The sequence below is a fragment of the Pituophis catenifer genome, unplaced genomic scaffold (assembly GCF_029215685.1).
Source record: "Pituophis catenifer annectens isolate HBS135680 unplaced genomic scaffold, rPitCat1.0.hap2 SCAF_6, whole genome shotgun sequence".
In the NCBI taxonomy this organism is placed as follows: domain Eukaryota; kingdom Metazoa; phylum Chordata; class Lepidosauria; order Squamata; family Colubridae; genus Pituophis; species Pituophis catenifer.
In genome coordinates this window covers 58,061,510-58,133,598 of record NW_027256886.1, presented here as the reverse complement: position 1 = coordinate 58,133,598, position 72,089 = coordinate 58,061,510, and positions in this window count along the sequence as shown.

Genomic DNA, 72,089 nt, shown 5'->3' with positions numbered 1-72,089 from the left:
ACACTCAAGAGAGGTAACAGAGCAAGATGAGAAAAGAGGATGATTTTTGTACCAAAATAGCAGTCAAAGTGATGAATGGCAGTATAGAGGCAAAAAAATACAAATTCTGACTGACAGTAGGCAAGTAGATAAATATAGAAAAGAATAGATTGTATATTAGTTGATAAATACAATAAACAGTATTCCTTGTCAAAATTTAATATCTGGCTCCCCTTACCATTTGTAGGACAGGCATTCTCCCAAAATCAAATAACAAGAAGTTCTGGAAATGGAACATTTGATGATTGGAGTGTCTTATAAGCACTGTTGTTCCTCCTGTCTATCTCTTGGGATTGCTTAACAATCTACTAGAAGAGCACGTAGCCGCCTCTTGGAATAAAATATAATGATACCAAATTCAATAACTAATCATTTGAAGTCTTTTTGGAATATCCAAAATATTTGTCTGAATTTAACACTTAAAAATAGAGCTGATCATGCCAGGAGTCAGGGCCGGATTTTCCTATAGGCTAACTAGGCTTCAGCCTAGGGCCTCAAGATCAAGAGGGGCCTACATTCAAATTGTTAGCAAAATTAAAATTACACTTTCACTATAGGTGAAAGGGCCTCATAAGTGGAATAGCCTAGGGCCTCTTTTCATCTAAATCCGGCCCTGCCAGGAGTTCAATCTAAAAAGGAACACAACTGCCCAAGAAAACAAGTCTCTTTCTCTGTAATTTGACCACAGCATTTCTACAATATACCGTATAAGCTACCATGCATGAATTGTAAAAACCCAAATACCATAAGATGGTAGCAAAGAGTTTTGTGACTTAAGGTCTCTTTTATTACTGCTGTCTAGTGATTGTTTCTAATTCTGTAACTCTGGCTATAGCTCGGAGAGATCATAGATGGCTATTGCTGTTTCTTAATATATTTTGTCTGTTTTCTTACTTTTGTAATATGTCAACTGCCTTGAGACTTTCCATTAATAAGGAATCAAACATGCTCAGAGAATAAAGAAAGAAGAATGTAATTCATAACATCAATTCAGAGATGGGGGAGGTAACAGATTTTAGCTTTCATGAATCAGCGAATATTTTAAAGGAATTTACTTTACTTACTATACTGCATGATTTGTTATCACCTCAAGTCTGCAAATCTTTCTCATTTCCTTTCTAGTGTTTATTTTGCTTTATTGTACATGGTGAATGTCTTTGTGTTTTAGCATCTGTTTAATCGTTCAACTTTTTTGTACTTTTTTTATGGATTATGTTTTCTATGCAGAGTGTGATTTTAGAAAATATATTGTATGTTAGTTATGCACCTTATATTTTTCTGAAGATGTTGTCCTCGATAGAAATAAAAATGAATTTCCGTAATTGCATCCACTTTTGTTGCCTATTATTATTCACCCGGACTCATTCCTTGCCCATTGACAGCACAATTTTCGTAGTAACCTATGTTCACATAATGCAAAACAAATAAATGTCCTAATACTAGTCATTCAAGACAGCGACAATGAACAAAGCTTCTGGGATCAAAACAGAGCAATAATCCCCTAAATTATGCAGTACTCAGAGCAAAGCATTGCATACCCAACAATGAAATGTTGCCAAGAATTTTTAATAATTTCACTTTAGTTTGAAGGCCAATGCAGGAACTATAAGAACGCTACTTAGAAAGAGAACAATTCAGATAGAAGCCTCTAGAAGCCTCGCTTAAATAGGACAGGAACTTTCTCCTAACTTAGTCATTGCCTGCTTTCCTGTGATTAGAGCTGTCTTTCAGTGCTCCAGTACTTGGGATATTTCTCCAAACTCTCTGTGACTCCTGGGTTCTTCTTGCAGGGGATTGTTTGATGGAACGGGGGGGGGGGTCCATCCTGAGCCTGTTAATTAGCTTCTAGAGCTGCTAGTCAGATTGGAAACAGGCAGGGAAGGGTCACTCGTGCTAAGGGGTGGATTGGAGATTTGTCTTTATTGAAACAAGACATGACATAAATATTGTCTTAGGATCATAAAACTATTTTTCCAATTCATTTTAAAGAAGAATGATGGAGAAAAAAATCTTTGGTATGTCACAGCCTAAAAATCTGAAGCAGAAGTGAACGATGATCTCATTTAAATCTAAATGGTTGGATGAGTCTCCAGCTCTATCGAAATCCCACTGTATGATGCATGTTGAACTTTGTAAAATATTCATATACAATGAGGAGCATGAAGCTGTTTGCATGTACTGCCAAAATGCCAGATTTCCTGAAAAAGTGTGGGAGGGTGTATGAAAGCTGAATTTCTTAAAGCACTTTTGTTGAATTGGCCTCATAAAGGCAGCGTACAAAGACTTAGAAACAAACATTGTTCTTTGTAAGGATTGCTTCGCAGGCTGCTTGAAAGTCCAGCTGGAAAGGAGAAAAAGCTGGAGAGGAGAGAAAGCAAATTAATCTTGGATGCAAGCATTCATCCCAGAAGAAATCAAGGTTTTTATTGACTGCGCATTGTTGGCTATTAAAATGAATAGTGTGAATGAATGAACACATGTGCACATACCAGAAAGCTGGAGAAGTAAGAATTAATCCTTTTCAGTTTTTCAAAATTATCAGCAGCATCCTACAAAATGATATCATGGATGAAATAGTATTGGCAGTGTTTTATACTTAGTTGTTGATTAAAGTACAGACATATCGGTCAACAAATGCTTCATTTTCCAATTTAAATTTAGACCCATATATTTTACAGATTATAAGGCATCTTTCGGTGAGCCACTACAGTTGTAAAACTGTGATAATATTGCAGTGTTCTCTGTAATTAAAGATTTTTTTAAAAAAAACCCTGACATAATGAAAGTAAAAAATTTCCCATCATTATCAAACAGAACGATTTCTTTTTTTAAAACTACAAAATTCAGCAAGTGTTTTTAAATCAATTGATATAATTATTTTCGGTGTTCTGTAAGTAAAAAATCCAAACTGAATTGGTCTCAAGTTACATGAACTTGGTGATATCCACAAACTGGAATGAACAGTTTTAGTATGTAGGAAAATTAATGGATATCGAAAGAACTTTCCTAGCACCCAGTGCAGAGTGTAACTTCAGGTGATTAAGCACTCTAAAAAAAAATTGTGGAATTGTTTATGACTACATTACAGGTAGTCCTCGACTTACAACCATTCATTTAGTGACTGTTCGAAGTTACAATGGCACTGAAAAAAATGATTTATGCCATTTTTCACACTTATGATTGTTGCAGCATCCCCATGGTCATGTGATCAAAATTCAGATACTTGGCTCTAGTTCATATTTATGACAGTTACAATGTCCTGGGGTCACGTGATCACCTTTTGTGACCTTCCCATCAGCAAAGTAAATGGGGAAGCCAGATTCACTTAAAACAGTGTTAGTAACTTAACAACTGCAGAGATTCACTTAACAGCGGTGGCAAGAAAGGTCGTAAAATGGGGCAAAACTCACTTAAAAACTGTCTCACTTAGCAACGGAAATTTTGGGCTCAGTTTAGTCGTAAGTCGAAGATTACCTGTATTTAACCATGCAATGTACATTAAAAGTTTCATGTTAGAGAGGATTAATAGATCTAGCTAAAGTTTATTCTTTGTGAACAAATGCCAAAGATTACAGAGAAAAACAATAATATATCCTTTTTCTTTGCCATCTCTGATTCAGGTCTACAAAATACCCTGTATAACAGACTAGCAGACTTCAGCATATTCAGTGTAATTTATTGTAGCTTCATGTCAGTGGTGAAATCCTCCGCCGGTCGCCACCGGTTCGCTGCCCGCGCATGCGTGATGTGCACAAGATGCACGCTGTGCGCGCATGCACAGTCTGCACTGGACGCACGTTGCGTGCGCATGCACTTCCGACACCAAATGCGCGCTTTTGGATTTCCTGCTTTTTTAAAAAACTTTTTAAAGCATTTTTAACTACCGGTTCTCTGGAACTGGTAGGTTTTTTTTTTTGTTTTTTTTGTTTTTTTTAAATTTGATTTATATGCCGCCCTTCTCCGGAGACTCAGGGCGGCTTACAATGCTTTAAGCAATAGCCTTCATTCTTTTGTATATTTTATACAAAGTCAGCTTATTGCCCCCACAAACTGGGTCCTCATTTCACCTACCTTAGAAAGGATGGAAGGCTGAGTCAACCTTGAGCCTTGGAGAGATTCGAACCAGCAGAAATTGCAGGCAGCTGTGTTAATAACAGGGTGCACTAAACCCTTGTACTATCAAGGCTCTTAAAATGTAGTTAAAAATGCTTTTAAAAGTAAAAAAAAAAGTTCCAACAATCAGCTGAATGATGCGTGATCATCAGAACTTTTTTTTTTACTACCGGTTTGGGCGAACCAGCCCAAACCAGTAGCATTTCACCCCTGCTTCATGTGCATTTATTAACACGTAGCAAATATATTTTTATGCAAAGTAAGGCAAGTGTTTAAAAAGTCTGCATATTCTTTTCATTATATACACTTGGGTGTACTTACCTCATGGAGCATACACTTGAACTCCGTATCAAAAAAAAGTCACCAAAGGAAACGTGTTACACAGACAGGCTACTGCAAATTAGAAAGAGTATTGAGCAAGAGCCTTATTTGGATTCATGTAGAAAATATGGTATACAAATATTTTGAATTCTAAAATATGTTACCTTCAAATACCATTTTTCATGACATTTTGCCTACTTCCCATTTCCAGCATTTTCTCTTCATTCTGCTGGGTTTCTTTTGATGTGCCTAGATTCTGCACTTCACTGAAAACTTAATAAGATGAATTTTTGGGCTAATAATATCTGTTCATCCCGTTTTGCCTGTTACTGATAAACCCCAACAGCCGATATGACTCAATTTTTGGAAAAAAAATGTAATTGTTCTGACTTTCAGAACTCATCCACACATGATACAACTAGCTTTTGATAATTCATGCCTTCCTTTACTTGCCCAGGCCACGGTATAAACACCCCCTTTAATCACTTTTTCCTATATTCCCTTTGTCTCATCCCTAAATTATAACTGAAGGCTTAAGCTGTCCTTAGCTGTTCTAGTTTTAAAGTAATGTTTTTCCTCTTCTCCCCCAAACTACTTTTTGCCATGATATGTCAGCTTGGCTGTCTCAGGAATTCTGGGAGTTGAAGTCCACAGGTTGTAAAAGGGCCACATTTGCCCACTCCTGGCTTAGAAGGTTGTACAAAGCAAGCCAATAACTAACAATAGTCCTTCAAGGTTTGGGGCAGAAATGATTTTAGCCATTCTTGAAAGTGCTAGAGCAGGGGTGTCAAACTCACATTTGCACGGCGGTGTAACATGACGTATCACGACTTTCCGTCCTTCGCTAAACAGGGCATGGGCGTGGCCAGCTCATGAAGCATCTGGCCCGCAGGCCGTGAGTTTGACAGCCCTGTGCTAGAGAATATACCTATGACCCTGTGTGTTTTAGGCATATGAGTTTCCCGTGGATTGCAACCCTTTCCACATCCATGCTGTATAGCATTCTTGGTAAGGAATTCTAGCTTGTATTCTTCTCTGTGAGCTTTCTATAGGCTGCTCAGTTATGATCTCACTTTGTAGAGCACCACAGAAATGATCCTTGCATAGATGGTTACAATACATACAAAATAGGCTTTAAATCCAGGAAGCAAATAAATCTTTAGGACGAAACTCAGATTGGTTCTGTCTTAATTCCCTGGGCCACAGGGTGCGGGAGGGAATGGGGGGAAATGAAATCATCCCTTCAAGATTCTGTCACTACGCTATATCATTAAATATAAATGGTTCCATTCCAAGTTGTGGAGTTGGTTTCCTGATCTGGCCTATTTTGAAGGGCTAGACATTCTCTGTGTCTCTCAACAGACACCTGGTCTGTTAAGTTATTAAATTTCTTATTCTCCTCCCATTTCACCCATGAATTCTTATCTGCCTTCTTTTATTCTCTTAGTTCTGGTTGGTTTTTTTTTGCATTTTTCTTCTCTATATTTTGTTAGCCTCCTTGGGCACGTTAATATACACAGGAAACAAAGAAACAAAATGAATCTGTTGAAATTGTGCCCAAGAGCAACAAAAACAGAAAGTGCTATCTTAGAAGTACATTTTGCAGAGATGAACCAGGCCTGAAGGGGTGGGGGGATCCAGAAGAATCATCTCAAGCTTTTTTAAAAAATAAAAAATGAAGCAAAGCTCAATATTTGTGAAAATATGATACCTTTTTTAGGACACAGGCTGGACCTGTAATTTGCAATCACATCTTCTGCTAATGAATAGAGAGAGGCTAGGCATCTCATCAGTGAAACAACTTCTTTGTGCAGTACTTTGTGCAAATATTTGGATTACTAAAGTGAATTTATGAAGCAATTACTTTTAATGCTGTAAGAGGAAATTAAGTACTCATTGATTCTTGATTTATAATCCGGAGCTAAGAGATCATGAAAAAACAAATATAACTTAATTAAATGTTCTTTGACTTAGCTACTATTGCAGCCTTCACTCATAAAGTAAGTAAAACAACTCATTCTTGGAACATAAATGTATATTGGTTCTTCTAGTTCAAAAGGCAAATAATTTACTGGCTAAATATACTCACTAAAGTTAACCCAACTGAAAGATTTTATTCCCTTCCTAGTGGCCTCTGGCACTTAAAAGAAAAATGAGTGATATAATTTTAAGGAATTTGCAATACAGAGAATGACAGGAGCACTTGCTCTATGAAAGAATGAAAACAAAGAGTATTTCCTTTTTGTTTTTCCTTTGAGAGCCAAAAAGAAATCTGAAGTAGAATATAGTGTGAAAATAATGAACTTTAGAATTGTATTCATTGCCTACGCATTTGTGATTATTCATTCTTGACACAGAACCCATTAACCTGAGAAAATTTAATTGAATCCTATAGTAACATTGCTATTTTTCCACCTTGAAGAGTAAATAAATTGAAAAGGAAAAAACAACAACAGTGCTGCTTCTAAAAGCTAACATTTCAACTGATGTATTTGGCCAATTAAATAGTCAGTGTGACTCCCTCTTTGTATTCCTGAAATAAGAGTGGTAGAAACAAAGAATTGATGAACAAAATATTACTGGCTGAATCAGAGAGGTAAAATCCATTGTAAAGTGAAGTTTTAATAAGGTACACCATTTGTAGGCAATACTCAGTCAATCTTACATTAACCTTTGAGTCAATAATTGCATTTTATTTCTGCATGAATAAAGAGCTGCATGCAGAACGGTTTTGAACTCACTTGAACTTGGTGAGTTATCAGAGTTTCCCTTAGAGACAAGGGGTTTGAAGGGTTTGGTTCTCCACAATGATAGCAATAATGTTATAAATCTCAACATTATCTATTAGGCAATTTATGAAAGCACTGATGGAGGTTAAGAGAATGAGCCTTGAATTGTGAAAGTATATTTCTTTACTAAACTGTTGGAAAGAGAATTCAATCTCGCTCTGTAGTATATTTGTCACTAGCTGTATTTCAGCTTCTCTACCCTTTAATTGAGTTGCCTTTCTAGATTCATTATGAAAATATTAACTCTTGCTGGGATCTTGATAGAAGCTAGTCTGGGAGGTCTTCTACCTAGCTACATTAAATTAATATCCTCTGCTCCTTGAGCTACCAGAAAAGCCTGTTAGCCTAAGTTGTACTGTCCCTCTTCTGCCACAGAAAAGGTGACAGTGTCCTTACCTATTTATTTGTGCCAAGTTAGAGAAAGGAATGATGCCTTTTTTGCCTAGCTTCATTTCCCCTTCGACCAAGCATCACCTGTTGGGAACAAAAGCCACCATCAATCATTCTCCTTAATCGACTGTAGCATAGAATAAAGGTTTAGTTTCTTGTCAAGTTGTCTGACAAGATGGCAGCTACTGAGGGGAGGTATGGGATGAAGTGTGAGAGAGTTTTCCTGATGCTCTTTACAGAGATATGCCCAGGCCTTCTTTCACCAGCCAGGCTACTGTATTTCTGAATACATATCGTTATTTTGAAAGAAGATGGGTAGGTGGGAGAGGGTAGGTTTACAGAACAAAGCAAAAGGGAAGTGTTATTGCTTCATGCATTTCTCTTCCTCTATTGGTATTGCAGGGGAATGATAGTTTTGGTGATAAGTGATCAGGATATCCAGTTCTGACCTTGTGGACAGCAGCACCCAAGAAGAGGCAGAAATGGCTGTGACAAACATGGACACTAGAGAGTGGAATCCCACAATTGAGATTTCACTGTGGATAAAAACAGCCACTATCATATTGCCCCCACAGCCAGAAAGGAATGAGCAAAATGACATCACCAATGTGGACATAAATTATTGTGCTGCATTGTACAAGCAGCCGCAGAAATTGCAGCTGCATGAAAGTAGTCAGGGGAGCATTGCCCAGTCAGGGTGAGAGTTGCAATCCTTTTGCATAAATTGTCAAAGACAGTAAAAACAATAAAAGCCATAAAATACAGCCACGCAAACCCCCTTGTCAACAGAATCAGCAGAAGCCTGTAATGTAACCAGAATTGTATTTGCACAAAATTAGAAAATTGAAGAAATTCCTAAAGATGAAAAGGTGATTAAGAAAATATTAGATTGTGCAGAAATTAGTAGATTAACATTAGCAATCAAAGGAAAGAAAGAATCTGATTATTATAATATATGGCGGTTATTTTATCATTGGTTAGAAAATGAATATGGATAAAAAGTATAAAATTAAATAATTTAGGAAGAGAAATGTTATATTAGGAGAAATGTTAAGTTGTAATGTCAAAATAAGAATAGATGTATATAAAGAATTCGATGGTAAGGTATAACTATTATGACACAAAAAAAATCTACTCAGATGACATACTGATTAATGAATGATGAAATTTTTGTTTTAAAGGGAAAGAAATAAAAAACTTACAAAAAAAACAACAGACATTTTGGGATCCATTGTGGTCGTAAATCGAGGACTACCTATATTAGATGGGAAATTATGATGCAACTTTAAAGAGAGAGGGTAAAATATAAATGAATATATAACTGCTGTCAAAAAGATTGGAAATCACTTTTTATAATCTTTTCTCTTTTTTTTCTTTTTCTTTCTTTCTTTCTTTTCTGTTCCTGTTTTCTTTCTTATTCAATATTTTCTTTGGGTTTTTTCCTCTATTATTCACATTGTTTTTATCTTGCTAAAATTTTCTTCAATGAAATTATACTAAAAAAGGAAAGTACTAGGCAGGCATTACAGGAGCACATCTCCAATGTATCACCAGACCAAACCAAAATGGAGTCTGAGGGTGTTTCTCAGCAATCAGAAGATAGGGACTTGTGCTCCAACCCTGCCTGCAATGGTTAATGAAGCACATAGCAAAAAATTGTGTCAGCAGAAGCAAGAGTATGTGATTTGACAAAGTGTATTATTTATTAAGATGGAAGGAAATTTATGCTCCTGATGTCAAAGAGTAGATTTGAGATATGTGTTCTTTATTAAATAATATAATATAATGTCTATATCTTGTAAAAATGAGAAGACAGAGCAATAGATTTTTCCTTTATCTTGATGTAGTAATAATCTGCCTACATGAATGTATCCTTTAAAAGAGATCTTAAAGAAGAAATAAAATATTTATTAAAAGAGAGAAATATATGGAAACATTTTAAATGTGCAAATTCTGGTAGAAAAGTGGTGGGCAGTATGAGGCCTGTTTTGAGGAATAAATGTTTGTTGAAAAAAATTAGCTTGATATGTTAACGTACTCGCCTGCGTATACGTAAATGAGACTTGAATATGTCATAACAAATAATATGTCATACAGAAATAATAAAAGTAAATTGAACACTGAGGTTGGAGTATTTAAGAAGTCTGAGTGGAAGAACAAGAGAAAAGATACAGAATAAATGGAAGCTAAATAAATGTGGTTAGAATGCTATGGTGAAAGATCAGTATTAAAAAGTCTGTAAAAGTTTATTTATAACCAGAGACAAAAAAAAGTCAGTGAAATTTTACAGTAATTAAAGAGAAGAACCAACAATAACGATAATAATCTAAGCAGATGCGTTTGGTGCAGAGCAAAAAAAACCCTCTGTAATACAGTTATGTCAAACTCAGCAGAGAGCAGGAATATTGCGAAGGGTTTTAATTGGTGGAAGCAAAAACCCTGGACTTAGCTGGTAGTAGGACAAATTCACCAGTCTCTAATGTCTTTATCTATCACTAACTTTTTGCAACTTTTTAAAATGCTTCAGTGCCTTAATCTTGAGGCATATGATTTGCCATTGCTGATTGTTATAAGTAGGAAAGCTTACTAATTGATTCCATTAATTTGAGATTGTACCTTGCTGTCTCAGCACACACATTGTGGATTGTGGTAAGAAATATTATCATATCTGCAGTATTTGTAGTTACAACTGAGTTCAGGACATCAAATTGCACCAGTGTGAATGCCCTTCTATGTGGGTTATTAGGGATACCAATAAAATATTTAAGTATGAGAAAAGGAGCACCCACAAGCAAGTGATAACAAGATCCGAACTTTTTATCTTTTTTCCTAGTAATTTTATTAAAAATTACAATAACAAAGGTAAAAACTAAAACAAGCTAAAAATAAGTGTGGAAAAGAAAAATATTAAGAAAATTAAAGAGAAAGAAAAAATAAGAATACACTAAAGAAAAAGAAAATATATAAATGATTTTAGTAACTTATCACCTTCTCTTTAAAACATAATAAATGTTCTTGTCATATCCCATCTCTTATCTAAACAAATCCTTATAGCCTCGTTGTTTCAGTCCTTATCAACAAAAGTCCATTAAGGGGTGCCAAAGATAACAACATATTTATTTTAACTTCGATCAAATAAACCAGTTTTATATTCCTTTTACTTTTAACAATCTTGATTTTAGTTCATTCAAATAACATCCTAAAATGGTTTTTTTGTCTTTTCCCATAAAATTCTTCAAAGCTTTAATAAGCTTCATTTGTAAATCCAATATAGGAAAATTACCCAAGTCACTCTCTTGGCTTTTTATTTGTATATCATTTAATTATTAAGATATAAGTTGTTTGTTTTGTGTGTTCTGTGTAGCATCATTTTCCATAGTATTATTGTAGTCTGACATTTTTAAATCCAATTTCTGATCAGTGTCAATCTTGTCAGCTAAAATGTGTTCCTGTTTCATAATATCTTTAAAACATAGTCTATCCATAGAGGCATTCTTAATTTTTTTAAAAAAGTATCTTTCAATATATCCAATGTTGAAATATTTTCCTTCACTTCGTATTAGTAAATCAATGTAAAGTATTCTTCTTGAACTATAATCTTTAATTCCTTTTGGTTCCCTCTAGTGTTCAAAGGACAAAGCCATATACTATCATATTTTTTAAGAAAATTCAAAACAAAAGCATTTTCCCATAGGAAGGATTCTTACAATTCCAAAATTTTATTTCAAGTCTATTTGTAACTTTCCAAAATTAAAGTTCTAATCACTCTTTTGCTGTTTATTCCAAATTTAAAAAAAAATTAAACTTAAAAACTTGTATTTAAAACTTATTTCACTAAAGTTACCCAGCATTGTAAAATTTGTTGATCCAAAGAGTGTAATAGCTGAAAAGCAGTTAACAAGCAATTTCTGAAAGCAATTAGGAAAGATTGTATATGAACGGAGAGACTTTTAGAAGGCGCCAACCATAGCTATTCTCTAGTCTCCAGTGCTTTAAATCTGTGATTTAGAGACCATTGTCTTGTAGTCTTTTCAAGAGGATCAACTATATGGAGTACTTGTGGGCAATCCAAATTCCTCTCCTTGTCCTGAATGGAATTACTCTGGCTCTACATTTTGTTACCCTTGTCTAAAAGCTAAACAATGCCGACTGGTGGCCCCCAGGGGGAGAGCCTTCTCTGTGGGGGCACCTACTATCTGGAACGAGCTCCCCCCAGAGATACGGACGATCCCGGATCTGCGCACCTTCCGCCGCACTTTAAAGACCTTACTATTTCACCAGGCCGGCCTGGCCTAATTTTCCCCCTCTTTTATCTTTTAGTATTTTATACATTCAATTTTAAATTGGTTTTAAAAGTTTGGGGTTTTAAATTTGTCGGGGCCAAAATTATTTAATTTGATTTTATTCTACTTTTAAATTTTGTATATATGTGTTTTATTGTTTGGCTGTGCACCGCCCTGAGTCCTTCGGGAGTAGGGCGGTATAGAAATCAAATAAAATAAAATAAAATAAAGGCAGAACCGATTTCAGTTCATCATTTCTTCCCTGGAAGTCTAACTTTTTATCTATCTTTTTGAACATCAACATCCAAGACTTTTCACTTACCTCTGTGAAACTTTATCTGGGCTAATAATGTATATAGCTGGGGGTAAAAGCCCACAATAAGACAAATCCAAATCTATTTGATTTTCTAGGGGGGACTACTTATGCAACAATTTAAGCTAAACCAACAACTCACCCCATGATAGGTTTTGTTTTTTGGCCAGCATTTAAGTCAACAAGGTCTACAAGAGAAATGTAGCTAAGTTCCGATTGAGAGATAAATTCAAGATTAATCAAGGGACATGGAGAATGGCCTTCATAAAATTGGACAGAATTGTTTCTAGGGTAGAAATGTTCATGTACGAACAAAATACAAGCTACAAAGCAGCAGACCTAAGACATTTGCATTGAACAATTGATTGCTGCAGGCACATAGTTATTACCTTTGTGGCTTGCAAATTTGAAAATCTTGTTAGAGGCTTTTTGTGATCTTGACAAGAGCTCACTTATTGGTGACTCCAGGAGGTAGATGGTTGAAAATGAATACCTAATATTATAGTCCTTGACTTGCTCAATGGGTTTATCCTTGATTTGCTAATTATAGGTAAGCGTAAAACATTTTAGTGAAGACTGCAAACTTTGTTTTAGCATAATTAATTTTTAAATCTTCTCTAGAACAGAAGGACGCTATTGCTTGAAAGCGTATGTGAAAGTATGGATAGAATGGTGTCATTATCTGCCTAAATTAAAATAAAAATGGGCCAATAGGTAAAAACTAGAGAATGAAGGTGTGGCAGAAAAAGAAAATGATGTCCTGAATATAAAAATTGAAAAGTATGAGAGTCAGAGTCTTTCAGTTTATGATACATCTGCTTTTTTTTGTTTCTTCCTCTCTCTCCTCAGGAGAGATTTCTATTCCTTTTTTAAATCAGCAGCTGTGGAGGCAGAAACTGCCTTAGTCCTCACTGACACACAATATTTGGCAAACCAAGGTTCAGAGTCTCCATTATAGTTCGGCTGAACAGGGGTAGAACTGGACTTTAAAATTGCCTGTGCAGGGCTAATAATTTCTTGGGAGTTATTTAGACTCAAATGCAACATAAATATATGGTGGGAGAATGAATGGGTTGAGAGAACATTGGATCTAATGGAATTAAAAATATGTTCATTAAGAAAAAGGGGAAAAGCTCAAATACACAGCATTATGATCAACTATGTAGACACGATGAAAGCAAGGATAGTTTTCAGGAATTGAAAAGAATGGAGAGATATACTGGGTGATCTTGGTAGAACTAAATTTAATTTTATTTCCTTTATTTTTCCTAAGTCATGCCTTTTATTTCTTTAGTTATTTTGGCTTATTATTTCTTACTCTCTTTCAGAAGCACTTTCATAATGTTGTTTACCAAGGAAGATGATAGCATGGAGGACAAAACATCCCTGTTGCCGAGTTTTCCACTTTTCCAAGTTTTCTTCCTCATTGGAGAGGTGAAAAACCTATAAAGAAGGGACTGACGATTGGTCAGTCAGCAGTGTGTTCCACAAGGTGACTATTCCAACTTGAGTTAAGCAAAGAAAACTGGTCGCTGGGGAGTTCCCTTAGGTCAAAGGAGTGTCAAACTGGTGGCAGGCCAGATTCATCACACGCAGGCCACACCCACCCCAGCACCACAAAAGGGGGAAACATCACGTGACGCAACATGATGTGGCAAGTTTGACACCTGTGCCTTAGGAGAAATAGAAATGGCAATTGAGGCACAGAGCTCTGCGGCCAGACAAGAAGGAGTGATCCTGCATCAGGCTAGTTGCTTCACACAGTTTGCTAGCTTCCCTTGGCACTTCTCCATGCAAATAAGAATACAGATAGTCCTCAACTTACGACCACAATTGAGTCCAGAACTGTGGCTGTAAATCATACTAGTCATTAAGCGGCATGATTTGTGCCTGATTTATGATTTTTTGCAACAGTCGTTAAATGAACAAAGCAGTCGTAAAATGAATGCCTCAGTTGTCAAGCAAAGTCTGCAGTCCTTAAGTGAATTTATTATCTATAATGGCTGTTTTTTTACCAGAAACAAGAAATAAACACTGGCTTTCTGCAGAAAACATTGTAAATTTTGGTACCATGACTGCAGAATGCTGCAATTGTAAATGTGGGCTTGGTTGCCATTCGCTCAAAATGCAATCCCATGACCGGGGGGCATCCATCAGACTTTGAATCTGGGCTGTAAGGAGTCCTGGGGAGGTCCATCATAATTCTGAACAGTTGGGACAGTATAGTTCAGGAGTGATGTCAGAAACAACAGTTCCATCAGAAAGAGATCCTAACCCAAGTGAAAAGGAATAATCAAGATTTATTTTAAAGGGATCGCTATTAAATAAACATTACAGAAACTTTTGACTATCAAGTTTATTTATTGCTAAAGGCATGAAAAGCCACATTAGTATGTTGAATTATATGAGTTCACTGCTGTTAGCTGACAGCATGTCAAATTATTTGCAAATATTTTCTGGAACAGTAACCTTGAAGGGTTCCAGCACTATTCAATGTAACCTTATCACAAGACACAAACAAGGTCTCAGTATAATGCATGTTTAAGACCAAATGATCCCTGATCTTTAACCTCCCCCGCCCCACCCCCTGCCAAAAAAGAAATGAAATCCTCCCTTGTTATTGTTGTTGTGAAATAGTCCTGGAAAATAATGTGTGAATGATGTTTAACTGAGAGACTGTGCTCTGGGCAGGCATTTGTGAGTAGATTAGTCACATTTAAGTGGGTTTATCTCCTCCAGCCTGCAGTACCAAGCTTCTGCAAAAATTATGTAATCATTTTAACAAAGTGTTCTGTAATTGACATGAAAAAGGCAAAATAAAATAAAAATGAATTTCTCCAAGGAGTTTATCCATTTTAACTAGAGTCCATAAAAGAAAAATGAGCAGGAAGGGAGGAAATACACATACAAAATCTTCAAGGAAATCACCATCTTTGTATGCTTTATGCTATTTGAAAGATCCCTTATGTGGAACGTTTTCTCAATTTAAGATTTGTTGAAGGATGATTTCCAACTTTTAACAGCCTGCTATAAGTTATCTGCAAAATATTCTGCTCACTGCCATATGAAACGGGATGCAATGACTTTTTTTGTCGATGTTATGTGAACAAAGTTCAAGATGTGATTCTTTTTTCCTTTTCTTCAAGTTGTGGCTTTCCCCCATTTTAGTCCATATTGATGCAAGATTTTGTTTCTGAGGTTAGAGGGAGGAGGGGGAGCTGAGAACAAAATATGTCACTTTGGCAATGACAATTCATTTCCAACTTCCGTCCTGCATTCCGACCTCAGCAAATTACAGCCATAATTGTTTCCATTCTGCTTGTTATGGGATTCAAAAAAAGAGAAGAAGGAAGGCAGATATTTGTAAAAAAAAAAGTTCCTTCCTGATAGATTATAACTCCCTATGATGGTCTACAGTCAAAAAATCTCCCTACTATTCAACATGAGGATACATACTGAAGCATGTTAGATTCCCAAATTGCATGAGCTAGCAGTAATACCCCCTCCCCACCCCACACAAAAACCCTAGTAGGTATTTCCCCTAGGAGGGAGACATAAAACATAAGATTCAGTTGCTATTCCAGATGGCTTTGCAATAATAATGGGGAGAAGGGGAAGTAGTATTTCACCCTTAACTTGAGGCAACAGCCCACTTGGATCATTCTAACCTATCCTATTACAAATTTCTCTGCCACATACTTAGCAGAAGGTAGCTTGGTGTTTTGGTATAAAGACAGGAGTCTTGCCCAGATCCTAAGGTTATGTATCAGAAAAACTTTGTGGAGGAAGGGGGCTGCCTGCTTTTGGAAGGGAAAGGCCTGATCTCTGTTATAGAATGTGTGTTTTGCATGCAAGCATTGGAAGGCAAGCAACAATAATTTGGAGATCAACACACACATTCGTAGACATATATACACGTCAGTATTAATACACGTGAAGGCTTTCTTTCCTTTAGCAATCAGAAAGTGAGAAATGAAACTGAAAGGTGTTGAAGGGGAAAAGAGTAGTAAATGAAACCTGTCTTTTGAAAAGAAGTTCTTCCTGCCAAAGTCTTTTTTTTTTAAAGTTTAAACTAACCATTCAAGAGCTTCTGAAGAACCTATTTCGCTGGGTTTAAGATTTTCCTCCTAATTCTTTCAAAGGCTGACAAGTAAAAAAAAGAAAGAGAATAATCCCAGCAGGCATATTTTCTAAATGGGCATGTTTGTTGGTAGCAAAATCTCATTAAATGGTACTCCAAGTCGCCTAAGCAAAAGTTCCTAGGGTGGTTGCTGAATGAAAGTGCTAAAACTACATCCTTGGTTCCAGCACAAGATGGTCTATCTGCTTTCAACCATATTGTAGTTTGCCATGGCAATGGCATCTGAACACCCAATGGTTCTGTAGACAGGGAATGCCTGTTTCAAGGTAGTTACTCTCTTGGAAACTGACAAAGCATGAAAAAGAAGCTTGTTGGAAGCAAATAGACAATTCCAGCTGATGTGATGCTAATTCTAGTCCAGTGATGGCTAATCTTTTTGCCATTTCGTGCCAAAAGTGGGAGGAGCACGGTGGGGTCACACACACACGTGCCCACATCCATAATTCTATGTGGTCCCCCCCGTGCTCCCCCCACTTTTGCCACGTGATGGCCTGGTGGGCCCGATAGGCCTGTTTTTCACTCTCCCCAGGCTCCAGAGCCTTTCTAGGAGCTGGGGAGGATGAAAACAGCCTTCCCCACCCCCCCGAGGCCCTCTGGAGGCCAGAAACAGTGTGTTTCCTGGCCCAAAAATCAGCTGGCCCGCACACACATGCGTGCTGGAGCTGAGCTCATGTGCCTACCGATATGGCTCCACGTACCACCTGTGGCACCCGTGCCATAGGTTCGCCATCATGGTTCTAGTCAATTTCTGATCAAATGGACTCTTGTTTGATTTAATTGGCTATTGTACATGTCGGATGAATTACAAGGAAAGAAAGACAGGATATAAGATCCATGCCCAAACAAATCAGTCTCAGGAACATTTTATACTGGAATCTGTTGGGAAACAGAAATACTGGGGGTGTGGAAAATCCAGCAAATACCTTTCCCCTGGCTACAGTTTGGTTCCTTTTCAATAGACCCCAATTAGGCCACATTTGCTTCACTGTGTCTAAAGCAGAGGTGGACAACTATGCTTCTTTATGACCCATGGAGTTCAATTCCCAGAATTCCTGACTCATGCTGGCTCAGGAATTCTGGGAGTTGAATTCCATAGGTCTTAAAGGGGCCATAGCTGCCCACCTGTGGTCTAAAGGCAGGACTAGTCCTTGTGGTTAAAGGTGTTTCCATGGTTTGATTCTAATCCAAATCTGAAAAGCTATATTTTGAACTATTAATATTTCCTTTTTCTTTTTCAAAATTAGTCCTTTGTTACAGAAATCTAATCTTTCTAGTAATCTAATTAGATTATTAGAATTTCAACAACTTGGGTCAAGAAATACTTTATATTATTTCCAACCTTGTCATTTCGATTTTGATCTTTTAATTGGGTATGGTTTTAAACTTTTGTGGTTACTTCCAGTTATTTAATTATAACGAACTTTAACAGATATATGCAATTATTATTAGATGCTAGATAGAACTGAACTCTGCAGCAGCCTTTCACCAGCTTAATTAAGATATTCTCAGTTTGATGTTAATCCTTCATTTACTAGTATGTTGCTATATCAGGCATTCAAAAATATTAGAATATTGTTAATCTGCCATTGGAATTTTTTTTATTCTCCTTCTCCATTTTGGACATTATGTAGTGTTAGATACCATATATACCTTATCTCTAGCTTTACGTATTAGATATTTCACTGTTTTTTTTTTTTCATTTAAAAATGTGAAGAGCTCAATACTGTAGAGAGAGAAAATGAATTTCATGAAATGGAAGCATTTGTGACTACATTTGTAGCATCATAAAATTAAAGTTTGGTGTAAAAGACAAGGAGATCTATTGGAGCTATTTTTGCCAGGCAATAGGCACTACAGCAGTGAAACATATTTAATGACAGCACAAAATGACTTGAATATATAGATAACCTTGACAAACAAGTGTGAAACAGTAGGAGAGCCATAAAAATGTTCACTTTTTATGTCTGCCATTCTGTCTTTTAGATACTATTGCATATGCTATCAATTACACGATATTTTTGGGATTGATGCCAACTGGTTTATAGAGTTTTGCAACTCCATTCCATTGCTAATGGAATCATAGATGCAGTTCTTCTTACCGGGGAATTCATATGTAGCCTTAGTTTGCCTAGCTATGACTGGAAATGGGACAATCTGGCTTATTATATTAATTGATAATTGATCCACTAACCCTTTTTATGCAAAACAAAAAGTAGCATGACTATTCGAACACATTTTCCTTCCTTGTGGACTGCATGCAAGGATTTTATTTCTTTTGGAAATTACGGCATGTTTACTGCTTTCTCAGATATTTGTGCATATTTCCCCTCTCTGTGTTTGCTTTTTCTATTTATTTGGGAGACCTCAAACCAGTTTATTCCTTTAAAAGCTGCATTGATACAGTTTTAGACATTTAGAAAAAAAGCAAGTCTATTATGATATCCTTGATGAGATTATTCTGTATGTTACATACATAAAAGTATGAGTAGAACTATAGGACACTCTTATAAGTGTGTTGGCTTAAAATTACTGGGCTATCCATATGACATATTATGAAATGCAGATGTTCCAGATGTCAGCCAGCACACACTGCCCCCAGGAAAGTACAAAAGTTCCATATATGTAAACAACAATAGCAAAATTAAAAAGAGGGACTCATGGCTAAGAGAAAACACCATTGCTATTTAAGTTTGTAAAAACTCTGTGTATTGATGTCCCAAAGCTGCTTTTTCAAGAGACAACTGGACTTTTTAGGGTTTTTTTGAAGATGTTTCGCTTCTCATCCAAGAAGCTTCTTCAGCTCTGACTGGAATGGATGGTGGGGAATGGAAGGATTTATACTCCTTGCAGACAGCTGGTCATTTGCATTCTTTTAGCAAATCATTAAGGCCATCTGAAGGTTTATCTGTATCCTCAGGGTCACCTGAGTGATGCAAATCGGTGTGGAGCCTTCTTGGAACTGTTGAAAGGACAGCGTTGTAGACTGGAGATAGATGATGTTGTATCCCTCCCCCTCTGTTAAAAGAGGGCTGTTCAGTTTTGACATAGATGGCCTCTTTGACACCTCTTTCAAACCAGCAATCCTCTCTATCCAAAATGTGGGCTTTGCTGTCTTCAAAACAGTGGCCTTTGTCTTTTAAATGCAGATGGACTGCTGAATCTAGTTCTGATGTGTTTGTTCTCCTATCTTGTGCCATGTGTTTATGAAGAGGTTGTTTTGTTTCCCAATTACAGATCTGCACATGGTTCCCTGCATTGTACCACATATACCACGTTGCTTTGTGTCTGGATGTTTTATCCTTTATCCTATGTATTGATCTCTACTAAAAGGCTGTGAAGGACCACAAAATGAGAATCAGCTTATGATATGTAGTTCACTTTGCTTAGCTTCTATCTAGAAAACTGATTATGTAATGGAGGTTTTGTGAAATTATGGCTGAAAGTTTGTATCACAAGTTGTTAGGGAATAATCTTGAGCTAAGATCAGTAATTTAAAAAAAAATCACTGTTTTAATGCCCAGCTTGATTAATTTGTAGAGGGTTGCAGAGGAATAAATAAAATAGAAATAATGAAGACTGGCACAAGAAGCATGGACACCACCCAACTTCTTAATCAGAGAGCAATTTCATGTATCCCAAAGTCATTTCTTTGTACCACATTTCTTAAAGAATCCAGTACGACTTATATATTATTTTTTTCAGTTGGGAACAACAGGAAGAAATTCTCTCTCTTCCTTCTTTTCCTTCTCAGGTGCACTCACTGGGGATCATTCTTTTAAATTTCTTATTTACTCACACGACACAGCATGTAACTGATACTGTTAGCTTCATCTTTGTTTAATTGGCACCATTTTGAGTTGACACAGCAACAAAAATGGATTTCTCACTGTATGTCTATGTAGCTAATGCTGGTCTGATCTTTTACATTCAAACACTAGGGTACCCCAGAAAGTTGGAGGAATGCTGAGGATAGTATTCAATTAAAGTTGTATGTTTTTCACAGATATTTTGGTTACAGTTTTGTTTTCTTTAAATTCCACTCTATTGTAATTGGGTCTGCTGTGTTGAGTGCTTATTTCTACTGCTCACAGAACAGCCTGTTCCACCTTTTAACTTGCTAGCATACTTTGCAAACAAAGGAAATTTAGGCTGCAAATCAAAATTAAATTTATTTAGATGCCATTGACAAGGCGTTTTTGTTTTTATTTTCTATTGTTGCTCAGAATTTTTTAAAATCGCTGGTCACCAAGTGTATTTCAGAAGTCTTCTGGATTACAGTACACACATTTCTGACATGAATGGTAGGTTTTTAAAAAATATATCATCATGATTACATTTGCTCAATAAGTTTTTTAAAAAACACCTCAAAATCCAAAATAAGCAAGCTGACTAATTTTATGGCTGCTAATTGCATTCATTGCTATGCAAGCTTGGATAATGATAAGGGTAATCAAATCTCATGCTTCAGGGTATATGCTCATCACCTGTGCATTTCAGAAAGGCTCTCTTCCCCCCCCTCCCCCTTACATACAGAAGGAAGTAATTAACTAGATATAAAGCAAATGGTGGGTTCCATTTTTAGTTTGTCTCTATTTATTGTCTGTAATGTCATCTCCTTAAGCAGGAGTCTGGAAAGAAGGATAATGGATTCCACTGAACAATATGGATTTTCCTTGATTCTTCTGGAGAACACTATGTGTGGTAGCATAAGTTTAAATCAGAACACATAATGTATTTTAGAAAAGACCATAGACCAGCATTTCCAACCTAGTCAATATCTGGAGGCAGCAAGCTGGAAAGTCTACTGCTTCTTTTTTAACTGTCTGTAGACTCCATTTTTACTTTTTTGTGTGGCTGTTGAAAAAATTGGATCGCCAACATGATCGCCAAGGTCCGATGACAGATATGGCACAAAAGAAGAAGAAGAAGACTCCATTTATGACTAAATGTACTCCGATGACAGAGTACATTGGAGTACATTAGCCATGTTTTCAAGCCATGCGCATGTGTGGAAGCTGCACGTGCGAGCAAAGCGCATGCACAGAAGGCCGTGTGCATGCGTGGAAAGCCGTGTGCATGCGCGCACTCACATTTTCAGTGCTGGGCAAACCGGTAGGTAAATTATGTCAGTACCACCCCTGCCTATAAGACAGCAGGGTTATGTATGGGAGGTCCTTGGTGCTCTATGAGTTTGCTTGTTTTCTTTCATTACCCAAACTAGGTAACATCATCAGTGCTAGTCTGTTTACATATGTCTAGAAAACAGTTAGAGTTACATATGTCTAGAAAACAATTAGGATATGCCTTAGTCCTCCCACAGATTAGATGATTCCTGCTTGCTGGACCTTTTTCAGGGCTTCACATAAGCCTGATGAAAGTTGGCACTGCTTTAAGATCCATTTTAATGAGTGGATTTCTTAAAGCAGCAATAACTTTATCTCAGGTGTCTTGAACTGTACAACATATTTGGAATTGTTGAATAACAGAAAAAATGCTATGCTCATGTGTGATCTGAAGCTTGCTTTCTGATTTTTTTTTTTCTTTTTGGAGTGTACATAGCCTCATAAAATGCTGCCACCATAGGGCAATAAAATCTGTAATGTGCAAATGCTAAGGAAGAGGAATTACAATTATATGCAAACCGGGTTCTAAAATAGAATGAGTGATATAACTATTAAATTTATGGTCTTGGACCAAAGCAGTGTAACTTTGTCCTATAATACAATATAGTAATATTTTCAGCAATAGAATAATAAAAGCAGTAAAATAAGCAACAATGACAAATACTAAAAACATAGTTAAATATAATTGAATGTGAAAACCCAGTACAAAGAAAAAGAGTAACGCTGTTTAATAGTATTAAATAAAGCGCTTGGAAAAAGGGAGAATTCTTTTTGACACTGAAGGATATCAATCTTAGTTGTATCTGACAACTTCAATCTGAATGAGTTATAAAGATTTCTCAATAATTATGTAGTGTTTCCCCTTGGATATCACCATGGGTGTTTCTTCCTAATCACACATTTTATTTATTATTGGGTTTATTTGGAACATCTCATGCTGATACAATCCAAGAACAAAGTAGAAGCATTTGCATAGCAACATTGTGTGTGATACGCATTGGTCTATTTGCCACAGAAGCTACTTTGACCTTGCTGGATCTAATCAGTTAATCCAGTATGACCTGATCACCACTTTCAGGAGCGAGGCACCACCCATCAACCTGCATCTTAGTTGGTTTGCTATCAGTGGTAAGTTTTTCAAAATGAGTTCAGCAACGGTAGAATCCGAACTTATAAAGACGTGTTTTTCAATAGAATAGAATAGAATAGAATAGAATAGAATAGAATAGAATAGAATAGAATAGAATAGAAGTAGCAGTAACAGTAGCAATAGCAGTAGCAGTAGCACTAGCACTTAGACTTATATACCGTTTTACAGTGCTTTACAGCCCTCTCTAAGCAGTTTGCCGAGTTAGTATATCACCCCAACAACTGCCAAATTGCAGGCAGCCGGCAGGCAGCAAAAGTAGCCTGCAGTACTGCACTCTAACCACTGTGCCACTTCAGCTCATTAGAATAGAATAGAATAGAATAGAATAGAATAGAATAGAATAGAGTAGAGTAGAGTAGAGTAGAGTAGAGTAGAGTAGAGTAGAGTAGAGTAGAGTAGAGTAGAGTAGAACACAACACAACGCAACACAACACAATAACATTTTTAAAAGTGCCTTGTCCCTCCCCACTCAGTCAGAAATTCATATTTCAGGAATCATAAATCTGCCCTTGAAACATTCAGAAGGACCATTCAAAACGAAATGGGACAAAAAAAGGTGCATTAAAATTTGTGCATGCATGAGGTGCATGCAGGTATAGGAGGGCCATGGGAGTGAAGACAAGGAAAGCCATGCTGATTTCAAATAATTTTAAAAGATGTTTTAAACATGTTTATGTTTATGTCTACAGTATGTTATATGCTTTTTATGATGGATATGATACTGGTGTCATTATTATATAAAACAATAATAATTAAGCACGGTAGAAATTCTGTGATTCAGAATTCTTATGAAAAAGATTCCCCTATTTTTAATTGCTAAAAAAAGATTTCTATGTTATTCAAATAAAATGTCTCTCCAATCAATACGCTATCAACTCTACTGGACTGTAACTGAGATAGGTGGGGCGGGAATTATATTTCTATCACCTATTATTTAAAAAGTAGAAGTTAAAGTCTTCATAGAGGAGTGCTATAGCATCTCCAAGTTATAGATAGAAATCCAGCAAAAAACTGTATATAAATAAGTTAAGTCTAAGGGTTCTGCTTTTAATAGATGTGTTGAAAGTAGTGTTTGAGCCACTCTGAGAGAAATTACATTTGAACGTCTTGGATACTGCCAAAGCATACATGGTCCCGCATAGTAATGCATCTGATTACTCTGTAAGCAACGTGGTAACCTCTAGATATTTTTGAGTTTGCCCCTCTTTTGGAATCCAAATGTAAAGAGAACATTGGATTATGTCCTTCGGCCTGTAACTGGTAGCAGTGATTGTATTAACAGGACAGATGTTATTATGATGGTATTGCTTGTGTGAACATGTTTAATATTGCTTCCCAATTACATATGTATTGACTCCCAGGGGCTTATTTCCTCAGGTAAATGACTCATGTTAGCATATGTTTGAGAGATCAAGGCTATCATCCTTCATGCTTTGTGTTATAGAAAACACCTGACAATATTGATCAAACAAAAGCTCTACAGTATCCACATAGGCAATATAATTCCAGAGTTGGTGTATGAAACATTTCCCTTGTCTCTGTAGCAATTATTAATGAATGGAATAAAGCTGCAGGTGAGCACAAAGGGCTGCTGTTCTTTTCTGGTTTTCTTGCAATATCAGCAGTCCAGATTGTATACTAACACCATGTATCATACCTGGAAACACACCAGTTGTTGATAGATAGGTATTTGTGAAAGCTATATTTAAAAATGAAAAGCCAGCTATCTCTGATGGGGTTTACCTGGGAATATTAAATACAGTATTCTTCTTCGTGAGATGAAATCAGGGGCTTATTGGGGATTGGATAATTTGAAAAGTTAAGAATCGTACTTAGTGCTTTTGTGAAGAGGCTATGCTCCATGCCTGTAATGTGATGCACAATATGCAATTTATTTTTATGTTGTTATGTTATGTTTATGTCCCAAATTAAATTAGTTAAAAATCCATATAGAGTTTTATAATCAGGCAATTTATTGAATGTTTGGTTATAAGACACCTGTGTATTATAGCAATCATAATAGCAATAGTACTTAGACTTATATACCACTTCCCAGTGTTTTACTAAACTCTCTGAGGTTTACAAATGTCAGCATATTGCTCCCCACAATCTGAGTCCTCATTTTACCGACCTTGGAAGAATGGAATTCTGAGTCAACCTTGAGCCGGTCAGGATCAAACTGCTGGCAGTCGGCAGAATTAGAATTAGCCTACAAAAATACTGCATTCTAACCACTGCACCACCGTGTCTCCTTTGTGGCACAGTGGTTAGAATGCAGTATTGCAGGCTAACTCTCATTTATCTCTCATTTAAATATCAATTATCATTTGGGGCTGATGTTTTCTAGAAGAACCAGAAAGATTTTTCTTTCTTTCTTCTTCCTTTCCCTAAAAACTACTTCTACCAGCAGCTAGCTCATCTGGATGTTTTGTGAAAGCTTGAAAGAATACAGTAGGCAATATATTTTACCTATCTTCCTTGGTTTTGACTGTCTTCTTTTCATGACTCAGTTGTGAGCATTTACAAAAATGCACACTTCAAAAAATCATCATATTCAACATGCTTAAACAAAGTCATTAAAACACCAATCTTCTATATTTGTACAAGTTGTGAACCTTGGCTAGTTTTAACCATTGTTGATTTTATTGTGGCTTTGGGTGTTCTAGAAATATAGCCCATTTGGTTACTTTATGTTGTGCATACCTAGAAAAAGGTTAATTCAGTAACCAAGATAAGTATGTTAGCTGTTGCTTGATATATCTCGTCATCTCGCGCCTGGACTACTGCAATGCTCTCTACATGGGGCTCCCCTTGAGGAGCACCCGGAGGCTCCAACTGGTCCAGAATGCGGCTGCGCGGGTAATCACGGGAGCCGCCTGGCGCTCCCACATAACACCGCTCCTGCGTGAGCTGCACTGGCTCCCAGTGGTCTTCCAGGTGCGCTTCAAGGTGTTGGTTACCATCTTTAAAGCGCTCCATGGCGAAGATAACCTAGTTATCTTCGAGACCGCCTGCTGCTACCGATGACCTCCCACCAACCTGTGCGCTCCCATAGAGAGGGCCTCCTCAGGGTGCCATCAGCCAACAATGTAGGCTGGTGACCCCCAGGGGGAGGGCCTTCTCTGTGGGGGCACCTACCCTCTGGAATCAGCTGCCCCCAGAGATAAGGAGAATCCAAGACCTCGGTGCCTTCCGCCGTGCCCTTAAAACTTTCTTTTTTCAGCAAGCCGGGCTGGTTTAATATATTTTTTAAATATTTTTAATTGGTTTGTTATTTTAAATTGGGGCCAAATTAATATATATCTTTTTAATTGTTTTTAATGTTTGTATTGTATGTTTTTATCTGGCTGTACACCGGCCTGAGTCCCTCAGGAGAAGGTGCGGTATATAAATTCGAAATAAAATAAAAATAAAATAAAAAATAAATATATACTTAAAAGAAATGGTGAAAACTTGGCCAGTGAAAGTATATGGAACCCTGCTATTTCTCTTTTCCCCAAGGCATCCGTTTATGCATTAGACACTTTGAAGGAAATAAAAACAGTGGGCATTTTTGAATGGAGAAGCTACAAACCCAGGAAGAATTCAGCCACAGTTGTGGAAAACTGCATTTCCTCAAGGACAATCTGTTGGGGATTGCATGGCACGTGAGTATGAAACTAGAAATAAATAGGGATACAGTCAAATATGTTTTTCTCCCTCTCTCCCCATTTGATACTTCTCTTTTACTTTTTTTTCCCTTTATAATATCCTTCCCTACTGTCTTCTATAATTTCTTGCTTTAGGCTTGCAAATTTTTCATCCCAGCATCAAGCATCTACTCCACTGTTTTTATGATTCAGTTACCACCTACCCTGATGCTGTTTCTCCTTTGTCAAAAAGTCTTACCTGCTTTTCTGTATAACATACAGTTATGCCCTAAACTGTATTTATTGCAAACGTCTTTACCTACTGGTTAATTTTCATTAATTGATGCTGGACCATAAATTTCTAATTGTTCCATTTTCCTAAGTTTGAACTGTTTACGCATCATTTTCAGTAGATTTTCTATCTTGTTTTCCACCTCCATTTTAAATTTTCCCAAAGCAGGAAACAAAGATTTTTGCTCCTTTTACCTGCTTTAACTACAGCAAACCAAAGAGGGAGGAAGGAATTGTCAGAAGAAGGCTATGATCATATGCCATGCAAACATCACTGTAACACCAAATTTGCATTTTCTCTTTCAAGAAAGGCTAGAAGTACTTCTCTGTCTTTAAAAAACATCACTAGGAGATAATTTTCTCTTCTCTTGCTTGTCCATGCCCTACCATTTGTATTAAATACTGTTTTTACAATACAACTGTAGCTACACATGTCAGGCCCAGAGAGGGCTTAGGTAAAGCGTAGAAGAACTGTGCAAATAATTCAGATTTGTTTTTCTGGTGAGCCAAATGATTACTCAACTCTCTTCCAATAATCAACAAAGATTCTTCTTTCATACCATATTTATTCACCTAAAAGCAAACCTGTTATATGTGCAAGGGTGTGGGTGTCACATTGACAAATAGACATACCATTATTATTCAGAAATAAATACAAGAATTATATATCCACATATGCTAGATATTTTAATACCACATTTATTCAAGACTGGATCTTAATTTAAGCTGAACTCTCCATCCCAAAAGCCATAAAATTTCGTCACTTCTCAGCAATTTAAATGAGGCTTCCAAATAAATATAATATATTTTATTATTTTTGTATTTACTTATTTATTTATTTATTTGTCAAACAAAAATTACAAATTGGATTGGACAAAATGAAAAAAATGTGATAGGGTTTATAGGCACCTTAGTGCACTTACGCACAACCCCTTAGGAAGCTCTTAAATATGGGATGAAGGTTCTAAACATTCCCTATCCTTAAAAGGTGTAGAAAGTTAGTACCCACCCTTCTCCTAATATTCTAGGGAATATTAAAAAGGCAAAATATTATACCTCCCTGGATGAGAAAAGACAATACATGCTCTTGGGAAGCAGCTCCCATCTTTGATAATAGTCCCAGACAGACTGGGCCACTCTATCTACAAGACAAGAGGTTGGGCCAGCTTATGTACAACACAAAAGACCTTCACTCTCAGAACATAATAGGATTAGCCCTCTACCCATTTCACCACATAACACGTGAGAAGATTACATCACCCAGCAAGATTCAGCCAAGCCTGGGACTCAAGACAACCTACAAAGTTATCCATGCATGGCTCCATGGGAGTCTGACAAACAATCAGAATACATTTCTTACACAGGAACAGGAAACTCCAAAGCAGGGCCCAATAGAGGGTATTTCTCTCTCCCTCCCTCCCTCCCTCCCTCTCTCTCTCTCTCTCTCTCTCTCTCTCTCTCTCTCTCATGTGCTCTTTTTGCCCATGACCTCAGACCATGTGGTCCTGTCCACCATTAAACCATCTTTCCAAATAGCCTCCATGTTTACAGTGTCTTTCTCCCCACTCGGAACTGAACCCAGATGTACATTTCTTCCAACAAAGGTTAAATCATGGCAACTGGACCAAAGTTTACTAAAACAGAGACATTTCATTACTCATCCAAGTAACTTCTTCAGTCAAAATGAAAATTTTTGGTAGGTAGAGAGTCAGAGAGTTGTTAGAAAGAACCAACTCTTGCCACAAGGACTGCAGGAGTTTTCTCAACCACTAATGGCAACATAATTAAGTGCTAATGAGTGACTCACAGCATTTTCTAGAATCAAGCAATCATTCTTATGCCAAGTAAATACTAATGAAAACAAGGTTTTTGTAAATATCCAATACAACATAGCATAGCTGTTAACTCTTATCAAGTTGGAGCCTAAAGTAATTTTCTGCAATCATGTGTCTTCAAGATGTTTGAAATAATATCTATGCTAAATTTATATTTTTGGATTATTTTTTTCTTGAACAAATGAAAAGGAGAGTTACAAATGGCAGATAAGATATATTCTATGCTAGAGTAGTTACATAATATAATCAACACAGACACATTTCAGTTTGACAGAGAACTAAGTCTGAAAAATCTGTAACTGCAGGACAATCCTCCATGACTACAAAAGGTATCTGCTATAAGGTATAGTAATTTTTGAATGGCATATTTTTAAAATATGTGTTTTACCCTGAAAAAAAGAGGTTCTGCAGTTAGATAGAGGATTCACAACTACTGGGGTCCTGAGGAATACATAAGAAACTATTTGATATACAGGACAGACATTTAATAGATTAATTGGGAAATTAAAACATTGTTGGAAAACTGTAAGAAATCAGCATTTCTTACAGGTTGGAGAAAATCTCAGAATACTGTTGAAAACTCTCAGAATACTGTTGAAGGATTATGTCTGAACAGTTCACATTGTTTTGAGCTTGCTAAATCATTCATCTTGGAAGAAAGGAAGGAGAATTGTGATATATTTTGAAATGAGAAAGACAGTGTCCTCCAGGGATTTCAGAACTGGAATTTGAACTGGAAAGAGCCAAATTCAGCCCCTCCCTTGATCTTGGGCCAATCAGCCTAATCTATCAGATTATTGAGAAGATGGTGATAAAATGAGTTTTTTACATTAGTTTGAGCTCTGTGGGAAAGGTGGAATATCAACGTAATAAATAAAATTTAATAAAACAAGTTAGGGCTTTTCAAAGCATGGTGTAATCTTCAAAAGATTGGTTGGATAATATAAGTTATTAGATTTTTCCTTGATTTGTTAAATATACACTATTATATGTGACCAGGGGATAAATAGACACATGCAATTATCATGATCAAACCTGATATCGTGTTCACCTGTCACTGTACAATGTTGCCGCAATTATACCTCAGCAGAACCTTGGAGAAATATTGGCCTTATTCCTCAAGCATCATACTGTTTTTTGCATATATTTGAATAAGCACTGCAAAACATCTGTTACAATCATGTTGCATAAATGAAGGCTGTGCAGTGGTTTGGATTCAAAGACAAAATGGTGCTTCGGAGATTACAGCCTGCAACCAATTAAACCAAATATGTCCTTTTCTGGAATTGCACAGCAGCTTCCATGGGCAGTTGCACAATCCTGCATAAAGTCACAACTGCTTTAAGAAGTTTCAGACAGATGTGAGAAGTTCCCCCTTACATGCTATAGAATCATCCTATAATGTCCATCCTTGCCCCATTCTTTTGGCCTTCTTTGATGCGCTCTAGAGGCCCAGTATATCAATTCCTTCGACAAGATAATATCTGATTTAAAGGGTATAGTTCACAAAACTTTATGCCTTGGTAAATGTGCTTGCCATTAAGGTGCCACAGTTATTTTTGTTGTTTTCCCATAAACTAATGATGTTTGTGGGCATCCAGGGAGCAATACAAGCGAGAAGATGAAACAGCAGCAACAATACTTAAAATGTTAGTCTTGGAATTGTCCTTTTTTTGTCCAGAAGGATTAAAAAGATGGCAAATTTTGCATTCAGATAGCCAGTGCCATCTGTAACCTCTGGTAGTCACCTAGAATCTGGTATTTAACAAAGGCAGAGAAATGTGTAGAATTAAGAAAAAGACTCTGCTGTAAAAATGTTATTTTTTTTCAGTTTGCTAAGAGTCAATAAAATGTAGAATATCTTTACTGAAGTTGGTATATGATCATATTTTTCTTTTCTTTTTTTTTAAACAGTGATTGTTTGTATTATATCAGGATTTTGTATAGCTAATCATTGTGGGAATATAGTTGGGCAGCCACACCTATGCTGAAAAAAAAAATCTGGACTATCACTAGATAACTTGGGGGGGGGGGAAATACAGAGGACAAACTCTTTAGTCCCATATAACATTGTGATCTACTGACGACCAGAAAGTTTTCAGAGACATTATCAGATAACATGTTCCATGATATGCTGCAAATGATCATACCATCCATGATGAATGATGAAGTCACAAATATTATGCTGTTTATGCTGGAATAGTGCAGTGGTTGCTTCTGCTGGGGTGAAGCCTGAATATATTGGCTAGAATGATGGAGCTAATATCCCTTTGTCAAACTTCTAGATACCTTCAGTTCTGTTTTCTTACTTACTTTTGAATAAATCCTCCCTGTCTCCCAAATCTGAGATCAGAAATACTGAGCCACATGAGAGGGAAATCTCTTCAGTCATCCAGGTCATAGTTGTCCCAAAGGTGCTTTTTTCAAGAGGCAACTGGACCAGTGGTGGGTTCCTCCCGGTTTGGCCCGGTTCCGCCGAGCCGGTAGCGGTGACGATATGATGTCACCGAACCGGTTCTGTCCCCCAGCCCCCCACGTTATTCTTACCTTTTATTTGGCCCCACCCCCAATTTATTGCTGCCTTCTGAGTCCCAGCTGATCGGCTAGAAGGAAAAAAACTGTTTAAACTCTTGCCGCGGACTTCAAGGGCCGCCCTGCAGCTGATCAGTGTTAAAAGGCAATGTGGTGGTAGACCGGTGCCTCCCAAAACAAATGCGTAGACCAGTACAGCTCTGCAAACAGTTAAAAGCCTGGTAGACCAGTACCTCTGCTAAATCCCAAAGAATTGTCACATGACCATCAAGCCACGCCCACAAAATAAGCCACACCCACAGAACCAGTAGTAAAAAAATTTAGAACCCACCCCTGAACTGGACTTTCTGTCCAGTTTCTGTCAAGAAAGTCCAGTTGCCTTTTGAAAAAAACATCTTTGGGACATGAGAGGGGAATTTCCTGGGGATTGTCCCAGGGCTGATGGTATGGTAGGAACTTAATCTGGGTTCCTTTCACATTGCTTCCTTCTAAGATAATGTTGTCGAGACTCGGAGGCAACATTATGTAGCAGCTCTACATGATTGTAACATGAGGTATTCCCTGGTGTCCTAGACAGGGAAGTTTTTAAGAGAAAGCTGCAAAAGGGAAGTAATAGATCCTCACCTATACATAGCTATTATTTATTGAAACTTGCTGTGGTTGGGAAACAAATGTTGCTTTTCGTACAAAATATCCTCACAAAGCAGCATCTGTACCAGAGATGTCCGGATTTAAACATTTCTTTCTCTGTATACCTGAGGATGTTTAGATTGCTCTGCACATGCAGGAGAATCTTACAAATCATCAGGTAGACTGAAACAACAAAAGATTCTGGGGCACCTTAAAGATGGTGAAATGGAATATAGCTTTAAGCTTTATAATATGTAAGATTCAATCTGAATTTTGAAAAGGCAGCAGAGACACACACTTATTTTCTTCACACTATGCAGATAAACATGCTTTGACAGACAATTCAGCACTTCAAGCAATATATTTCATATATTAGACCTGAATTGCTACACCTGAATCCAGGGATGCAAGTTGCCCACCATTTGGTTTCAGAAGTACTATGACACAGTCTTCAACCTGTTTATGATCAAGTCTAAGAAGCGGGTCACAAGCTCTTGTCGTGTGTGTGTATTTTTTGTTTCTAGTTTATTACTGAAATTAGTCTGTTCTTCTGATACCAGGTTAATGAAAAGCTGTTTGAAAGGATCCTTAACCAGAGAAACTCAATTTTTTTTCACATGGTATTCAGCACTTTATAAAGATAAACCTCATATGGTAAAACATTATTTATTTTGTAGAGTTCCTTCCTCACAAAGATCCACTTCTATTCTCAAATCCCAAATTTAAACTGATTCTGAAGGATATATCTAGAATATAAATTAAGGCAAACTTGATATACTGTACTGTTAACTAATTCATCCTTTAGAACCAAGTATGAGACATATATAAGTTATCAAATAAAGGGGAAAATGCATTTCTTCCTTTCATAAACTAACATTGTTACTGTGGTCCCTTACTGCACTGCCAATCTACACAAAATGCCCTGACAGAAAAATTGTCATGAAAGTTAAACTAGACACGTCCAATTTTGTTACAGGATAATCTGTGCTAAAACATGTGCCAGTTTGAGTAACCTTCTCAGGCTTGTACTTTTGTTTTCTATTAAATGTCAGTTCTGATAGACTAGCTTGCTTATTGGAAAGGGCAGGTTTTTACTTCAATAAAAACAAACCTTGTTAAAAAGACAGGCAGTCCCTCAGTAATAAAACAAAAACAAAAAAATAAACCCTTTACAATACATGAAATATTCACTCTTAATTGGCACGAGCACACTGTAAAGTTTTATTGGTGGTGTAAAGGCTAACCAGAGATTATTTGTTTTCAGAGGATTGTCAAGGTTATGAAACATTTTCAAGTACTAGAACATGCATAAATTAAGCCTGCTTTCTGCGATAAGATAATATCCTCATGGTGTTGGATTAAATATACAGAAGCCTTTGGGACAGACATACAGTATCTATATCTATATCTATCTACAAATTTTCACAATATTGTCTATGTATTAAAGGCCCGAGTCTCATCTGATATAAATTTGCTTAGTCTCCCTTGACAGTCTTGTAATTGTGTTAATTTACAACTTTTCAAAATGTGTCTTTGCAAGCCCACACTTGCTGAACAGAGTACATTATCTTCAGAAGCTAAAACACAAGGAATAGGAATCAATAATTTCTGGCAAATGTATGTTATTCCTTAGAATTTGCATTTGGCTCAAGGAATAATCAAATGATAACTATTTTGGTTTTCTCTGATGTAGATTTTAAAGATAGCATTTAAAATAATATTATTGCAATATGTATTATTTATGAAGTATCTAAAATGCTAAGTGCTGTAAAATGAATGAATCAAAACTGCTCTGAGAAAAATACAAGATCATGTTCCTCTTCAGTTTTATTGGAAACATGAAAAATTCAGCATCAAGAATAGCTACATTTTGTAGTTGGGGGCCACATTTAAGAAGACAGCAAGTGAACACGAGGACTACACTGAGTAAGGCAGTGTTTTTCTTGAGAATAAGAATGTCAAGGTTCACTGGAATATTGCACTTCTGTTTTCCGTTTACTGCTGAAATTTTTGTATAATGGCTTCTGTAAAAAAAACCCAAAATGCATGGGGCTTGCAGTAATGCAAGAAAGAGCATGCTAATTCCTTTAAATTACTGTCATTGTCCTATACCTTCACAAATTAGCCAGAGACTACGTAGGTGCTACAAGAAGCCATGGGACATTTCTGCACAAATGTATGTACGAGGACCTTACTTATGCAGATAAGGCCTGAGATACTTCAAAAAACTCTATTCTCTTGAAAGACCTTGAATAACTTGAATAAAAAAACCCTTTCGGAGGGGTGTTGTTTTCTTAGCTCCCCTGACAATGATTTGACTCTTGTCCCAATTGTTGCTAAAACCTATTCTCAAAGCAAAAGGTGTTGCTGAACAGTGAAACTTAGATTCATTTTCAATCCCATCCAAAACTTTTTTTTTTTGAGGCATTCAGTGCTAGCTACTGTGTCTGATTTGGATATGAAGCAATTAAAACTTCTGGAAAATAAGAGTTTCCAGAAATAGAGGAGAATCTTTTCTTTATACCATTACCCTGAATATCTGGAGTAAATCAATAGTAATGCAAGAAAGGTAATGAAGTTACAGATAATCTTCAATTTACATTCATATCTTCAATGACCATTCAAAGTTCAGAGGGCCCTGAACGAATAGTGGTTACGACTGGTTATCAGAGTTCTGGCCATCTCAGCTCCTCTGCAGTCACATGATCACAATCTGGATGCTTAACAACCCGTTCACATTTATAAATAATTACTAAGAGCCCTGTGATAACATAATAGCCATTTGCAACCTTCCATGCCAGCTTCCCTAGAAAGTCAAAGAGGAACCTTTGACCTACATAACGCCTCTTGCGTACTCCTGCACATCTTTCTTAACCGTCCCTGAACTAGGGAGCACCTTTTGCACCTTCCTTGCACTCAGCTCTTGCTCACTCTCCCCTCTCCGCCTCTCTCACACACACCTTCACCCACCCTCTCCCTGGCTCCCTCACCCAGCCACTTATCTGCTTGTTGGTCTGGGACTTGTAGCTTCCTGCAGGCTTCCCCACTGACTTTGATTGTGAGAAGCCAGCAGAAAATCAACTCACCTAATATCTGTGAGATTCCATTCACATGGCAACCGGGACTGCAGTTATTGTGCTTTACTACCACACTGCTTAGCAATGGAAATTCCAGTCCATATTCCCATTGCAAGTTCTTCTCTGTAAGCATCCCTATTCTTTTCACATGTAGTTTACCATTTTCAAAAAGGCTGGATTGTAGGAAAATGTAGAGAAAATAGACTGTTAGTGCCAAAATTCACAATTTGCAGAGAAAAACTACCTTTTCAGTGTAATCAGAGGCTGAGATGAAAGGTGTAGCTACTTTGAGATCCAAGAATTTTCTATAACTTAACCACTTAAGGGTTCAAGAATAAAGTAATACATTTGTGTTATTGCTCCTGATCTCCAAATCATATAACCTTAGCAAAAAAATTGTTTCCTTGGCTAGTGTTCTGTCTGAAACTGATGCTTGATCTTCAACTTCACAAACCCACAGGTCACTTGCTGCAGGTGTGACATAAAAAGTAGAAGTGAATGAAGGGAGAACAAAAGATAAATATGGGCAGTACAACTAAGATGGGAATGTACTGTGTCTAATTCTAGGCACCTCATTTTTAGAAAGATTTAGAGAAACTGGAACAGATGCTGAGAACAGCTATAAGGATGATCAGAGAATTGGGTATGTTCAATTCTGAGAAGTGAAAACTGATGACATGTTATTTTAGCATTTAACTACCTAATAGGCATTGCGCAGAAAATTAATACCTGTTTTCTAATACACTTGGCTTATCAACTAGAAAGCAGACAGCCCAGGTTCAAGACCCAAGCGTCGCATAATGCAGTGAGTTCCCATCCTCGCTCTAGCTCCTGCCAATCTAGAAGTACAAAAGCACAGAAATCTGGGTAGATGAATAGGTACCACTTCAGTGGGAAGGTAACAGTGGTCTGTGACATCATGCTGGGCTCATGAAATGTCTTTGGACAGCGCTGGCTCAACAGCCCTTGAAACAGAAATGAGCACTGGCCTCTATAGTCGGCAACAGCTAGCCGAGTGAAATCCACAGGGAGGGTGGGAGGGAGAAAAGAAAAACTTCCATAAAACAAAGCATAGGAAAAGGTTCAGATTAACATCAAAACAAATGTTAGATAAATGAGTATCTAAAAGCAGGTAAAAAATAATGAGGAAACAGTACATAAAAGAATGCCCAGTTTAGAGTGTCCATTTATTTTCTTAGCTAGATATTAACTGATTGATAAAAATGAAGCAAAATTTAAATGTCAAACAGCATGAAAAAAAAATAGAACAATCAGTGATATTCAAACCTTCAGATAAATTTTAAAAAGAAGAAATAATAATATGAACTTCATGGAGCAACTTGGAAGAATAGTGATCACACATATTTATTATAGTTCACACTGTATGAGATATAAAGCAATTTGTAGTCTAGATAGAATACATATCTGTTCAGTATAATACTCTGATTACAGTAAACTAAATTGTCTTTATTTTAAAATCGGGGGGGGGGGGAGGAACCAGACTGGCAGACATTTTGGTCTTATATGATCCATGTGTTTGAGATTATACAAATGCTGGCAAAGTTGTTAGAGCATTGTGAGTGTCTGTGTGTGAGAAAAAGGGAGAATCCTGGGTCATGCAGGTAACACAAATTATCACTGTCTTTATCTTCATACTCTTTGGAGCCTTATCTATATAATTCAACTTCTGCCATTGTGAGGGCTAAAAAGCAAGGATATTTGAAGACAATAATGCTGGGTGAAAATTACCAAGAAATAGAACTTGTTAGAATAGTCAGGGATAATGGTTTGATAAGAAAATGCTATATTTTTGACTCTCTGACACAATGATCTAGCTTCCTCATTACATCATTATCTACCTGTCATGTTTCAAAAATGCTCCAGCACATAGAGGATGTAGAAGTAGATTAAAAATACATTGTAATTCTCATCTTTCACTTTCCTCTTTCTGAAGTTTTGAAAAATAATTATGGTCCATCATCAGAAGTACCTATTTATAGGTACTTATTTATTACAGATGCCAAATTTGAAACATCCAAATACACATCATTATTTTGATCGGACAATCTTCTTCCATCAACCCTTCTACAGCATCAAAGATGTGATTACTCTCTGTGATAATGCATCCTTTGTTGAAAGTGAGTGGTCTTATTGCTCATAAGTTGGTGACAATTCCCTCTTTAAAGCTGCCTGTTTAGATTACTGAAAAGTGAACTATTTTGTTTCTTTTTGTGTAGCCTTGATAGCTATTTTACTTTTCTTATGTTTCCATCCCTTATCACATAAGGGTTCATTTTTTATTTTATTTATTTATTTATTTATTTATTTATTTATTTATTTATTTATTTATTTATTTATTTATTTATTTATTTATCATATTTGTATACCGCCCTACTCCCGGAGGACTCAGGGTGGTGAACAGCCAAGATAAAAATACAAAGAACATACAAAAGTTAAAAACTATTAAAAATAGATTAAATAATTTGGGCTCAAAAAACAAATTTAAGACATCCAATTTATCTAAAAACATTTAAAACCCAATTTAAAAGGGAGAGTTAGGCCAGACCAGCCTGTTGGAAGAAAAACGTTTTTAGGGCTCAGCGGAAGATGCGTAAATCTTGGATCCTCCGTATCTCCGGGGGGAGCTCGTTCCAGATGGCAGGTGCCCCCACAGAGAAGGCTCTCCCCTGGGGGCCGCCAGTCGACATTGTTTGGCCGACGGCACCCTGAGGAGCCCCTCTCTATGGGAGCGAACTGGTCGGTGAGAGGCTACTAGTGGCAGAAGGCGGTCTCGTAAGTACCCTGGTCCTGAGCCATGGAGCGCTCTAAAGGTGGTAACCAAAACCTTGAAGCGCACTCGGAAGACCACTGGGAGCCAGTGCAGCTCGCGCAGGAGGTGGGTCACATGGGAGCGCCACGTCGCTCCCGTCACCACCCGCGCGGCCGCATTCTGGACCAGTTGGAGCCTCCGGGTGCTCCTCAAGGGGAGCCCCATGTAGAGAGCATTGCAATAGTCCAGGCGTGAAGTGACAAGGGCGTGAGTGACCGTGCGTAAGGAGTCCCGATCCAGAAAGGGACGCAACTGGTGAATCAGGCGAACCTGATAAAAAGTCCTCCTGGCCACGGCTGCCATATGCTCTTCTAAAGACAGCCGTGAATCCAGGAGGATGCCCAAGTTGCAGACCCCATCTGTGGGGGCCAACAACTCACCCCCAATAGTCAGAGATGGCGCCAACTGACTATATCGGGACGACGGAAACCACAGCCACTCGGTCTTGGATGGGTTGAGCCTGAGTCTGTTCCTCCCCATCCAGATCCATACGGCCTCCAGGCACCGGGACATCACCTCGAGGGCATCATTGGGGTGGTCTGGGGTGGAGATGTACAGCTGGGTGTCATCAGCGTACTGATGGTACTTCACCCCAAAACCATGGATGATCTCACCCAGCGGCTTCACATAAATGTTGAACAGAAGGGGCGAGAGGACCGATCCTTGCGGCACCCCACATACAAGGGGCCTTGGGGTCGACCTCTGCCCCCCTGTCAACACAGACTGCGACCGGTCGGAGAGAAAGGAGGAGAACTACTGTAAAACAGTGCCCCCCACCCCCAACCCTTCCAACCGGTGCAGCATGATACCATGATCGATGGTATCAAAAGCCGCTGAGAGGTCTAATAGGACCAGGACAGAGGAGCAACCCCTGTCCCGAGCCCTCCAGAGATCATCAACCAATGCGACCAATGCCGTCTCCGTGCTGTACCCAGGCCTGAAGCCCGATTGGAACAGATCTAGATAAGTCGATTCATCCAGGTACTGAGGCAGCTGTCATGCAACCACACTCTCAACAACCTTCGCAACAAAGCGAAGGTTGGAGACAGGACGATAATTTGCTAACACAGCCAGATCCAGGGAGGGCTTCTTGAGGAGGGGCCTCACCACCGCTTCTTTCAGGGCAGCGGGAAAGACACCCTCACTCAAAGAAGCATTTATAATCCCCTGGAGCCAGCCTCGTGTAACCTCCCGGGAGGCCAGCACCAGCCAGGAGGGACATGGGTCCAATAAACATGTGGCCGCACTCAGTCTGCTCAGTATCCTGTTCACGCTTTCGGGAGTCACAGGATCAAACTCTTCCCATATAATATTCTCAGGACCTGCTCCTGTCATCTCCCCTGGATCTACCCAGTCAGAGTCCAGCTGTTCCCGAATCTGAGCGATTTTGTCATACAGATATTGTACAAAATCCTCAGCTCTACCCTCCAAGGGGTCCTCCCGTGCCCCCTGGTGGAGCAGAGAGCGGGTCACCCTAAACAGGGCAGCTGGGCGATTATCTGATGATGCAATGAGAGCAGAAAAGTAGTTACTCTTCTCTACTCTTATCGCCACTAGGTAATTCTTAATATGAGATCTTACCAGTGTCCGGTCGGATTCAGAACGACTAGCCCTCCAACTGCTCTCTAGGTGTCTTTTCCGGCACTTCATCTCCCTCAGCTCCTCAGTATACCAAGGAGCCAGGTGAGACTGGCGCCGGGTCAGAGGCCGCAAAAGCACAACTCGGTCCAAAGCCCCAGCAGCCGCCCTATCCCAGGCGGCTACTAAGTCCTCAGCTGAGTCGTGTGCCAAAACCTCAGGAAATGGCCCAAGCTCCATCTGGAACCTATCAGGATCCATCAGGCGCCTGGGGCAGAACCACCTGGTCGGTTCCGCCTCCCTGCAGCGGGGTGTGGCGGTTCGAAGGTCCAGGCGACCTTCAAATCTTTTAAAAATCATTTTAATTAACATACTTAATTTGGAACCTGGCATTTGTCTGTATGCTGTCAAAGATCTTTGCTCTACATACTAGACCACACTAATATGTAAAATTGGATCAATGGCAGATTCAGAGATATAATAGGTATGGCATGGATACAACTTGACTTCCTGGCAGCTGCACATCTTCATGTGTGTTATTTACATGTGCTTTGAAATAGATATCCATCATGTTTCTTCCCCCACTGATACAGCAGTTCTGCTATAAGAACATAGATGCCATTTTAATATTGCCAGTGAATACTCTTTCAGCTGCAAATAGTTTAAGTGAAATTGTAAGCTGAGCTCATTATGTATTTATTAATCATACTCATTTCCAAATCTTCCTCATTCTTTTTTTTTTCATTTAGACTGCAAAAGAAATGCAATAGAAAATAGATGTTAGAAAACTGAGAGAAAGAGGGAGAAGGGTGCACAGAGGAAAAGAAAGAAAAAAGCTTATTTCAGTGTAATAGAATACAAAAAAGTGAATTACAGCCTCAAGCTTTTGCTTTACATTTCACATCATTTCAAACCATTTTTATAATGACAAAATCATTCTAATCAACAAAATCTAAAATCAAAGTTTCATTTTTTTTCAGTTTCGAGCGAAAAGCCCAGAAATAGTTTCCTAATAGAAACAAAACTAGATAAATTCTTCTCTTCAATTAAAACAGCCACTTTTGCTTTCTCCTCCAACTCCATCACCTTTACCATCCATTCTTCTGTAGTGAGAAATAGTGGGAATTAGTGTGTCTTTCCATCATATAGCATTCTTGTCAATGTCAGTCTATACAGTAATAAAGTTCCAAATTTTATTTTATGCTCTTTGTCCATCAAACCTAAAAGAAAAACTTCTGGTTTCCATTTTATATTTATTTTAAGAATCTTCTGAAATTAAGATAAAAATTTGGCCCCAATATTTCTTTGCTTTATCACAGAGATGCTAAAGTGTACCCTTTTTGCAGTTGCTTTTCCAACATACATTTGAGACTTCTTTATACGGGAGCCTCTTTTTCTCTTCTTCTTTTATAAGAAGATGTATATCTATAATTCAAGTTAAATTTCAGTCCAGTAATCCATATAGTTTCCCAATTATCAATCATTATATTATTATTATAACCAAAATTCTTTGGCCTTTGGATCATACAATAATTATCATATTAATTTTGCAAATTTAATTTCAACAACAATTTATAAATCTTAGCAGTAACATGTTAGTCATTAGCACACAATTCAATTTCAAATTCACTTTTTGTATAGTCAAAATCATGACTTTTCTTATCTAAGTTAAAGTTTTTTTTAAATTGTAGATATATCAACCAATGACAGCTTCCAGCTCCAATTCTTCTTTAAACTTCAAATTAGATTCACTTTGAGTAAAACATAATACCTCACCAAACATTTACCATATTAGTCTTGCTATTATTGCTTTTCTAAAATAAAAAAAACAACAACTTCTGGATATGATCATAAAAAAGGAGAAAATCTTGTTTTCTATTTAGTCTAAACTCTTGAGATGGCACACCCAACAAAATAATTATTAAAATATGCATTCATGTTAGCTTGCCATCCAACTCTCAATTCACCGCCTTCCACAAACCATCTTCATTCTGATCTGATTGCTCAAATATCTGCCTTTGTTAACTATAAATATCTCCTACAAGCAGTCACATTCGTTATCTGGATAATTAGTAACATTATCTAAGGAATTGGTACTCCTGGTGAATAATTTTCGGTATAGTAAAAATACATATTTAGTCACTTGAAGCTATCAGCACATTCAAGGTAAATAATAATTGACGTTCCTTGTTTTTTAAAAAAATATGACTGGCATTATTTGTTAAATGTGACTAGCTGAAAAGGAAAGCCTTCCTGTGCAATCCAATCCTTTTATTTTCTCTGCCCATAAAAATCAAGACACAATTCTTTACTTTTACCACCATCACCTGTTGTCATAGAAACTATTGGAACACATAACTACTGCAAATGACTGCAACTTCATTGAATGGACAGGGATGGAGATGGGTCCTGAAGGGAACACTTTAGTTTAAACAGGTGTGTTGATAATAATAGGGCTGATAAGAGGAATAATTCAAAACCACCCCAGTGTAGCATGAACAGCATCCATTATTATGCTAACAATATACTAAAAGGCTATTTACTGGACCTTTTGTTTATTTCATGGCATTGTTTTCCACAAGATATGCAAATGTATCTGAAAACAAGGAGCTTGTTGTCATAGTGTGAATGAAATACCCTACTCAAATTCTGTACTAATTTGACTAGGATCCCTAGGAAAAGAATGGGAAAATGTTCTGTGTTTACCATCCCTTACAAAAATTAAGAGTACCACGTGCATATAGTCCTAATATGTCTCTCAAAAGCTTTCATCGTCCAGGGAGTATATTTGTAAAGTTATGTCATAGCATCTAGAAAAATCAACTGCATTCTTTCAGCTTTATCTACAGCACTGTGCTGTTCTTCAGAATGAGAAGGTCACTTACAAAACAAGGTATTATTTTTGTTCTTCACTCAAGCTGTAAAATGCCAGAAGAGCTTTGATTTGAAACTTGGAGAAAACAGTTACTCTTGCATCCTCTCTGTGGAATGCAGAAGCCTAAAACAGGTCCTTGGGATGTGTAAATGTCACTGAAATTCCGTTTTGAGAGAAACCATTGACACTCAAGTGACAGCAAGTAGCATTTTGCTTCTGGTTCAGTACAAATTACAGACAACTTGACATTTGGGACCTCAGAATACAAAAGCAGATGGAAACCCTACATGATCAACTGGCTTTTTCATATTTACAAAACCAGTTTTGATTTAAGACCGCTCTTTGGGGACAATTGGGGGGTGGGGAATTGAGGGAAGGAAAGTGGTGGGGAGGGAGAGAAAGAAACAAGGGATTGCAAAGTTTTTAATTCATATTATTTTCCGCTCTATATTTAAAAACCAAAAGTGAGCAGTAATTTTCCCTGCAAGATATTAAACATAAATGCTATTGGCATATTCTTTAGTTGTTAGTGCACAGATTGTATTCTCTAAGCCTCTGTTACATAAAACATAATAGAAAGCTAAATGGTTCAAATAAGAAGAGATTGTAGCAGTTTTTCTGGTCTCTATTGATGTTGTTTACTAGAGATAAATTCCTATATTTGTTGTATGCTTTTACTTAAGGCTTGGTTCTTTTTGTCTGTCTTGCACATGAAACAAAAGCATTTGAGATACCTGTTTCAAGAGGTCCGCTAGCTTGATTCTTCGAATATTTGAATATTTTTAGTGAAATAAGATAGACAGTGAGCAACAATGTCTTTATCTAATCTGTTTTTCTCCCCTCCCTCTCTCTCTCTCCCTCTCTTTTTTTAACATAGCTCTAGGCTAATGGCAAGCATAGCACCTTCAGTTCAGTTGGGAAAATAAACAAGATAGGAAGTTAAAGTAAAGACCTGTCACGCCTGAGGCTGATTGTTAGAAGTGGAAATCGAGGGACACAGTTAACTGGGGAGTGTCAATAAATCCAAATGTGACATGTACCCTGCTGCTTCTTGTGGAACTAGTTTAAACAACACGGTATCACAAAATACCTAAGATATAGACTGGATGGAACTATTTGAGATTTCCATAAACTGATGTGATCTTGCTGGAACGGGAAGTTGCATGATTATTTTGAACACATTCTGAAGCACTGAACAATGGAGTTCTGGACACAGAAAGAATCCCTTTGTTGTTTTCATTGCTGCTTGCCATATGACAGCCTTTTTCAAACTGGTGCCTTCAAGTATGTGGAGAGTACAGTTCTTAATATTCCCATTACTCATGCTAGCTGGGAATTTGGGGAACTGCAAAGTCAACATATTTAATGGCTGCTAAACTGGGGAAAACTATATGTTCTAATCAAAAGCTATAATATCCTGGAGTAGAAAGTTAAAAAGCTGGGAGAACATGTAGCGTTTTCACCCAACCGTCCTGGTGATGTCAAGGGTGAAGAACGGAGATATAAACTATGGCCTACATTACCAGCACAAGGGGTGTAGGCTGGACTGAGCTACATCACACAAAGCCAAAGCCTTTGGCAACCCTTATCAGGAAAGCTTTAAACTAAACTAGTTTAAAGAGAAAGCAACATGGATTCCAAGGCAAACAGTAGCAGGCACTGGGAAAGTACCTGTCCCTGATAATGTTGGAGATATTCAGAAATCATCAACATCAGGTACTTGATGCTGATGATTTCTGAGTATCTCCAGCATTATCAGGGACAGGTATGTTCCCAGTGTCTGCTACTGTTTGCGGTGTCTGCACATCAATGCATAAAACAGGACTAAGAAACAAGAAGAATTAGAAATATAAGAAAGTATGATTGACCTGATTAGGTATCTTGGAAGATAATAAGATAAGAATCAGAATGTAGAAGTCAAATCCAGATATGACTTTTTTAAAAAAATAACTGATCACCCTCCTCCCTGCCCCCAAAAGGGAGACAGAATGCCTTGGGTATGAAAAGAAACCATTTACCTGTGATGAAATTCATTTCTCTGAATATAAAAGTCCTGTTGAAAACCTCTGGGAGGAGAGACAGGAAGTAGTAGTAGAAGTAGTCCTACCTATGGTAGTTTACTACAGTTACCTATGGACAAAATGTTGAACAATGTCTTCTAAATCCACTCACCAAGTTCTAAAGAGGGCAAGCTGTAGCTGTAATGGGAGACTTCGTCTGAAACCATTTGTCTGAAATGATATAAGGTTTCCTGTCTGAGCAGGGAGTTGGACTAGAAGACCTCCAAGCTCCCTTCCAACACTGCTATCCTGACATTACCCTGATACTTGCTAGTAAAGTAACTTATCTGACACTACGAGGTCCCCCCAAAATATGTTTTTTCTTAATGACAATTTAAGTTTTCAGAATTTTTAGAAGAAACAATATCAGATTTGATATTGATAAGTTGAAAACCAAAAAGAAGTATAGGAAATTTAACCAGAGGCTGACAACTAATCAGTAAAAGTAAGGAATGAGAAGAGAATGCTGAAAAATACAAAACAAAATAAAAGAATTTGTGGGTTGTCCAGAATAAAAGAAAACACAAGAAAGCTGTGGTCTGTGGCACAGAGAAAATGTGCAAGTAATAACAGGGTGTACGAGAAGGTTGAACTTCTTAACATCCTCTTTATTTCTGTCCTTTTCTCACTTCCTTAGATGAGAAGGGGGAGGGTAAATCAAATTCAGGATTTATGAAGGTATACAAAGAAGCTACATTAAATGAATTAAATGCCAGACAAATTATATCTTAAAGTGTTGAAAGAATCGTAGAAGTGATTTCAGAAGCACTGACTTTAATCTTTGAAAACTGGAGAACTGGTGAAGTGTCAGAAGACTAGGGAAAAGGAAAACATAGTCACTCTCCTCCTCCTCCTCCTCCTCCTCCTCCTCCTCCTCCTCCTCCTCCTCCTCCTCCTCCTCCTCCTCCTCCTCCTCCAACATGATTGCAAGGTCAACTTGTATGCATTGCATTTTCCATTTCACAAATCTGCATTGTCTCTGCAAGGTTTGCAAGGCACATGACATCTTTCAGTCAGCTGAACCATCACATTTACATTCATCCTTTTGGCCTTTCTACTTTTAATTCTAGAACTTTCTTCTAAAGAGTTGTTATTGCTATAAGGTACCTAGCCATATCAACGTGAGTGCATTTCTTACCTTTCTCAGCAAGCACTAATGGCGTTTCCTCATGTCCTTATTTGCTATTCATTCTAGTCTTGTAATGTCAAGTGGCCTTAGCATTCTGATCCCCATAAAATATAAGGACTACATCAGTTTTGTCATTGACCATGATTCCATACATTGCTACTGGTTTGATGACTTTTATGACACTAGATTTGAATTTTAGGTATATAGGGATTTTCCTACTCTATAGAACACAAGTAATGTGCCACAATTTCATCCAGTGGTGTTGATTCATACTTGATGGTCCATTGTGGCAGACATATTTTTGGACAAAAATGCTATAGATTTCATAAATTTAAATGTAAACCTTTGTAATTAAATAAAAACAATTTATGGTCAGGAAAATAGAAGTATATGATGAAGCACAAAATGGTAAGAGGAATTAAGTATCTAGGATGGACCCTGACTAGACACTACAATTTCCTCATTTCTCTTCCCATAGCTTTTTCTCATAAGGAAATATGGCATACAGTTGTTAATAGGGGTTAATATTAAAGGAAGCTAGAAAGAGGCCTATCAACTTTTATAGACACAGTATCTATCCCTTCTAAATTCAATAGGTTTCAGAGTCTAACTTTCTGAATTCATGCATGGGAGAGAAGGATGAGAAAGGGAGAAAGGGAGAAAGAAAGAAGAAAAAGAAAGAGGGAGGGAGGAAGTAAAGAAGGAAAGAGAGGGAGGGAAGGAAGGAAGGAAAGAAAGACAAAAAAGACAGAAAGAAAGAAAGAAAGGAAGGAAGGAAGGAAGGAAGGAAGGAAGGAAGGAAGGAAAGAAAGAAAGAAAGAAAGAAAGAAAGAAAGAAAGAAAGAAGGAAGGAAGGAAAGACTTTTGCAGAATGAGAAGAATACGGTATATCAATTTCATATATATAAATGTAAGCAGGATTGCAACCTATAAAAACTTAATTGGACACAATAGTTGAATCTCCATTAATGGTGTGATCCCATCTTAAGGTGAAATAAGGGCAGGAAGCAGAACTTTGCCCTCCAAGAGAAAGAAACAGTTGTTGCTATTCCTTACCAAATACCCATCATCTATTGCCAGAGGGCTGACCTCAGGAGGTACCCAGAGATCTTCTTCTCTTGCAGAATTACATATTTTCTTCCTCCCTCAAAAAATGTAATGACTCGAAGTTATCTTATTGAGTTTATGTGTGTGACAGAGTAAATGAATAACTTGCTTACAGAACCCCATAGATAGTGACTCCATGGTTACAGTCTCAGGGAATACAAAGGGGCAAGAAAGTTCACATCAGCTTCTGGTGAACTTAATGATTAAAGTAAAACATTAAATTGGTGCAGGCGATCTTCTTTTCAACTCTTTCAGCAGCAAAATTTGGGATGTAAAACAAAGCTTTCCTTCTTGTTTGCTAACAGCTGCTAGTAACTCAGTTCCCTAGAAGCCTGTGCTCAGCTTCCTAAACTTAACAGTGTATACTACTCCTACTGAATTTCACCAGGATGAAATCCCTTGAGCAGATTCAAAATGTACTGGCTGGTCCCAGTGACATAAAAGTCAATCAGGTTTCTTATTAATTTGATGTAAAAAGGGACTGTGAAGGTACCCCTCTGTACTTAAAAGAGGAAATGCTAAAAAATACCCAATCAATGGTGGAGCTGCTGCTGGACAGCAACAATTACCCTTCCTTCCCCAAAATTATACTACAAAAATACCAGCTTTTTCTATAAAATACTTAAATTCCCAGATATATATACACTGACTCATTTATTCACGTGCAAACAAATGTATGGAGGTTGTTCATAGTTATATCCCATTATTGAACAGGCAGATCTCAGATATTTGATCCTCCAAACATTAAGCCTCACTGGCATAAGCTACATTCATGTAGACCCAAGTGTGCAAGAGTCTTATGCGCAACACAAATTGCTAGAAAATGAAGAGTTCCAGACTGCGTGCCAAAGAAATGACATGCTCTGGGAAAAATGTACATAACTTCTGTGCAAAGCTGAAGCATGAATGTGTACAATAGGTCGGGCTAACGTTAGCAGACAAAATGAAAAATTAGAAGTCTTTACATAGATTAATACATAATAATATACTTTCTCCCTAAACAAGGTCAATTAATCCTCCCAAAATTGTAACGAAGTGTTTCCCTCGAGTGCATGTTTTCTATTTGAATAATGGTAAGGCTTGTTAAATGCCAGCATCTTCTCTCCCAGATCATGACCTGCCTTAAGTCATCATGAGATGTTTCAGAAGAAAAAAAAATGAACCTTTGCTTGGTTTCTTGCTAATGGAAAGAATTGTGTATAGTGCCCAATCAAAAAGGAACAGTTGTAATGATTAATGGCGTCAGCTGTCATGCTATTAAATTATCATGTACACTGAAATGTGCCTTTTCTATTTCTTTTTGTTAGGTACAGTTTTACTTGAAGAGTCCGTATCCCTGTTTAGTTGTGATCCCTTTTTGAAAATAATTGGTGTGGTTTGATTGATAATGTATATTCCTCCTTAAAGAAAGCACACTATTTTTTATAATCAGAACCTGAATGTGTAATGAGCATTCTGGCATTGCCTTTAGCATCAGGTCTGTCAAACCGCACCGTTATTTCCATATTGATGCAAACTAAGATATTACACTCCCTCATTACATTGACATAGCATTTCTTTCAACAGTCAGCTTCCAATCATGCATTCTTTGCAAACAAAATTACCTCCATCTTTTCTCTGCGACATGAACTAGTCTTGGAAATGTATCCCTAAACAAGCTCATCAACTAATTTTTAGGAAATGTTTGAACCATTTTAACAGTCTCAAGAAAACAAGATTGAAAAAGTTGCTAACCGAGTGGCAAACATAAAGAGAAATGAACAGGCAGCCGCTTGACTTAACATTAGCATACTTTATACTTTATCAGAGTTACAATAGAATGTATTTTGCAAGCACCAAAAGAAAGCATCTTTTTATTTCTGTAGGACAAACAGCCTCATTTAGAATATATATACATACTTGAATAGATAACAACAGCGTGGAAAGTGTTTTTAAAAAGGCCTTTTCTCTGCATCCTGCCTCTTGTGTTAGGAATCTCTTACATGGGACCAGCAAACAAATTCTTTAAATCAGGTTTTTAACTGCTACACAGCAGAATCAGACTATGTTCCTGGTCAGGGTCATTCATTCATTCATTCATTCATTCATTCATTCATTCATTCATTCAAGCTGACTGAAAATTGAAATGTTTCAGAATCAACAAAGAACATTCCACTTAAATGTTAAGGCTTTACAATGAAGTGAGGAAGATGTATACTGACAAACTGATTTAACACACTAAAGATGGAGATAAAAACAAGAGGGACTTTCACAATTGCAAGACCACTTAAAGAAATTAACATGCAGTGGGCTAAGCTTATTTTCCTACAAAGCGCAGACAGTTGACTAATGGAACTTGCTGCCACCAGAGAGTTGCATCCAATTAACCCCTCTTGCTGATGGAACAGTTTCTATCAGCAAAATGAAGAACAAGGGCATTTCCCTCCCAAAACAGCCCTCTGCACCCTCAAAAAGAAAGAACAAGGAGGAGAAATGCCATGAGCAGCTTCTGAAGAAATCTCAGTCCTTCTAGATGTACTGTGGTAAACATCACAGATATTTTATAAATAAATCTTAAGTTATCTCATACTTTCTCGTTCATCTCCAGTCAGTAGTGGGTTCCTCTTACCTTCGCTACCGGTTTGGAACCAGGAGCGTGTGTGCGCGCAGAGCATCCATGATGATATCTGGGTGGGTAGGCAGAGCCTCCCGCCGCTACCACTACCAGTTCACCCAAACTGGGGTAAACTGATAGAAACCCACCACTGTCTCCAGTACAGGACTTCTGGTTCTATGCTGCTGGATAGCAGTGTGATATAAATTTCACCATCTCTCCCCTCCCTTATAGGTGCAAAGTTCCTCTTTTCTATATACATCCTTTAATTTCTCCCTGAAAAGGGTGGAGAGAGGACAATGTCCTCCTCAAAGTCTCCCAGTGGACTTCAGTGCACAAGCTCTACCCCCACGGTGGAAGTCACACCACTAGGAGTCTCCATCCTTTATGTCCCATAGGATAGCCTCACCTTCCCATATCACCCTCATCAAATTAAAGCACACTCTTTCAATGGTTAAAGATATATTTCTCTAATACAGTCCCCCCAAAAGATCTCCTTTTCAGGAGAAGCTGGAGCACTCTCTCCAAATTATATGCGGTTGGTCTATTTCATATCCCATCAAAGTGCTCCTTTGCTGAAGGCTGAATGTGGGTCTGTCCCGCAAGTAGGGAGCTAAATTTATGCATGTGGTGAGAGAAGCCTTAGTTAGGATTTCCCCATTCTCTGCCCCTCTACCGTTGATCAGCAGCCAGTTTGATTTTTCCAATGATACCTGGCAACTGAGAAATAAAATTAATATTTAAAAATGTTTCTCAAACTTTACAGAGTATCTATTTATGTAGAAAGAAATCATTGTTATTAATTAATTAACAAGCCATTTCTATATCACCCCATGTCATAAATATCTCTGGGAAACTTGTATTAAAAACAATTATCATAAAAATAGAACATATGATAATTATAAAATCAAGTGCAACGTATCATATGTCAAGAAGCAAAGCTCACAGTGGTTCCTAAATTAAAACCAGAAAGTTGTAAATAACATGAAAGGTTTTTTTCCCCCCAAAGATGTAAAGAATTAGAAGTAATATCACCAAAAAGAGTGCTGGAATAATATCAAACTATATTTTTGTGAAGATTTTTCCAAAACTGTCGTGTCTTTCCTTCTAGAGATAAAGGTTTAAATTAACTGATCTCCCAAATACATTGAGAAAAAAATCCATTTATATTAATAAAGGCAGACTAAAAGTATTCTTCATATTATTAAATCACCGATTTTAAGTTATGGTTAATGAACAAGTAGTTTCATTCTCAGGTGCTGAAAACATACAGCATAGATTAGCTTTCAACATATCTCCATGAATGTCTATGGAGATTGTCAATCATCCTTGTCATGGTTGTCCAAAAGATATTTTTTTTTTCCCCTAAAAGGCAACTGGAGTAAAAATCCAATTCCTTTTCAAAAAAACACCTTTTTGAATGCTTGCAAAAATAAGGAGATGTACTCCAACTGAAATAAACCTCTTTCTCCATTGAGTTCAAATATTCCAAGAATTGAGTCCTACGGGAGAAAGGCGGTATAGAAATATAATAAATAAATAAATAAATTAAAACAGCTTAAAATTTTGAGTCATCTATTCAGAATTAAAATCCTCATCTGATCACTCTTACTTCACCAATGGTTTATATTCTTAGAGCCTGGATATAACCAATAATATCAAATGTCAATCTTTGGTCAACAGTATTTTACATCTATGTTTACACCAGTTTGCTTCTGTGCCTGAGTCCCAATCTGCCCCAAGCTTGATACAAGTCCCAAGATCCTTGGAACCAGGAAGCCCCATATGGTCAGTATATGATTGTATTTGTCTGAGCTCATCCTCAAGAGCACACTGTCCTGAGGCAGAAGAAGCAGCTGGCAGATTTATAGAGGCAATACCTGTCTTGTGCATTTGTGAATTTTGAGAATAAAATGTTACCAACCATGTACTGATGTGTGCAGAATATAACTTGCCACTTTCAGTACTAAACTTCTAATTAGATGGGCCTCAGTGAACCTGCTGTACTGTATTTAATTATATATTTTAGCTTTCATAATGATCCTTAGCAAAATTAAGTGTGTGGATTCATGCTAGTGAAACTAGATTAAGCTTATATTTCATAAACATATAATCTAACTGATTCATATATATTATTCACACATATTATTTATTCTGGAATTCGGAATACCATCCTAAATTCACTAAAGAATTAAGAGTTTTTAACAGTTTGTCCAGTACAGAAATACTTCCAGTTTCTTTCCAGGTGCTGTTCAAGGTGCTACTCATCACCTTTAAAGCCCAAATAACACAGGGCCAGGCTGTCTATGGGACTGTCTTTCTTGAAGGACATCTACCTATCTTACCATCAAATAGGATAGGCAGGCTACTAGTTCCTTCCTCTAAATATTACTATGTGATGGGAGCTAGGAAGTGTGTCTTTTTTGAACTGCCTATGGAGTATTCTGCCCTGTGAAGTTCAGCATCCTCTTTCATCCTCCTTGTTAAGTCACTGTTAAGTCATGTCCAACTCTTTGAGACCCCATGAACCATGGCAATCAGACTCCTCTGTCCTCCCCTGTCTGCCGGAGTTTGCACAAATTCAAGATCATTGTGTCGATGACACTATTAAACCATCTCATCTTCTGCCGATCCCTTCTCCTTTTGCCTTCAATCTTTCCCAATATCAGAGTCTTTTCTAATGAGTCCTTTCTTCTCTTTTGGTGGGCAAAGGATTTGAGATTCAGCTTCAGTATCCATCCTTCCAAAGAATAGTCAGGATTGATTTAGTTAGGATTGACTGATCTGATCTCTTTGCAATCCAATGAACTCTCAAAAATCTTATCAATATTATTCTCCTAATCTTCCATAAAACTCTGAAGATATGGCTTTTCTCCCAAACACTAGATAAGATTATGACTGCAAATCAGAAGTTTGACTTGGCACAAGAGTTTTGTTGTTTGTAATGTGTTAGTTTTATAATTTTACCATAGTTTTAATGCTGTTTCAACTTTTGACTGGGAGCCACCCAGAGTTGGTTATAAAATGGGCAGTTATATAAATGCTTTTAAATAAATAAATAAGCTCACCAGCTACATTTACAAGTCCTTTGCAGCTGTAAAAATGTCACAAAATAGAACCCGTTGAGAGTTGTGCCATAATAAATAAAGAAGATGAGTGGAAAATAGTAACTGAAATAAGAAAAATGATAGGGAAACTAACAGATATCAAGAATCAGAGATAGTGGAATGAAGAAAAAGAAAAACAAGGTAATCAAAATTCAAAGGGAGAGAAACAGAGATGAGAAGCTAAGAATGTTAATAGCAACTGAATTGTTGAAAAATGGCCAATTTGCATATAACAATAAGCTACATTATGGAAAATCTAGTTTAACATGCTACATCTGAATCCTGGCTTGTTACATTTAAATTCTGTTTCTGACTGACCACTTCTAAGTGTACCAAACTCTGAATTAAAGCTTGCTTTTCTGGTGAAGGTCAACAGAAATCCTAGTTCATATTAGGATGAACTCTATATGAATTCCTGATTACCAAATTCATGAAAACACTACTGTATAATGTACGATATGTTATTTGCACATAAACAATAAATTATGGTTTTGAAGACAACAAAATTTGTATCCATACTTTTAAAAAAAGAAAATTTAAAAAATGTAATTGAAGATCTAATGTTACACTTCTGTGGCACTATTGCCTTTCACTATGCAGTAAATATAATCATAATCATAAGTTTATTTGTCAAGCATATATACGATAACAGGTAAAAGTATAAACATAATTTGAGTACATGAAAAGAGTAAGTAAAAAGGAATATTAGGACAGGGACAGTAGGCACGCTGGTGCACGCCCCTTACAGACCACTTAGGAAGTGGATGAGGTCAACAGTAGACAGTTTAAGGTTAAAGTTTTGGGGGTTTGGGGAAGAAACTACAGAGTCAGGTAATGCATTCCAGGCATTGACTACTCTGTTACTGTAAAGTCATATTTTCTGCAATCGAGTTTGGAGTGATTTACCTTGAGTTTGTATCTATTATTTGTTCGTGTACTGTTGTGGTTTAAGCTGAAGTAGTCATTGACAGGAAGGACATTGTGGCAGATAATTTTATGTACTATGCTTAGGTCAGACTGAAGCCGGCATAGTTCTAAATTGTCTAAGCCCAAAATTTGAAGGCATAAGGTATTTCATTGCGGTTAGAGGAATGGAGGACTCTTCTCATAAAATATCTCTGGACTCTCTCAATTGTATTTATGTCCAATATGCAGTGCGGGTTCCAGACAGATGAGCTGTATTCAAGAATTGGTCTAGCAAATTTTTTGTATGCTCTAGTTAGTAGTACAATATTACCAGAGAAGAAGCTACACAAGATTAGGTTAACAACTCTTAATGCCTTTTTGGCAATGTTGTTACAGTGGGCTCTGGCACTTAGATCTTTAGAAATGAGTACTCCAAGGTCCTTGACAGAGTGAGGGTCATCTACAAGGTCATGCAGCTATCCATTTATGTAGGAGTCCAGAAATGCCATAGGATTTTAGTTTTAGAAGTAATTTGTTGTGTAGCACTGAGTCAAAAGCTTTACAGAAGTCTATGTAAACTGCGTCTATTGCTTTGTCCTAATCGAGATGTGTAGTCCATATGTTTTTGCAATGTAGTAGTTGTAGATTATAGGATAATTTTTTTTCTGAAACCAAATTGTTTGTTAGAAAGTAGGTTGTTTGTCTCTAGGTGGAGAGTAATAGATTGGTTAATGATTGATTCCATGACTGCAGGTGACACAACATAAAGAGATTGGTCTGTAATTTTCAACTAGGCTAAGGTGAATGAGGGAGTGAAAGACAGGAACTGGTAATATCTGCACAATTTAAGTGGATAGGTAACCTAAATAACATATAGGGTAAACACTCTAAACTAGGAAAAAGCCCTGTTTTGGGTCGTTATGAAAAGACTGAAATACAACAATTTGAATCTTCCTCCTGAAATGCTAGTTTTTTCTCTTCTCTTTTGGGAATAATGGCACTTTCACAATTTTAATAACTTCTATCCCGACATACACATGTGCATATGCACAATCTAAATTCTGACACAAGTCCTAGACATTGTCTTTCTTGCTTCAGAGAGAATCCATTATACAAAACAAATACTTTTATTTTTTCCATCTACACCAAAAATTTAAGTGAGGGCAGGTCATACTGCAGCATGTATGCAGGTGTCAGACTGGTTTTTCCTAAGCTGAGACTGTTTTCAAAAGAAGAATAGACATGACCTTTCTGAATCTGTTAATCATTATTCATTGGAGAATGGGAAAGCTCTCTGTGTATGCTTGTTTTCTTGCTTGCACAAGCAGAGTTCCCTAACTTTATGATTTTAAGCCACTTGTCAGATCTTCACTATCAACAGGAAAAGGTGGGGGGTGTAAAGAAGCCAAGTTGATGTATGTGTGCCCATACTAACAGTGACTATATTTACAATTACTGGACACCTGAAGGAGGCTAGAGAGACTAACAGGCTTGGTAAAGTTCAAGGATAGGGCAAGCATTTCAGGCAAGAATGCTTATCTATGCAAATAGAATGCCTAACATATTTCAAGTGCTATTATTTTTGGTGTAGGAGGTACTTAGAACATCATTTCTAGTCAGTGCTTAGTATGATACAAACTAGTAAAATACCCTTTTATAAGGAATCTGGGTATAAAGCTTAAAGTATCAAATTAAAATGAATAAATACGATCTATTCAAACTACAAATTCCAGGGAATATGATATCTAAAGTACTTCAGAAACACCCCCTAAATTAAACCATCTCTGGCCATAATTGCATGGTGGTGTAAGCATAGCATAACAATTAAGACATTGACATAGCAAGTTCATGCAATCTTGGATTATCAGGTTCCCTTTTTTTGATCAATATCCCAATAACATTTGTGCTAGCTGGAACAAAATGTAAGAAATGGGAGAAGCATCATTATTCCTTTAGGATTGGTCATAAGAATATAGCCATGCTGGATCTGGCCAACTGCCAGCTTAGTCCAGCCCTTTGTTTCTCATAGTGGGCAATCATATGCCTCTGGGAATGCTCACAGAATTGGTGGCATGTCCCTTTCCTGCCAGTGTTCCCCTGCAATTAACTTGGAAGCATATTATCCCTTCAACTCAGAAATAATTGGTCTTCAAGACCAATAACTGCAGAGATATGTCCCCCATAAATTTATCCAATCCCGTTTTAATGACATCCAGGCTAATAGCCATTAGCACATCTTGTCATAATGAATGGCAAGGTTAATTATGAGATCTATGTAGAAGTACTTTCTTTTCTCTGTTTTTCCAATAAGATTCATTAGAAAATATCTAGTCCCGATGTTTTGAGAGGGGAAGAAATTTCTCCCTGGCTACTTTCTTAAGGCTTGATATAAATGTTGACCATGTTCACCCTCAGTTCTCTTTTCACAAGTTGAAAAGTTCCAAATGTTCTAACTTTTTCTTACAAGAAAAGTCTTTGAGCCTTCTGATGATTTTGATTAACTTTTGAACTATTTTTTTAAAAATGTATCTAAAACAAAAAATATATTTATATTCAAAAGAGATAATATTTATAGAACTTTCTGAACTGTTCCAGCTTTATTGGTCCTTCTCCAGAATTGTCAAACATAGTAACTTGAATTATATATGGTATTCTAGATATACATTTGTATAATAACATTACAAAGATGGCAGTTTATTTTCATTTTTTTTCTAATTATCTCTAACATGCTACTTTCTTTTTCACAGTTGCCATAAGGTAAAGGTAAAAGTAAAGGTTCCACTCGCACATATGTGCTAGTTGTTCCCGACTCTAGGGGGCAGTGCTCATCTCCATTTCAAAGCCGAAGAGCCAGCGCTGTCCGAAGACGTTTCCATGGCCATGTAGCCGGCATGACTAAATGCCAAAGGTGCACGGAACTCTGTTACCTTCCCACCAGAGGTGGTCCCTATTTTTTCTACTTGCATTTTGTACGTGCTTTCAAACTGCTAGATTGGCAGAAGCTGGGACAAGTAATGAGAGTTCACCCCGTTACACTGCACTGTGAATTCAAACTGCTGAACTGCCGACCTTTCAGTCAACAAGCTCAGCATCTTAGCCACTGAGCCACCACATCCTATTATCGTTGCCATACACTGAGTCAAAATCTTCATTGGGTTCTTCAGTCTGACTCCAAGGCCCTCTTCCTGGTTAGGTACAGAGAATTCAGATTACATCAAAGGATTAGGGCAGTTAGACTTGTCATAGTTTGTATTTAAATTGAGTAACCTTTTCTGTTTGGAGGATGAGCTCCTTCTGGAGTTCTTCAAATCATCTTTGGATTTTACTACTCTGAATAATTTAATATTGCCTGAGAATTTGGCCAGCTCACAGCTTACCCTGCTTATCTCATAGCTTATCTGAAGATCGCTAGAGATTCTATTTTTTAATTTCCTTCCACAGAAAATTGCACATTTAAACCTACTTTTAGTTTATTGTTTCTTTTTAACTATTAGTAATCCTTATAAGGACAATTCCTCTAATCTCTGCCTACAAAGTTTAGTCAAGAGCCTTCAGTAAGAAACCTTGACTAAAAAAAATAGGAACATGTCATTTTCTTGGCAAGTATGATATGTAATAGTTTGTGTTATATAGCCATCATTTAGCCATCTTTTATTCTTTTTTTTCAGGCGAAGAAATAGATAAAATAATCAAGGTGTGTTTGATAAAAGAAATGTTTCATCTATTCCACAATCAATCTGTTTGAACAACCAATGATAAAGTTTCACGTTTCAGTATCATAGTGTCCAAAAGATTGGAAATGATTAGAAAATACTGAAACTTGAAAATATATCATTATGTATGTCAGAAAGGACATTCTTCACTGAAAAGGTTGATTCAATTGCAAAATTAGAGAGAAATTTAATTTTGAAAGTTGAAGTAACCAGATGACAAATCAGAGTATATGAGATGTAGATCACCAGAATAATGTCGTGTAATATAGATCACTAGAATTTATTGTGAACTTCTTTTCAGAGATCCAATTGTTAGGGATATGATTGTTAAAGAAAAAGTCTAGCTCTAGAATTGTTTTGTTTTTATCTTTTCACAAAGAGATTGTGCAAAATAAAAAGGATCATTAAGCTTTAAATTAGATTTTGAGAAAATCAACATATTTAGCTTTGGGTATACACAATGTTATTACTTTTTTCTTTGTTTGTTTAAGGCAGAGAATGGGTCAGAGATTCTTCTGTCCTTAATTGTACTGTGGAAATAATGACTTTAGATTCAAAAGCAATACTTCAGGTAGAAGTTGTGCCTTTCAATTTGCATGCTGATGACTGCTGATAAATAACAAGTAGTAGGAGTTTCCCAAATGAATCTTTTTAGTTTTAGAATGGATATTTATCTCAAGGACCAGAAACAAACTTATGATCTCAAAATCACTCTAATGTATATCATTGGGTTCTGCAGATTCAAAAGGTATACATTAAAATACCAAATGCTTAAAAGGTGGACTGTGATAATGAAAGACTATCCATTTAAAAAGTTTTTAAGACTATAATTCTGTAGAGCAGGAGTGTCAAACTCAAGGCCTGCGGGCCGCATCTGGCCAATGGGGTGCTTAAATCTGGCTCACGGGCCCCACCCTGGAAACAGCAAAGAACTGGCCTATAGTGCCTCTGCCAGCAGAAACGGAGCCCAGGATGCGCATCCCCCTGAGCTCCGTTTTTTCTGGCAGAGGATTGCAGGCCATTGCAGCCAAAACGGAGCTCAGGAGCCTGTTTTCTCTGGCAGAGCACTTGGGCCACCATAAGCACCCCCGACACAAATAATGTTGAGCTGTCCATAGCCACCCTGGCCACGCCCACCCTGGCCCCTCGAGGTCAAACACAACCCTGATGCAGCCCTCAATGAAATCGAGTTTGACACCCCTGCTGTAGAGTATATACTTATGTGGAAGAAAGTTCCACTGCAATCAATAGGACTATTCAAAATGTGTAGAAAGTTGAATTTCACACCCCTTATCTTGGTGTGAGTCCTCCTAAACTCAAGGAGATTCACTTCCAAGTACATAGGATGTATAATTGTATTGTAAATGTCTATTTAAATGTCATATTTGCAAGTATTTCAGATTTAAAGAGCTATGATGCAAACATAGTGCATAGTGATCTTTAAGTCTTCTCTCTAATAATGGAGCTCCTATTTTTCCCCCAGTGAGGAACTGATCAATTATATCCAGAATAGTAATATAACCTGCAAAAAAAAAAAAAAAAACACCTGGAGAATGGTGTTACATTTTGAAAAAGAGAATGACATGATAGAATTTGGATGGTAACCTATACAGAAATTATTATCATAGCCTATTTTTCTATAAATATGTCTTCCCAAAACATCTTCAATGTTTTTGTTTATTCGATGGATTGTTCTTAGTTTTATAAATCAAACAGAAATCAAATCAAATCAAATAAATAAATAAATCATATTTTTGTTTCTGTCAGTTTTCTTTTCCTAGGATTAGTTCTTTGGTGATCCTAGGCGTGTGTGTGTGTGTGTGTTTTGGTTTTTGTGATCCTAGGCATAGGTCTTTGCTGTCTCCTGTATGTTTTTTCTTTTGGCAATCTGATCTCCTGTTTTGGCCTGCAGTAGCTTTGTTGCACCGATGATATCCAGGGCTGCCTTTCTGTTTCCTCATATCTTCCTCTACCCTTACTAATATTTCTAACTGCCTTACAGCTATTTCTGCTTCAATGATTTGTCATAATCGCAAACTCAGTATGCAGAAAGCAGAATTTATTGTATTGTCCCCTAAACCACTTTCACCTCCGTGCTCTCTTTCTCTCTCAAATGATAGCATTACTCTTCTGTGTTCTCAGCAAGGCAAAAGCTAAAATGTTATCTTTGTTTCATTATCTCCCTTCCTTCTCTGTCCTAGCCTATTTTAGTAAGCTAGCTGAAATCTGTCACTTCTCTGCCTGTTATATTAATTATAATCATTATTATTTAACCACCATCAGAAACAGTAATTCCATATTATTCCATTGAATATAATTACATTTTGCAGACTGATCATCCCATTTCTGAGTACGAAAAGGCAATCCTTCTATTTATTGATGAGGGTTCCAAAATTCAGCAAGCAGGAGGATGGAAATTGTTCTAGACGTCCAAATGGCTGATCTAAACTTCCCTTTCAGCTCTCCTCATCCCTCCTCTGCCCTAGTGGTTTTGTTGGTTTGTTCTTAAGATCAAGGTTTCCTAGCCTTGAAATGTGCTGGCCATGGACAATACTGGGAGAGTAGAGAGGCTATCCAAAATTATATTTTTGTTAAAGCCATTTTCTCCAATTTCAGAAGAATGAAATCAAGTGCCCTTTTGTTCTGCTGCTTCATTTTTTCCCTTCACACAAGCAACAAAATAAGCTGAGAAAGCACTTGAAAACAAGCCAGGATTGGATTCTAGCTTTAAACCAAACTTTAAAACCAACTGACAAAAAATTTCAATATTCCCTGAATTGCCAGAGTTCTATGCATTGCTGGATCTGAACTTCATTCAATAATTGGCATTGCCTTTTGCTTGTTTCCACCCACAGAGATCAATCCAGAAAATTTTGTGCACAGAGATAGCCCATATATTGCCTACTGTGCAAAAGAATATATATACACAATTAAACTACTTCAAGTGTGTGCATATATTTCATTTCCATTTGTGTTTAGTGTATCATGTAACGTCTTGAGTGACTGATTACAAATCATTCCTCTATAACTCACCTGATTTTTTTTCTATTCTTGGATTTTTCTCTCTCCATTATTACCCATAATTGGATAACTTCTCTCAATTTTCCTTACAGAAGACTGAAGATAGGATTTCTGTTTAACTTTAAATATCTACAATCAGACAGGATATTGCTGCATTTTAAAATAAGACAATGACATTTAATGACTTTCATTTTTTCCTATGTGGGAGATTAATTTATGATCTGAGTCGATATTACTTTTAAAATCTTTCTCTTTACTCTGTCCTTCCAATGATTAAACCCAAAGATCATTTTATTTGGAATTTGGAATTTTATATCTTTCACTGTGTACATCAAGGTTAGAATTTTCTGCTCAATATCTAATTATCTTCTTTACAAATTTGCTTCAAATTAAGCATCCAAACATTATTAGCTTCTTATATAACAAACTTATGCAGCTTCCTAAAAAATAATATAATGGATCTCTTTGTGTTATCTGAGAATATGTGAAGAGCCTAGAAGGTGTGATTAAGCTATTTCCTACTAATTACTATTAGTATCATCAACCATCATTCAGGTAATACAAAGCCCATATTTATTATTATTATTATTCTATGACACTGGATGAATCTAGATGAGAGTAGAAGAAAAATGAACTTCAATCTATAATCTTAAATATATAGATATAAATGTCTCATATCACAGCATTCACAATGGTAAAACAATAAGTGGGAAATTCACATTGCACAACTGTGTAATGTTTCCTCCTTCATTGTAATGTAAAATCTTGGTACTACAAGCCCTAGAATTCTCAGTCAGTGTAACTAGCATATTAGTGCATGATGACAAGTAGCTATATTTTCCAACATATTTATTTATCTAGCCACACAGACCCCTTTCCAGGGGTGAAATCCAGCAGGTTCTGACAGGTTCTGGAGAACCGGTAGCAGAAATTTTAAGTAGTTTGGAGAACTGGCAAATACCACCTCTGGCTGGCCCCAGAGTGGGGTGGGAAAAGATATTTTGCAGTATCCTTCCCTTGCCACTCCCACCAAGCCATGTCCACCAAGCCACACCACACCCACCAAGCCACACCCACAGAACCGGTAGTAAAAAAAATTGGATTTCGCCCCTGCCCCTTTCTAATTACTAATTTCCAATAAAATTTGAATCAGGGCATTATCATCTTTTGATGTTTCAGATGTCATTTCTTTGGTTAATATTAATATTGAAACAATCCTAAAGTTAATTTTTGACAGTACAACCTGCATGGGATGACATTTCTCTGCCAATTTCATAAAGATACTTTTTAAATATGTTATTTGGGAACCTGGGTATTTTCCGTAACAAGGGGATTCTCTGGGCATGAAAATTACACTGTTATGAGTATGTTATATAAATGTGCTTTAAAACTTACGATGCTATTCCTCACTACTGGTATAATATATAGGGAGGAGGAGGAGGAGGAGGAGGAGGAGGAGGAGGAGGAGGAGGAGGAGGAGGAGGAGGAGGAGGAGGAGGAGGAGGAGGAGGGGGAAATCTGCCAAATGATTCCTTATCTACCTGTGCCAGATAGGCAATTGGAGTTTAGACTCTTCCATCTATATGGTTGGTTGGATAGAAAGAAGCAGCAACTCTGTTCTAACTGATGAGTTCTGATCAGCACCTTGGCGAGGTGATAGTTCCTGATATCCAAGGCTTGGATTTATCTAGAATCTGTTCCTTTGTTTTGGAAAAACAATACAGGTAGTCCTTGACGTACAGCCACAACGGAGCCCAAAATTTATGTAGTTGAGAATTTGCTAAGTGAGTTTTGCTCCATTTTACAGCATTTTTTGCTACAGTTGTTAAGTGATTGATTAGTTAGTAACCTGGTTGTTGATAAGCAGTTGATAAGTTAGTGTAAGATAAGTTAGATAAGTTGTTAAGTGAATCTGGCTTCCCATTGACTTTGCCTGTCAGAAGGTTGCAAAAAGTGATAACTTGACTCCCTGGGAAGCTGCAATGGTCATAAGTAGGAACCAGTTGCCAAGCATCTAAATTTTGATCACATGATGATGGGGATGCTGCAAAAGTTATAACTGTGAAAAATGGTTATAAGTCACTTTTTAGTGCTTCTTGTAACTTTGAATGGTCACTAAATGAATTACAGGACTACCTGTAATTAATCTGGTAGGTTGGTTGGTTGGTAGGTTGGTTGGTAGGTAGGTAGACATACACACACAAGGACAGATACAAAGACAGGTAAACACTAAAGAGATGGGAATTTAAAGAAAAGAAAGAGGAAAGATTAGTATAGCAGGGCTTAGTGTAAATTGGGAAAAAATAGCATTCCTTTTTATTTCTTGTTTACTGTTTATATGAATATTGATATGAATATATCAATAGTCTATATCAATTGTCTATATCAAAATGGCAGACAAGTATTGAGGGAATGTGAGAGGACCTGATGCTATATAGTGATTATCACGATAATCTAGAAGATACACGGTGTTTGGGTTTTACTTAGAATTTAATGATGGCAATTCTTACATATTCAAATCAATAATAACATTCCAAATGTCTTCAATGAGATCAAATTTTCATCCAATTAATTTCTTCTGTTCCAAAGCTACAGGACATAGTTCTGTCTTTTATGTGTTCATTTGAATCTCTGAAGACAAAAATTGCTCTATGATCATTAATATGAAGCAAGCCATCTGGTGCTGATATTTTTCTCTTTGTTGGTTAAGGAAACAATCCTAATGTTGCAATTATTATAAGCATGATTTTTATTAGTTAATTTTCTTAAACAATCAAACGCAGAGAAGAGAATGAGATGTGGCATGACAGATTGTAGCTGTTGTATCTAGTGGCCCCAAAGGCAGCAATTTATGTCTTAAAAATGCACTAATTATACATGTCTGTTACTGCCTGTAATGGCCCCCAAATGGTTAAGAATGGAGCATACTGACACCAAATATTGCTGCAAAAGTACTAATCATTAAAATGAAATGTAGATTGGTTTTTTATGTTTGGTGCAGTGTTGTGCCACTTAACCGAACAGAATTATAAGGTGATGTTGATCCCCAGATGTAAAAGAAGTAAGTGTTTATAGACATTAAATGGAAACTGCCTGGGAAATGTGACAGCTCTTCCTAGCGGCACTGTCCCAAAGCTTGCTATGGTGTAACATTTCCTCGTCCACTTCTACATTTTTCCATGCACACACATTTATGGAAAGTTTCTCTGCAGTTTTATGCGTGATGTTGAAGCCCATTTTATAATTTGGATGCAAGATTTGCATGCCTGATTTATTTTTGTTTTAAGGGATTAATTTGCAGATGTTGAAATGGGCACCGTTGTGGATCTTCTTATGATTTAACAAATAAGCATCAGCGTTGTCCTTAACTCAGCGATGGCCATATGAAATCATTGTTTTCCGTATTGAAGATATGATGAACCGTTTCTATTATTGATTGCAGCTGCTGATGGAATTGTTGAATAGACAGCCTCTGGCAGGAATGTCCCGTGTCCATTGTTTTAGATAGTCATCTGCCTGGTTTGTAGCCTAGTGGGAAAATTCTACTACTATTTGAACACCACACTTTTCATAGGCAATCTGGAATATTGAATATGTAAAATAAAAAGTTAATCCATGATGTGTTTTATTCACAAAAATTATGTTCACAAATCTTCAAATGTGCTTTTGCAAATTGGTCCTGTGTGACTTCTAGTCCCCAGAAACTGTTAGAAAACAGTTACAGCTGTTATTGAGAGAATGATTGTGGATGCTCTTACAAAATGGTTGCCTTTGCAGATGTGGCTACTCATAAAAAAAAATTCTACCCTCTTAGAAGGGCTCACTTCTCAACAATGGCTGTAAGCATGCATCATTCTCTTTTCTAATGAAGATCTATATGGGAATTAAGTTTATACTCAAATTGAGGCTTTGCTTTGTACCAGATTAGGTTCCCATTAAGAAAAAAAGATTCTTACAGGATTCTACAGCAATCTGTTGGATAAGGACCTGGGCCGGCATGCAGAGAATGCCATCAACAACACTGATGATCACAGGGATCAATTTGGCATCCAGGGACTAAAACAATCTCAGACATTTTCAGATACAACAAATTTAATTTAATTTAATTTAATTTAATTAATTCAATTTATATGCCGCCCCTTTCCGAAGACTCAGGGCGGCTCACAATATATTTTAAAAAATCATTATAAAAAACATTTAAAAATTAAAAACATTAAAAACTCATTCACGCCATTCATGGCCGGATCTCGCCAGATCATAAGAGCGGGATCAATGGCCCCAGGCCTGCCGGAAAAGCCAGGTCTTCACCGCTTTTCAGAAGGCCAATAGGGTGGGGATGGTCTGGACCTCAGGAGGTAACTGGTTCCAGATAGCTGGGGCAGCCACAGAGAAGGCCATCCCCCACAGGCCCGCCAGCTGGCATTGTTTAGCTGACGGGACCCGGAGGAGACTCATTCTGTGGGATCTTACGGTCGGTGGGAGATATGCAGCAGAAGGCAGTCTCGAAGATAACCTGGCTCTAAGCCATGTAGGGCTTTAAAGGTAATAACCAACACCTTGAATTGGGACCGGAGACCAATAGGGAGCCAGTGCAGTTCGCGGAGAATTGGTGTAATGTGGGTGTACCTAGGTGCACCCCACGACAGCTCGTGCGGCTGTGTTCTGGACCAACTGTAGTCTCTGAACACTTTTCAAGGATAGCCCCATGTAGAGCGCATTGCAATAATCTAACAGTGAGGTGACAAGGGCATGAGTGACTGTGAGGAGAGCCTCCTGATCCAAGTAGGGTCACAATTGGTGCACCAGGCGAACCTGTGCAAAGGTCCCCCTAGCCACAGCTGTCAGATGTTGCTCTAATCTTAGCTGTGAGTCTAGGAGGACACCCAAATTGCGAGCCCATTCTGAGGGGGACAATTTCTCCCCCCCCCAGAACCAAGGATGAAATGGTGAAACAGTATGCCAAACCCAATTTATTCTTCTTAATAATGGGGTTTTTCCCTAAACCAAGGAGATAACAGCTTGAAAATATTGGATAATGGAAGTATTCTTTTGATAATTTGTTCTTATAAAAGCCCTAGAACACAGGTGTCAAAATCAGCATGTCATGTTGCCGTCATGTGACGTATCACGACATTTTTTTCCCTTCACGGAGCTGGGGTAGGCATGGCCTGCACATGACATATCCGGCCCATGGGCTGCCACTTTGACATTGACACCCCTGCCCTAGAAAGTAGACTAGTAATTATATAACCATATTATAGATACGAAGTGAGAAATAATCTGGTTCTGAAATATTGCTTTTTTTTTTTTTTTTTAATTTGATTTATATGCCGCCCTTCTCCGGAGACTCAGGGCGGCTTACAATGCATTAAGCAATAGCCTTCATACTTTTGTATATTTATACAAAGTCAACTTATTGCCCCCACAAACTGGGTCCTCATTTAACCTACCTTAGAAAGGATGGAAGGCTGAGTCAACCTTGAGCCTGGTAAGATTCGAACCTGCAGAAATTGCAGGCAGCTGTGTTAATTACAGCTTAATGGTATCCTGCAAGCTAAGTTAAAATTTAACACAAGTTTCTAAATTCATGTTCTTAAAACTATGATACATTAGCTCTTTCATTTTTTAGCATTACTTTTATTTTTCCTGCTTAGGACTTACTTGCCTCAGGCAGACTCCAGTTTTCTTGTATGCCCATGGCAACTTTGCACCTGTTCCTAGGAAATATGTGATGAGCTTCTATTTTTTAAAAAAGAGGCTTATATAAGTAATCTCTCTTTTCCTTCTCGGAAAACTCAAATTGTAAAACGTCCAAGAAATTTACTTTTTGCCAGATCCCTTTCTGGACAGGGATTACTAGACCTGGGGGAAAAAACACAATGACCACAAGATGGCAGCAAAAAAATGGTAGCTTTTGTATTTCTACTTCTGCCATCTAGTGCTCATCTGAACATTTGCAATCCAGTTCTGGTAACCCAATCATTTCTTTCTAAACTTTTTTTTTCTTATAAATAACTGTTTTCAAGAGAGGCCAGTTATGGAAATTAATGTATGTCAGTTCTATGCATGACATAGAAGACCTGCCTTGCCTGGTGAAATGTAGAAGAGCTACAACATTTTGATCTTTCATATTTATTCATTCTGCTCTTTCGAGCATCTGAAAATAAGGAGGCAATATCTGAAGTTAGAGTTTCTCCCAAGATCAGCATTCTCTTTCTAATCCTGGACAGGGACATCCAAATAATTGTAGAATCCCTAAAATATCCTTCCATAAATTATAGGATTTCAACCTTAAATATTGAAAGTATTAATAAAATTATTTCAGTTCTGTCTTAGAAAATTATGTGTATTTTCTTTCTTATATACTGAGGTACAATAGCTAACTCATGTACTTCTAACTATTCTTTGGCCTCTGACGTAATAAGAATTGTGGTAACTTTAGAGTTACATAATTTTGCCAAATCTACACAGAACTTTTTTTTTTAATTTGATGTATATGCCGCCCTTCTCCGGAGACTCAGGGCGGCTTACAATGCGTTAAGCAATAGCCTTCATACTTTTGTATATTTATACAAAGTATTTTACCTACCTTAGAAAGGTGAGATTTGAACTTGCAGTAATTGCAGGCAGCTGATGTTAATAACAGTCCTTTGCTGTTATTATCTGCTGCGCCACCAGGGCTCTAATCAAGTCAATATATAAATTATAGCCTATACAGTTTGATGTCGTGTTGATTTGGCTTGGGTCATTCTTCTCTTAAAGGCACAAGTCCTTCCCTTATACTATAAGGGAATTTTTGGCTAATGAACAAATAAAACATCTTTGTTTCCAATACTCCTTGCTACCGTTTATTTACAATTATTACTGAAATAACAAATGAGAACATTTCCTTGAAATATGATTTCCATACATAGATGTGATATGTGGGGGTGTTGCTCCTTTTTTAAAAAACCAGCCATAGAATATCCATTGTAATTTTAATTATATGCTCTTCTCATTTACTAAATGTGAAACATTCACTATTACATGTATAAAGAAGATAATTGGCTTCCAAAAGATGAATGATAAACAAGGGTTTACGGAAAAGTGTTTTGGTTGAGAACAATATGGCTCATAAAAGAATTTATTTTATTTTAGTAAGTTTTAAGAAAAAAGGAAATAATAGATGTATTTTCAGAGGCAAAAAAAGCCTGTGGCTATTTGGCAAGAAATGACTGCAATTTAAAATTCATGTTCTATTAAGAAGTTCTGATTAAATTGTAAGGACCTTGGGAAAAGAGGAAACAAAGGAACGATAAGCTAGTTGTGTCTTGACTCTACTGTAGTTTTGTGTTAGCTTGTCTCTTGAGATGCTAACTTTACATATGTAGGTACCCGAAGCGCTTTTGATTTTCCTAGTATGGTTAAGGTAAACACTAACATGAGCATGCATTAATTTCAAGATGTGAAGTATTGGTAATATTTTCTGTGAATAATATTCTTCCTATTTTGACATCTGCTGCTGCTCTTCTCTAATAAGTCCTGCTCCTTATATTAATGGAAATTATCATCTGATTATAAATTGGAAAGAGACTCCTCCCACATTCCAAGAAGTTACGTCAGAGAGTCAAATAGGATGCTACCAAAGGCAGAAAAGAGCCAAGCCAAGTTATAACTCCTATACCAAAGGGGTCAGAATCACCCAACGTACTTCAGTCAAAACTGTCCCATAAACCTCAAGGAGGTTTATATTAATGAAAACACCTCTAATATTTAAATTGTCTCTTCCTTTTAGAAAAGATTTTTCCCAACTTGGTATTCTCCCAATGTCTTGAACTTCATCTCCCATCATCCCTGAATTTAATGAAGATTACAAGAATTAAAGTCAAATACCACAAGAGGTTCACCAGTTTGGGGAAAGAAAACCTTAGCGCAAACAGCTCCAATTTAGAGGCTAAAACTCATTTCCACTTTGGCTGGGTCTCTTGAAGACTTCTGCAATTCGAATGTCACTGGATCGTCCTGTAGTCTCACAGCTAGTAGTCCTATGGTCTACTAGCTGTGGAATTTACAATCATGATCCTTGGTGAGCCTACTTTTCAGAATACATTTTATGCAAAGTTGCTGCATATTTGACTCCTTGTTAAGAAGTCAGGGCATCTGAAGTGATAATGCAGGTTTGCAAAATAACTTGAATTTGGAATGAATAGACAGATAATTAGATGTACAATAAAATCCAAACAATATTGATGGAATCTCTCTCAAAATATGAAAGAAGACAAAGATTTTTTTTTCTTTGTTACATTATCTAAGACTGAACAATAGAAACAAATGATTTGTTAGAAAAAAATAAAACAGTTTTTTTTTTAAATACACATACACATTTCGCGTATGTTTGTGTGTATTCTTAGTTGAACACTAAGGACTCTGGCCCCCATCACCAATACACATTTTCAGGTTACTTTTGTGTTTACTATTTATTTACTCCCTTTTGTATCTGTTTTTTGATGCAAAACAGAGTTCTTTAGATGTTGAACTATAACCTCTAGCATCCAGCAAGGCTAATTGTGCTGAAGCTGTAGCTCAGAAATATCTGGAAAGCTATTGTTTCTCAAATCCTTTATAGAAAGGGGGTGGGAGATGGAGAAAAAAATCAGGAGGGTAAACAGTGCCCTACAGAATTACTACTATATATATAATTCATCCTTTAGTAAATGATTCTTAGAACAGGAATAGGTCTCATGGTAACCCCTAGATGTTTTAAATGGTGGCTATCATAATCTCTTACCTCCGACCAGGCTGTATACAAATACTGTAGATAATGAAATCCAAAATACCTGAAGGTCACCAAGGTGTCTTTGTGCCTTAAAACATTTAATTTCATATTGAACTCTCTATAACATGTTATGGTATTATTCATTTTTTCTTATTACAAGATTCTAACTATATATGTGTGCATCTCTCCGTCCCCCATCACCCCCTCCCCCCTTATTTGGAACGGATAACCTAGTGGTTGTATGTCAATGGGCATATTGATATTTGTGAGAAACACAATGCTGATCTCTACCTTGGGATAGGTCATAATCAAAAAATCTTAATTTTCCTATCTGTAAAATGGGAATTATCATGATGTTGACATTCTTTTGACATTCCTCTGAATTCAAGACTACTGTAAAAAAAAATTGTTGTATAAGCCCTCTGTAAGTTAACTGTCTGATTACCTTTAAGTTGAAATGTTATTGGTGATATTCAACATGGTTTACAAACAATTACCTTGCTTGTTTCATTATTCCCATTTTTCAGAACGAAAGCTAGAACTGATCAATAGGGACATATCTGTCTGTGCCCAATGAGTTTCCAATTGATCAGGGATTTGGGCCCAGCTCATCAAAGACCAACAGTGCCATCCACTGGGCCTTGTTGACATTTATTAACATATGGTCTAACACAAAGGGCATAAAAAGGTGGAATTTACCAATAGATGGCTAGTTGATTTTAAAAAGAGAGTTGGGTTTCACTTGTCTGGAAGCACCTCATCTCCACCCAAAATATATTGTCAAATAAGACAACTGGAGAAATGAGGTAATCACATTTGTCTGTGTGTTCTGATGGAGGGCTATGAAGAGTGGAGGGGCTTGTTATTATATGGAAGAATCCGTTCACAAAGTCATTCTCAAGAGTTCTATAATTCAAAGTATATAATAAAACTCAGGAATGGAAAATAATAACTCCATAATTAACAAATAGCTTAACTGAGATCAACCAATATGCTCCAAGAGTATGTGTAAACTTGTGATTTCTCTACAACTCTTTATCAGGTGAGCTGGTGCTAAAGGCAAGAAAAAGAAAGAAGCAGATAAATTTAAAAACTCTGCCAGTTATTACAATAATTAAGTCTATGGCTGACAGTTACTTTTTGAAACTGCAGACTAAATGAATTAGTCACTGGTAGATGTTGCAAATATGAAATTATTCCTGGGTCAAGAAGCAAGATTTGAATGGCATGTGTATCTTTGACATGTGAAACTCAGAGGGTGGAAGTATAGAAAAACATGACTATCTTTGCATTATCAAAAGATATTATCTTTGCATTAGGAGCCTGACTGGCGCAGCAGACTAATGCTACTGTTAAGGGTAGTATTTAGCTTCCAGCTGCCTGTAATTACTGCGAGTTCAATTCTCACCAGGCTCAAAGTTGACTCAGCCTTCCATCCTTTCTAAGGTAGGTAAAATGAGGACCTGGTTTGTGGGGGCAATAAGCTGACTTTGTATAAAATATACAAAAGTATGAAGGCTATTGCTTAACGCATTGTAAGCTGCCCTGAGTCTCCGGAGAAGGGCGGGATATAAATAAATAAATTTTAAAAAATCAAAGTGGATAACTAATTCTAGTTATGAGCTATTTAAAAAACAGCAGAAGCCACATTGTATAATATTATTTAATAATTGCATGAGATGGAATATATAGACCTCATCGGATTATAGAAAATCAGGGAAGAATTCATTTTGGGCAACTATATATACAGTATTTTTCTAACCGCTGAATGGCATTCTTTTGGATAGGGGCATTGTTCAAGTCTGTCAAGTTCCTTCTGTCTTCAAGTGTTGGCTATTCCCTCCTGTTTGGTGTTGTCTGCAAATCTGATGAGTTCTCCTTCTATCCCCTCATCTAAATATTTTATAAAGATGTTGAAGAGTACTGGGCTAAGACAGAATCACGGGGTACCTCACTGAGGCTAGTATTTAATTTCCTCCAGCATTTGCTCCAAAATGTTTATGGAGAGGAAGTCAAAACAAGATATTAAAACTCAAATAAGTGCACAGGATTGTTCAGTTAGTTTCCTTGCTCAGTGTCATTGCCAGTGTCAACTCTGTCATATTGAGTTGTAAATCTACAAATAAGTGAGGTTCTATTCATAGTATTATCTCTATCAGTAATCAAAGCTGTTGGTCTCCAATTTTCTTTCAAAGCACTCATGATAACTAGAGACAGAATCTATCTCATTCACTAGTCCAGAGCGGGCAAGGCTGAATATTTTCAATCTACATTTCTATATTTGGGAAAGACTAAAGAACAGAATGTGGACAAAAATTATCCAATCTATCCGTTTAAAAATCAATGTCTCTAAAATCTGATTATATTTTTTTTTCATTTGAGGGACTTTTTTTCTTCCAAAACGAGTACTGTAAACTGCAGTGTCTTAGGCACTCATTCTATTTCTTTTAATTTATCCCAAATTGAAGTATATTAACCCAGAAATATTAGTCTGAACATTTCAGTGATCTTACTATCAGCCACATCCCTCACAGACCCAAGATAGAATATAAGTTGTCTGTCTTCTAGGATGAATGAGACTGTTGAGTTATTCTATGAGTATTTCAGCTGGTAGCATTAAGAGGAATTGGGGCTATGAACTTTAAGAAACCTAAGACACAAATAATTGGAGACATAATTATCTTGATGTTATAGAATGAATTGCTTCTCTTCATACACACACACACACACATTCATTGTTATAAACTTTACAGAGATATAGCTTACTAGATATCTTAAAATTACAGCTTTTTAATACTAAAATAGAAACACACCCACTGCAAAATTAACATTACAATGAAACTTAGGGCAACTTACCAAAACATTATGCTTCAGAAATCTTACTCAATGTCACATCAACCATTAAAACATGCCAAATGGTAACATTAAGATTACATCATTACGTAGTACTAAACCACAAGCAGCAATTTTTATTTTTATTTTTTTTTTTGCAGCTGGGAACCACACTTTTCAACTTTAAGTAGTGATGAAAGACTACGATGGATGAGAACGTAATGCCACAATGACACAAGGCTAGGATTTGTAATCCTTCCCTCAACCCTTTTGGAGAAAAAAAATAACATTTTAAACATGCAATCAACCATTCATTCTTTAATTTCCCCCTGGAAATAAACACAAAATTGAGCTTTGTTTATTGGCTGATATATCAGTAAATTTGGATGATATGATCTAAAAGGAAACTTTGAAAGCCACAACGTAGTATATAAAGTATGTATCCATATATAATTCCTTTGTTGCCATAATAATTCAATGTGCCTGTCTTTCATAATATTCAGCATAGTGTAAGCATGGAGCTTTTCTTGTCAGATTACACAGAAATTAATAGCAGAAAGTAATAGTCAAATGCATCTAATTCAATGATTCACAGGGAAAATCTTTCATGATGAAATGTTTAATGAGTCTAATAATTCTGTACTCTTCTGCATTGCTTGTCTAACTTTGTGTGGAAGAACCAATCTATTATAATTAAATTATTGGTAAAAGCCAATATAAATTGGTTAAATAAAAGCAATATCTATATTGTAAAGTCTATAATGCAGCAGATGCATTAAAATTTACTATCTCATAACATTAGATTGGACTATTGTATTCCCAATACATGGTCTAATTGAGCTCTCTGGTATTCAAAGGCAGTGAATATTTAGCTTCCCTAGGCTGCTATAACTATACCAAACAAAAACCTAGGACCCAAATTAAAAC